General features: G+C 38.7%; 3 protein-coding genes and 1 long non-coding RNA gene across 19 annotated transcripts; 1 reads left to right on the forward strand and 3 right to left on the reverse strand.

Annotated features, from left to right (window-relative positions):
• Nucleotides 1-9,812: 9,812 nt before the first annotated feature.
• Nucleotides 9,813-10,876, reverse strand: LOC118490376 (protein FAR1-RELATED SEQUENCE 5-like). The gene is made up of 3 exons (XM_035987979.1): nucleotides 10,791-10,876; nucleotides 10,679-10,691; nucleotides 9,813-10,559 (listed from the first exon to the last, which is right to left on the reverse strand). Exons 1-3 carry the CDS (start codon nucleotides 10,874-10,876, stop codon nucleotides 9,813-9,815), a joined length of 846 nt encoding a protein of 281 aa, XP_035843872.1.
• Nucleotides 10,877-13,742: 2,866 nt separating this feature from the next.
• Nucleotides 13,743-16,271, reverse strand: LOC110927590. The gene is made up of 3 exons (XR_004888395.1): nucleotides 16,016-16,271; nucleotides 14,164-15,655; nucleotides 13,743-14,085 (listed from the first exon to the last, which is right to left on the reverse strand). It is a non-coding gene; the product is annotated as an uncharacterized LOC110927590 (long non-coding RNA).
• A 631-nt stretch (nucleotides 16,272-16,902) lies between these two features.
• On the reverse strand, nucleotides 16,903-20,451 carry LOC110928759 (sulfhydryl oxidase 1-like). Of its 16 annotated transcripts, none has more exons than XM_035987454.1 (11): nucleotides 20,370-20,451; nucleotides 20,042-20,220; nucleotides 19,645-19,734; nucleotides 19,284-19,540; nucleotides 19,110-19,178; nucleotides 18,948-19,024; nucleotides 18,754-18,856; nucleotides 18,609-18,649; nucleotides 18,292-18,505; nucleotides 18,044-18,196; nucleotides 17,682-17,926 (listed from the first exon to the last, which is right to left on the reverse strand). In XM_035987454.1, the coding sequence occupies exons 4-9, from the start codon at nucleotides 19,437-19,439 to the stop codon at nucleotides 18,415-18,417; spliced, it is 537 nt and encodes a 178-aa protein (XP_035843347.1). In that variant the 5' UTR covers nucleotides 19,440-19,540; nucleotides 19,645-19,734; nucleotides 20,042-20,220; nucleotides 20,370-20,451; the 3' UTR covers nucleotides 17,682-17,926; nucleotides 18,044-18,196; nucleotides 18,292-18,414. The 16 variants fall into 16 exon arrangements, with proteins under 16 accessions (XP_035843351.1, XP_035843355.1, XP_035843350.1 ...); XM_035987455.1 differs by having other exon boundaries at nucleotides 17,683-17,926; nucleotides 18,044-18,170; XM_022171792.2 differs by having other exon boundaries at nucleotides 17,684-17,926; nucleotides 18,044-18,170; nucleotides 18,737-18,856.
• Nucleotides 20,452-23,070: 2,619 nt separating this feature from the next.
• Nucleotides 23,071-25,119, forward strand: LOC110931309. Its single transcript, XM_022174708.1, has 2 exons — nucleotides 23,071-23,318; nucleotides 23,385-25,119. Exons 1-2 carry the CDS (start codon nucleotides 23,071-23,073, stop codon nucleotides 25,117-25,119), a joined length of 1,983 nt encoding a protein of 660 aa, XP_022030400.1.
• Nucleotides 25,120-72,089: the final 46,970 nt, after the last annotated feature.

Genomic DNA, 72,089 nt, shown 5'->3' on the forward strand with positions numbered 1-72,089 from the left:
GCGTCGGTAGATGCCGGTGACGGAACTGCCGCGCGTCGGTAGATGCTATCAAGACCACACCGGGTGACTTGGCAATTAATGTTGGATGATGCATCCCCCACCGCCAAGCACCTCACCCTAGACCGATGTCCCGACGCATGAATCTGAAATATGAACGCAGTGCACTTCTCCATAAAAATTCCGTTTCCACCACCGTCAAAACACCGACTTTCGATATCCTGTTAAAAAACATAGAATTATAGTGTTATACTCGATATTAGAAATTATATTGTAAAATATAATAAACAAACAACACCACCACCACCACCACCACCACAGCCGACCACCCACCCACCACCACCATAGCCGACCACCCACTACCACCATAGCCGACCACCCACCACCACCATAGCCGACCACCCACTACCACCACAACCGACCACCCACCACCATAGCCGACCACCCACAACCTAACCACCACCAAAACCACCATCCCAACTACCACAACACACCACCACCACCACAACCTACCACCCTCAACCACCACAACCTACCACCCACAACACAACACCACCTCACCACTGTCAACCACCACAACCTACCACCCTCAACCACCACAACCCACCACCTCAACCACCACATCCCACCACCTCACCACCGTCAACCTTAACAAACCAACAACAAAGCCCACCACCCACAAACACCACAGCCTACCACCCACAACACCACAACAGCCACCACTGACTACGCAACACCACCACCACCACCACTGTCAACCACCACCTAACCACCCAAAACCACCACAGCCCACCACCCACAAAACCACACAACCGTCAACCACAAAAACCCACCAAAATCAGAGAAAAAATGAAAATTAAACATAAAAATACAGCGAACAAACCTTAAATACTCCGAGCGTATGAAGCGATACGAGAGCGATAACAATACGAGAGACAAAGAATCTGTGCGTGTGTGTGTACTTCCAGATATTCATCGTGTGGTCCAACGTTGGTCTCGTGTGGTCCAAGACCTTTTTGGGGATCTAGTTGGGTGAATATCTGTCAAAGCATGAGTTGGCTCCTCCGTAAATAAGTTAAAGAAAGGGTAACCGGTTACTTTTTCTGAAAAGGTGTCAGTGTATACGACCGTATAGGTCAATGTGAGGCATATACACCACCTAACTTTTTTTATACGGACCTCATAGCACTATGTGAGGCATATGTATTTACTTTTTCTGAAAAAGTGGTTGGATTTTGTACTTTATACGCATCTCATTGTGCTATGAGTGGCGTATTGATTCTTTTTTTTTTCTAATATTACGTACGAGAAAGTGTAATCCATATCCATTTTTACATTCACAATGGTTATGTGTAGATGTGGAAGGCAAGCTGGGATAAAAACATCTTGGACGGATATTAATCCTGGGCGTCAATTTTACACCTGCGTGCAATTGGTATGTACTTTAAAAACATCTTGATGCAATGGTTGTTGTAACTTATGCATTATGGTTTGTATAGTGGTAATGATATATATTAATTCGCCTTTGGTTTCAGCGTTCTCGGTGCAAATTCTTTGCGTGGATCGACCCTCCCATGTGTCCTCGGTCAGTTCAAGTCATCCGAGGTTTGATGGATACGAAAGCATTACTTGAAAACGAAGTCAAGTTTTTGAGAGAGGAGGTTCGAATGTATAAAGAGCAAGTAGCAGAAATGGAAAATAAAAATCCAAGGGTCGTTCTTAATAGGGACACCTGTTTGATAATCTGTTGGATTTTGTTTTTTTTGTCCGTATTTGTATTTGTCGTTAGCCGTATTTAAGTTTATGCAACTTATGTAAACGAATGTAATGACTCTCGTATTTGGGTTATTTAGCGGAATGTTATGTCTTGAGAGTTTATGCAACTTATAATAATAAAACATATGCACATTTAAAAAAAAAACGATGTTATATCTTATGAAATGAATTTTGTGTATTATAAAATGTCAAATTTTTTATTTACCAATTATTATAATGTCTTTAATTATTGGGTACCCTAATTATTTTTCACTTGTCATTTATTAACCATAACGCAATAAATACACGAAACACCGTTTTATATTAATACACAAAACATGTCATTTTAATACAAAATGTAACGACTAAACCCTGAACCCTAAACCCAAAATGGCTAACTGTTACATATTATTAAATTCTTGCAAACTGTATCGGTTATTCAGATCTCTATTCGGTCACCATATTGCTGCTATCAAGTTTAAGGATGCATTCCATGGTAAACCTTCGACCTGATCTGGCACTCCCCCGTTGTTACTGAAGAATTCTCAGTAATCGGTTCCACAACATGAAGAACCAATCCATACAGAAGGAGATCTCCCTCGAGGTTGCTGATGCAGAAGCATTGTCATTGGTAGAGGTGGAAGAACATTCCAGTTCACCCTCACAGTCACCGGTAAATATCTACTTCCACCGTCACAGACTGTGGGTGCAGAAGCATTGTCGTTGGTGGACGTTCCGGTGCATGAATCTGGAATACGAACGCAGTTAAGCGTTTGAATCTGAAATGTGAACGCAGTGTACTTCTTCATAAGAATTACGTTACCACCACCGTCAAAACACCGACTTTCGATATCCCGTTAATAAAACATACAATTATAGCATTAGACCCGACATCCGAAAATATATTGTTAAAAATAATAAATATAATAATAAAAATAACATATGCACATTTAAAGAAAACGATGATATAAGTCTAGACCCGACAAACGTGTCGGGCTGGGAGTCGGGTAGGGTTACGCTACCACCACAACCACCACCACCACCACCATAGCCGTCCATCACCACCACCACCACAACCGTCAATCACCACCACCACCACCACAGCCGTCAATCACCACAACCACCACCACCACAACCACCACCACCACCACAACCACCACCACCACCACAACCACCACCACCATAACCATAACCACTACCACAACCACCACCACCACAACCATAACCACTACCACTACCACCACCACTACTACCACCACCACCACCACAACCATCACCACCACCACAGCCGTCAATCACCACCACCACTACAGCCGTCAATCACCACAACCACCACCAGCACCACCACCACCACAACCATAACCACTACCACTACCACCACCACCACAACCACCACCACCACAACCATAACCACTACCACCACCACAACCATCACCACCACCACAACCGTCAACCACCACCACCACCACCACCACAACCACAACCATTCCCCACCACAGTCAATCCCCCACCTTCGTCAATCCCCACCGCCACCAATCCCCCACCACCGTGAACCCCAACACCAAAACAAACGGCGGAAATAAAACCAAAATATAAAAAAAGTTTGAAGATTAAGCAATAAAATTTGAAATACAAACTAACCTTCATCGTGTGGTCCAGAGTTTGTCTTGTGAAAATCGTGTGGTCCAGAGCGTTTGTGTTCTTGGTGTTTTAGGGTAAGTTTTCAAATTTTAGATCTAGTTTACCCCTTTATTGAAGTTGGGAAAGTGTTTGTGTTCAATAAGAGCCGTATGGTTCAATGAGCACCTTAAAGTGTATGAAGTGTATAAATGAAATACTATAACCAATTTATCAGCTCCTGTACAGGAGGATAAACTGGTTAAGGCTTGTGTGTTCTATGCGAGGTGTACGAGTTCGAATCCCATGGGAGGCCGGTCCGATACATAAGGACCCCTCCCTTTTTTTGTGTAATTATAATTTTTCAAATCCAGTCCCTGAGGTTTGTTTTGCACAAGAACAGTCCCAGCACAGTTATTAAAAACTAACTGTAATTCTAATTTTTCAAATCCAGTCCCTGAAATTCTTATAACCGTTTATACCCCTTCTGCACATGCTTAGCATTTTTAAAAAAAGACCAATATACCCCTTCGTTATAAGAATCCCAATACCTTTAAAAAAGACCAATATACCCCTTCGTTATAAGAATCCCAATACCTATTTGTTCGTACAACCACATTAAACCCAAAATACAACATAGATGCTGATAAAATATTAAACATGTTACCATCCATACATGCGATAAAAGATTAAAGGTTTATACAAAAACAACCGGGCATACAACTAAACATAAATAACAAAAGACCAATAAATATTTGTTCGTACAACCACATTAAACCCAAAATACAACCAAACGAAACAGATAAATACTACTCCTAAGCCATTTCCTCGTCACCGTCATCAGAACCACTATCCTCATAACGTATCAACTGCATCTGCGTGTCAGACGGGCCTGCCTGCGTGCCGGACGGGCTTGCCTGCGTGCCGGAAGGGCCTGCCTGCGTGCGGGACGGGCCGGCTTCCGAGCCGGACCCCGGATACACTCGTGGTTGTGGCGGGTCTCGAACCGGCAACCCCGCCTCGCTACGCTTATCAGCCTCGCTAGCCATCATCCACTCCATCATATCCTCCATCCGGTCCATCCGCCGATCCTGCAGCGCCAACCTCTCCATCACAGCCGTCTGACCCGCCACAAGCCTCTCGAGGAGACGCTGAGTGGACTGAGGAAACCTCACCGCATGATAGACGCGCCGAGGATGCTGTGGCGGCTCCTGCGGATGCCCCTGCTCAACCTCAGGCTCGACGTCACCCTCTCCAACAAGCTCATCAACAACATGAGGCATATCCACCTCCGCAGCGTCCAACAGATGGTGATGTACTAACGGCTGGGCTACGAAAATCTGATCGTTCTCACCGACAAACCGATAACCAATGCCCGGAAAGTTCACCGCCAAGTTCATCCCTCTCATCGTCCTAATACCCAAATACTGAAAGGGGCAGGCGGTGGCAACTCACCGATGAATGGAAAATACCGACCGCAATGTTGGGCAATACGCGTGATGAACGCCCCTCCGTGCAATCCGCCACGCTTCTGACGTCGGGAAAGTGAGGCGAAATACTCCGCCAGGCAGCGATGGAGGGCGCACGGCGTCCCCGTGAATAAACAGTAAAGACAGAACAGGTCGTTTTTCGTAACCCACTCGTTGCTTTTGCCACGCCCAGATATCGACGTGGCAATGCAACGGTGTATGTAGCGAACGAGTGGGTCAGTAATCAACGAGACACGGGCCTTATGACCGAAGGGTACATCACAGAGGGTGGGCCACCAAGCAAGCAACTGATCATCAGGCATAGATGTGATCGCGGTGGTATAAATATCCTGAACCAACTCCTCATCAGTGTAGAATCCGGTGGCCAAAGCAAACTGACGCAGCGACATATTTTGTCGCTCCCCGAATAAACAGAAAGTTACCTCGGCAGGGGGTGGTTCCACCATCGGATCGTCCATATCTGAGTTAGGTTGCTCAGCAGGCCGTGGTCGATAGATAAACGTGGAGAGGAACTCCACCACCATAGGCCTATAAGAAGGCCCAGCCGCATAAAAAACATACGATCCCACGGGTTATTTTCCCCGATTATACCCCGGGCCCTCTGCTCCTCGTCACACTCCCGTAATGCGTCCCAACACAACGCCCTCTGCTGCCTCACTCTTATACCCCGGAACTTGGCAAAACGTCTGTATTCCATACTGCACTGGGGGAAGTCTAAAAAATCGTACTGCTCACAATTACCCCCGGCCATCGGATTGAATACCGGACCACCATTTGGTGCCTGTTGTTCCTCATCTGACGACATATCTGCAACAATTAAAAGTTAATATTTTGTCAGAATATTAATAAAATTACGACAACCCACAAACACCACAGTCAACCCACAACCACCACAGCCCACCCACAACCACCGTCAAACCCTAACCCATAGATACAACCACCACCATCCTAACCTCAACCACTCTAACAACCACCACCGTCCTAACCTAAACCACTCTAACAACCACCACCGTCAAACACCTCTACCGCCAAACACCACAACCAAAATATTTCAGAATAAACAAAAAAAAAAAAAACCGTAAAAAAACAATAACAAAAAGGAAAGATGAAGATGTTACTAACCTCTTGTGGAAATTCTCACCGTATGATTTGATACGGGATAGAAATGGTATACGGGAGAGAGTTGTGTGTGTTTTTGGTGTGTGTGTTTGAATTGATTTTGATCTAGTTTTCCCTCTTTAGTGAGCTGAAATGTTGTTTGTGTTGGTATACACTCCTCATTGGCCAATACGTGGCTTATAGATTGCTTACCAGCAGCCGCTTATTGTGCTATGAGCGGCATATAGAGGCTGGTATACACCTCTCATTGCCCAATATGCTGCATATGATGCCTTTCTTTTAATAAAAATAGTGATGTAAATAAGTGTTTTTACATTATAAAACAATGTAATTAACATTTTTTTATAAAATAAATGTTGCTTACACTATATTCAAAAGATAATAGAATGTAAAATAAAAAAAATGAAACATAATAATACGATTAAACAGTTTTACGTGTTACAACGAGAACCTACAACAAGTTAATAAAGTCTCTTCGTACACTTCTATTACTACGAAGTAACTTCTTACCCTCTGAAAGACGAGACATGTACATTGTCTCCCACTCCATAGCTTCAGTACTTCGATACATATTCCATAGTCCATTCGGTGGAGGCATCGGACCATCATCCGTTAACTTAACCATGATGAAATGGCCATCTTCCACATAGGCAATCAAAAGAACAGAATGGCCCTCCGCTGGACCATCAAACATGGGAAAGTATGTTTGACAAACACCATTGCTTAAATGTTGAACAACCACACCAAATTTTTGAGCCACCAACAATCCGGTGTATGGCAAGAACATCCAGCATGCCATTGGTGCGGGTTCCACGCGCAACCAGTTTATTGATCGATATAATGTAGTGTAAAATCCCGAATCAAAAGAGTCAAGAAGAGGCAACCACCGGGCTTTGTTAATGAACATCTCATCCAGTAGCTCTTGGCGGACCCACATCCAAGCATTCTGGTCCAACCCCAAACCCATAGCCACCGATTGAAACCCACAGTTACCATCAGGCTGGGCATCTTCCATATGTGTTATGTATCTTCGATACATAGATGGAAGCCAGTCCTTAAAACGATCGATCATGTTTTTGTACCTGTAATTGTAAAATATATTGTGGAAAATCTTTATCAGGGAAAATGTATGTATGGAAGTACGTATGATATTATATAGGTCAATGATTGTTGACGTACCTATCCCCCACCAACAGTGGAAAATCTTCATCTATAATTTCAACTGTCTTTTTAGCCTTATTTTTCTTTGAACGACTGCGTTGCACTGCTGGCTTTTGAGCATCCTCGTCCTTCTTTTGGCTTTTGCCTTTTGCTTCGGACCGGGTATCTTTACGTCTCGCAACCTCCTCCTTCTTTTTTTGTTGTGCTTTAGAGGTTGGGCGCCCCCGAGTATCTTGTTGTACCTCAGGCGGTTGATGGTCAGTCATACTTGGATTCACCACCTCCTTTATCTTCGACAACATACTTTTTAACACTATCGGTGGTTGCGCCTTCAGTTGTTGCATGACTCTGTCCATTTCCTCCCGAAGATTATTATCGTCTTCCTTAAGTTCTTCAGCATTGAAATCTAGTTTTGTCCCGAATTTGTCTACGGCGGCAAGAGGAATTTTGCAATCTGTATTTTAAAAACAATAGTTAGAAATGAGGGCGGGGGGTGGGTATTCATATGAAGTAGAATAAGCGGTTGAAGCCTGTTTTTATTACTTGTATTTTCCCACCACTCCATCCGACAAGCACATGGCAACCCACAACTCGTAAAAAGCACATGACCACAAGTCCCCCCTGCTGCGAGCAACGTACCTATCTTTTTCTTCTCCACAAGCAACAAATCTAGTGCTTTCAGGGAAACATTACCACGTAGGTTATCAAAGAATGATATCATGTGGTCCCCCATTTTCAAGGACCGGCTATCCTGAAAAGTGAGGTTTATTTGTATGCGTTGTGACTCTACAACTTTGTCAACAAGCCACACAAGTCTATGGAGCGAGCTGTTTGGCCCCTTAAGGTATCTCTTAAACTTAGCATGTTGGCTTTCAACTCTGTTGGTTGTATGTTGACCAAAGTTAGGGCTTGTGTTAGTCCAGGCTGAAACAAACTTTTCTTTATAGGGTAGTAGCCAGACATTATACAAATAGTCCAAAACTCCTAAAAAAAAAAACAGAATATAACGATTTGTAATGTTTGTATTGTAACACCCCAACCAAAGGCTGAAACAAAATTTTTCTGATAAATTAACTATTTTTAAATAATTAATTAAACAAATACAACTATGTAATTATTGGATTAAATTGGTTAAAAATCGAATTTTGGGAAAAATATCAATTTTATATTTTCGAACATCATTCTGATGTTAAAATAATTATATAAAGATTTTCAGGTTTTATAAAATTAGTTTACTATTTTTATTGAATTTAATAAGATTAAAACTAACTTAATTCATAATAATTAGATAAAACCGGAAATAATTATAGTTTATATTTTTAGTAAAACAGGTTTGATGTATATGAGTTTATAAAAATGTTAGTTTTTATAAAATCAATAAAAAACGTACAAAATAAAATAAAAGGTGTGTGCCCGGTTGGATTTTAAGAAGTGTATAAAATAACTAATGTTAGGGTATATATCAGCTCCTGGACAGGAGGATAAACTGGTAAAGAAGGGGTGCTTTTACACGAGTGGTCCGGGTTCGATCCTTGCTAAGGGGCGGGTTATACAAGAAACCCCCCCTTTTTTGTTATTCTAATTAAAGTAGTTAACTAAGTTAACTTCTTTTTTAAAGTATAGAACAACTATTGTTAGGGTATATATCAGCTCCTGGACAGGAGGATAAACTGGTAAAGCAGGGGTGCTTTTACACGAGTGGTCCGGGTTCGATCCTTGCTAAGGGGCGGGTTATACAAGAAACCCCCCTTTTTTGTTATTCTAACTAACATAGTTAACTAAGTTAATTTTTTTTAAAGGATTTCTTATTCAACATTTAACTTGGTTAATATTTTAGAGTTAAAATAAGTTTCAAACAAGGCAATTTCAACCCTTATACTATAGATTTCAATAATTACATTTTATGCCCAAATACTTTGTAGTTTTAAATAATGTCAAAATAACCCCTAGACTATAACTTTCAATAAATGACAGTTTAGTCCCTGGACTTGGTTTTAACCATTTTTGTTATTCTAATTAACATAGTTAACTAAGTTAATTTTTTTAAGGATTTCTTGTTCAACATTTAACTTGCTTAAGATTTTAGAGTTAAAATAAGTTTCAAACAAGGCTATTTCAACCCTTTTACTTTAGATTTCAATAATTACATTTTATGCCCAATACTTTGTACTTTTAAATAATGTCAAAATAACCCCTAGACTATAACTTTCAATAAATGACAGTTTAGTCCCTGGACTTGGTTTTAACCATTTTTTAAGCAAGTTTCAAACAATGACAAACAAGTCCCTCAACTTATAGTTTCATAAAATGTCAAAATAGGCCCCTATAGTTTGTAATATAATACGTACCTGATCTATGGTCGTCAGTCAGTCGCGTAAATAGCCGCTCAAAGTTATAATTGTATAGCGTCTCAGTGGGAGAATTACACAATCAAGACCAAGAAAGCTTGAATATTTTCCATTCTTCAGCCGTTGCAAATTTTGCCTTGGTGTGTTTTAGAATATTTTGTGAGATGTGCCACCGACATAGCAATTTGGATGCTTTTGGGAATAGTTTATCGCAAGCCTTCATCAAAGCTTTATCGCAATCTGTTACTATCACGCGCGGTTCCATACCCTCTTCCAACAATCCTTTGAGGTTCTGTAGGACCCACAAGAAGTTATCCTGTTTTTCTTAAGAGATAAAAGCATGAGCGACACAAAACGACTTGTGTGTCGATGTCACACCCACAATTTGAACAAATGGAAGTCTATACTCATTAGTTTTGTAAGTGGTATCAATCATCAACACATGTGGGAAAGCACGCCACATATCGTACGAGTACCGATGAACAAAAAAAACCTCCTCGACCGCATTTGTTTCGGGATTCACCCGGGTGTGGTAAACATACCTTCCTTCATGCAACATTTGCTCCAATATCTGAATTGGAGTCCGATCACCGTACATTTTGACTTTAATCTTTTTCATCACGTTTTGTATGTCTCGTAGAATGCACACGCTCTGTGGGTTTTGTTTTCTTATGGTTAAATATATGTTTGTAGGCTCCATGTTTTGAATATAAAGTCTCTCTACCAATAATTCTTCGTCTGGGGTCAACCTTCTTGCAAACGCGTGACCCTCGAGAAATACCGCAGGCTCATGGTTATGATCCTTTTGCTTCACCACTAAGCTCCAATTGCCACTACTTGCGTCTAGTTTCCCTATCATTTTAAAAGGACACCCAATCTTCTTGCTACCAGAACACCGAACTGTTGCTTTACTTTTGCGTGTGCCTCCACGGTCGCATTGCAACCATATCTTCACTGTCCTTGCTGACGAATCTTCACCTTTTGTTACCGTTCGTTGGGTCACAATGACGTAACCTTTCGCAATTTCTGTTTTGTAAGCCCAATTCTTTAACTGGTGAAGTGTCGCAAATACCTGAAACAACGGTAATTTAAAACTATGTTTAAAACTATATTTGTTTAAAATCTAATAAACCTTATACATAACGAATAACACGTAAACAAAATCAACTTTTTCTAAATTCTAATAGGCACCCTTCTAATAAACCTATACATAACGAATAACACGTATACAAAATCAGAATTGTCTAAAATTTAATAAACATTATACATAACGAATAACACGTAAGTGACGGTAATGTTATACCTTTCCTTGTTTTTTCGGGTCATTAGCACCATCGTCCTTTTCACCACCATCGTCCCCGCCACCACCATCGTCCCAGCCACCACCATCTTCCTCGTCTTGGTCACTTTCCTCGAAGTGTGTAACACCTTTCTCGATTTCGTTCTCGTCTTCCTCGATGTCAAAAGCACCTTCCTCGGACTTTTTCTTGCGTTATTTTTCCTGATGGGAATGGTAAGTCCCGTATGCATGTTTTTCCTGTTGCGGATAGCTTTGAGCCACGTAAGATGGTCCCGCCTCCTCTACGACCTGAAACAACTTAATGGTTATACTAAAATAACCAAAACGACAATATGAATTTTTTACCTGGTTCAAATCAGGCACCACGGACCGCACACTCCCTTCCTGATGCGAATGGTAAGTTCCGACGTGTTGCGGACGCACGGAAACCACCTCCTCCTCACCTCGATCAACGCCGGGTAACCAAACGCTTTCGGAGACATATGACTCATTCGAAATTTCACCAAAAAAATATCCAAAGTCCCAATTTGACATTGTGATTCGAATCTAATTTAACCAGACCGTTTATTTGAAAATTTTTATCATTTTCATCACTTTTTTTGGGATTTTTGAACATTTGTATTACATAAATCCCGTAAGCTTGGGGTAAACGGAAAAAATTCGAAACAATACGCAGCGTATAGGGCCATGAGCGCGTATATGCGGATCACCTTTTCAGCCTTTTCAGTCTGAACTCAGCTGTCTTGTCAGCAATATACCTTAAATTCAGAGATTATAGTACTAATGAGCAGTGTATAATGCAATGAGAGGCGTATAGGGTTTAATGCTCCAACTACCACCTTTCTAATACAGCGCTCATAGGGCAATGAGGGTCGTATAACTTTACCTTTTCTGACATAATTAATGCACTCAAACCCAATACAACCCTCATTGCCTTATACGGGGCTGCTGGGGGGGGGGGGGTCATTACTTTTGGGGGATGTACCAATACCCTCACCCTATTATAATAGATTATTAGAACTTTATTAATGTTGTGTCCGTTCTTTATTATAACACTTAACATGTATCAAAAACTAAAAAACTATCATGAATTCTCCAAGGCTTCAATACCACCACCGTCACCAACCTTTGAAACACACAAACACGATATATTTTGATAGGCACAATGACATTGGATTTCAATATTGGCTTACGAATAACATAAAATATCAACTCCTAGTCTGCTATAAAACAACTAACAAACACGATTTCTTAGGAGAGATTGGAAGGAAAAGAATCGGATAACATGCAAATTTTATGTTTGTTGTTGAAAGGGCATGTGGTGGAAGGACGACGTAGAGCCGCATAAGATGGGTGCGACACGGTGATGATAGCAAAGATTGCGGCTGTATTTAAGGGCAATGCAACGGTTTGAAATGAACATATATGCTTTTCAGATTATTCAAATACATGAATAATTAATATATATTTTTACTTCTTAAACTTATTAAAATAATTAAATTATAAAAAAGTTAGAAATATAAAGGTCGAGAGTAGATTGGTTATTTTGTCTCTAAAATGCAGGACAATCTATAGCATACACCAAACCATATAAAGGTCGAGGGTAGTAAACACGAAGCAAAAAAACAATTTGTGCCATAAAAAAGACATAAGATTGGGCTATGTTAACCCGGGTATAGATGTGGTTCCTAAGAAAAGAGGCGAGTCACTAACAACAAATATCAAGAGTCGGGTGGGTCTTGACCATTCACGTATGTTTTAGTCTTTTAAGTGGAGTCGAGCATATAATGACGTGGAAAACAAAGTGATGCAAAAATGGTATTGCCCATGCCCGCATATCCTTTAATTGCTACTATTTTTGTCGATCAACATAACTTTAACAGAACAACTACCAAACATTATACTTGCCTAAAAACTAAATAACATAAATAACTAACTCCTTGCTAAGGGCTTTATGATCTTCAGCTGTAATGAAGCATTTCCATTTTGCTTGCCAAAAAAATATAAATAACTAACTTTATCACCTCTACCAACCTTTGACTACATACCTTTGACTTTTTCACGACATAGACCCGACCCCAACAACCATAGCAACAACACCCTTGTATTTCAATACCTTAAAAAATTTGAAATTAGAAAACATAATCACAAAGACAAACATGACAACAGACATCTATTCATGATATTTGTTTGTGTTAGATTTGTGTGTGACCATTGAATTTAATTTAATGTGTTGATTGTTGGTTATTGTTATTAACATCAACAATGTATTTTGTATCTATAAAGTGATGCAATTATCCTATTATATTAATTTGATCAAACTGACTAAAACAAAATAACTTAAATTATATGAGTTTATTTTTCTTGAATTCAAGAAATTGGGAGGAGAAACTGTTTATAATTTGAAAATTTTAACATAAGAAAAAAATGCAAATAAGTATATGAGAAAGACATAGTTTAGGAACACACCTGAAGGAATCAGGTAATAGAAAGCCAAGTGGAACCTGGAGAATTCTACCGTGATGTGCACTCAAAATAAATATAACTCTACCGTGATGTGCACTCAAAATAAATATGGAAATGACAATGAAAAAAACTTTTACTACGATATACTCAAATAAGATACACATAACTTATGCATTTAGCTAAAACCTTAGACACTATCTTGCTAATAACTCCGATAAGCATTGGCTGCGAAAGATGTTGTTTTTGGGGATGGGTTGTGTCCTCTTAGAGTTAAACTTCAAGAGTGAAAACTGCAGAACCAGTTCATAGGGTTGCTGATGTAACTGGTGGGTTAAAGCCTAGGCTTTAAGGTCTATTGATGTATATATTGTCTAATAAGTCATGCTCAAAATATGCTAATAGTCTAATTGAAACATTGCCTAACAAATCACATAATGGAACTCAACATACCAACACAAATAACATAGTTGAACAGATGTATAACCAACAGAACTGAAAACACAAAAATTAATCTGATACCTTCAACTCGATAACATAGTTTCCTCTTTGTCAACAAAAATAACGAATTGAACCTCTCAACCTACTATTCCAACCACACAAAAGCAACTTCTTCCTTCGACAACTCACTACCAGTAGCTACCGTGCACTATTTGTCGGAGATCCGCAACGTCTTTGCCTGTAGGTTACTCTCATCAGCATGTGGTTTAATGATTTTCAACCGTTTTTTGAGTTCTTTGTAAGATGAAAAGTTTCCCAGTTATTAGAAATATCTCATGTGGTTCTCCAGCTATCGCCAAATTCATTTGCCTAAGTTGCAGGATCATCTCGGCCCCTGCACATAAAATAATACGGGTCATTTTGGGCCAATATTTTTAGCTTTTATATTAACAAAAAAGAGATCAAGACTTACCTCAGTCTTTTGATCTGTATTAAATACTATTTCATATAGCATAGACTCTTGTTTCAAAACTGAAATACCCATGGTATAACAACTGAAAAGAATTAAAAAGGAAACCTTTTGATGAGCAAGTAAACACTAAGCAACATATTTCAGGTGACGAAATCTGGCTGGTATGGTATAAATACGGATTCTCCTAATTCCACACCTCATAACTTAGTTTCTAAACATGAACGGATCGTTGTAATCCCCCATGGTTTCCAAATCGGATCACTTATTCTTCAAATTTCACCGTGAATTCAGTAGGTGGGATCTTTATACTGATGAATCAAAATACTTTGATGGTAAAAAGCCCTAAAACGATAAACATATAAACCAGTAATATAAAGATTTCGAAATAAAAGATTTTGAACTGAGAACTACGATTGTTACATGGAAGCTACAAAGTGGAATTGGAGAAGGAATCGGAGGAAAGAGATCATGCCTTCCTTGAAGAAGGTGGCGCTTATACTTTTAGTTGAGTCGTCGATCTCCGCATTCACGCACTACCTATTAATCAAGTAGCTGGTTAAGCAGGTCTTCAATATTCCCTACATAGGTTGTTTAGGTCTTCCCCTCGGCTGCTCATCTGTCTGTAAAGAAATAGTGTAGAAATAACTTCATATATAAATCAAACACATTGTTAGAACAGCTTGTAACTTACTCTAAAAATATATAAGTAGGAGTCAACTTTGATCTCTAAACCAAGTGCGTCCTCGCACTTTGTTACTCTAAAAATATTGTTAGCACAAATTATATAAGTAGGAGTCAACTTTGATCTCATTATCTGGAGTACTGCTTCTTGTATTTTGGCTAGATAGTAGGTATAGCTAAAACCCTGACTTCTCAATTATAAATCAAACATACAAATATAAATTCATGAATCTCTCTTAAAACAAAACTGAGATGCTACAAAGACATAATTCAAGACCAAGTTGAGATGTCTGATCGCTAACAACAATACAAAGTCCTAAATTAAAACAAAATTACAGAATAAACTAAGTGAGGATGATGAAGCCATTAGGGCATTTGAATCAATCAAACCTGATGATACTTCAAAAAGGAATTTAGATTAGGGAAAATTGTGCAGGTTTATCTAAACCAAGATTAGGGCAAATTGTGCAGGTTTATCTAAACCAATCAAACCTCACCATCCTTTATAGATTAAGTTTAAACAAACAAAAAACCTAAAGTCGATGTTTTCTTGTAACAATTGATAGCACATCCATTAACAAAATTGTGAAAAAATACCAAAATTGAACCATAACCATTAACATAGCGTGAAACATACACAAATCAAAGACTAACATATACAATCAGAGGATAAATGAAGTAAAAAGATGGATTTAAAAAATACCGATGGATGAAGATAAGAAATCAACAGGCTACATACTTCAACATGTCCAACATGAAAAAGATCAAACCCTCCATCCTGCAGTAGGTTCTTGTACACCCTTGTCTCATCCTGACCATAAATTAAAACATCTATTAAATTTACTAAATTAAAAACTATTCTATACATTTCAGTGAACTGTTAACTTCCTGTATATATGTTAAATTAAAATATCGATTAAATTTAGTTCACTTTTTTTCTCACAAGTAAATCCACAAATGAAAAACTATCAACTGTTAACTTCATATACATTTCCTAAACTAAAACATCAACTAAATTTAACTATTTAAAAAATTAGTCACATATTACCTGAATCAAACTATCATATTTTTTAAAAAACCACTAATCAACAAATCAAACATTCAAAACCACAAGTAACTCCACAAATCAAACCATACAATGTTGCAGACCCTAGAAACTACAAAACCTCACCAAAATCCTTGCCGCTAATGAATTCGATGGACCACGGCTCGCGAGTGCATTCAGAGCCACCTCCGCCCGCTGAATGCTCTGCCTGTCTCAACGTCGTGCAGTAGTTAGGGCTCTAAATTCTCATGAAGTCTTTAGCTCTGAGCATATCTTCTATGGTTGTTGAAAAATTATGAGTTTTCATGAAGTCTTTAGCTGAGTTCTCATGAAGTTTTTAGCTCTGAGCATATATTTGAAAGCAGATCATATCCACTCATTATTTCACCAACACAGACCTAAAATTAGAAAAATCAATATTAGCTATATGTCCTTTGGATAACAATATATTACATCACTTTTATGTAGAAAAGAATTTGATCAAAGCTACAATAACAAATAAAGATAAGGATTTCATAGAAAAACATGGCATGTAAATATTATCATTATTCCTAACACACGTTCTAGTTTAACTTTCGCAGGCTATGACCCGATGTGATACAGGGCATGCAACTTTTTTTTAAATATAACCATTTTAAATTGGCCAGTCCTAACCCGAACACATCTTTTTAAACCAACTTCTCATGTCTCAAGCCAAAATAACTACTTTTAAATTGGCCTATTCTGACACGAAACAATTTTTACCCCAACTTGTCCTGATCCGAACCAAAATAACCATTTATAAGTAGGCTCATTCTGACCCAGCAGCCCACCTGACCAGCCCATGAGACGCATTCTTCGACCAAATCGGACCTTTCACAACCTCGCTATTTTCTTCATCATCATTCCAAGCAATCACTTCATCTCTTATCTCTCCTTCCATTTCACCCACATATTTTACCTTCTTCACACCCTCTTCATCACTTACACCATCATCATCATCATCATCATCCTCTTACGGATCATCATCACTACTTGAACCACTACCACTTGGTCTAAGGTGTGCAACATATAAGATTAAGGTCTTGCTTAGAGTTGTCATCTTCAAAGCATTTATAGGAAAATGAAGAGTTAATATGAACTCTCAACTTTGAGGTATCTTAGTATCTATAGACTAATTAATGCCATAGCGGAAAAATGAACATGTGTTGATGGGTGAAGTTGGAACGTATTTGTTTGACTCAGAGAAGTCAAACTAAAGATGGTTCATCTTTTTCTTTGCTTCAATTCACATTCACAATTGAAAGCTATATTGCAGCTTATGCTATGGCGACTAAGTTGATTAAAAACAATATTCTTCAGAATGTCCAATAACATTATCTTATGAGATTTATTACACATTCACAGATAATATAGCACCCATTATTTAGTGTACCCTCGGTGACATTGATGCTTGCCCGGTTTGCATCGCTACCCCCAATGCGGTATGAGCGTCGAGTGAACAAATCCACCTGAGAAGGTTTCCACAGCAGTTCATATTAAGATACCTCAAAGTTCTAAGTCCTGTACAAAAAAATTAGACAAAAAGCATTTCGAGCTAAGTCCTGTATAAAAAAATTACCAGCTTTGACCCATTACCTAACTCGTCCAATCGCGCCATTTTCCACCTCTACTAAAGACCGAAGGTAGAGAGGACCTGGACACAGTCATCTGTTCCTGTAATGTTTACTATTCTTCCTTGAATTCCAAATCTGCAAAAAAAAAAAAATTACTTATGAGAATATAAAAACATTATGTAGTTTTTTTTCCTTCTAAAATGACACTTTTTGACCCGAAACTATTGAACACACTTTTAATCTGGCCCGTTCTGATCTATTAACTAACCATTATCAAATTAAACCTTTGAAACTTGCAAAACACAAACAACTGTAGCAAGTAGGAACTAATTAAGACTTATTACACTATCATTTAACACTAACAATTAACAATTGTACATCATTTTGACATTTTCACTGGCGACCACACTTTCTAGATAGACTCGAAGATCACCATCAGGGCCTACAAGAAAGAAAGCATACAGTTTCACACAGGTAGGGAGTCCAAAATATAAACGTCAGGATCATAATATCTATTTTCACAAAAATACAAAAATAAGTGAATTATAAAACAACTTACCTAAAGAGTTGTCATTTATATCCTTGTGCGTGTAAGACAACGGAAAGATTCCAGTGTGCTTCTACCCAATAATGAACGTAACAGCATTTGAAACATGTTGTGATATCTATGGTTTTGAGAAGAGATTCTGAAGAGCGGGGTAAGAATGAAAATCTTCACTCCAAAAAGAGTCAGCCAAAACAAAAAACAATCTCTCTAATCACATGAAAAAACATACATGGATTAGATTATAAATCAAAAACACTTACCAAAACCACAAACCCTAGCTTCTCAAACCCCAAACCTCCTCAAATCTCCAATGTTTCATGTTGTAAATCCACAAAACAATCAGAATCAAACACTCAATCTCGTAAACATGTTCATCGAACATATTACACGAACATAAATCCACAAAACGCCATTTCACTTTCTCCGTCTTCCACTCTCACTGAGATTGAATGTAACAGAACCCATAAACCACAACTGTGAAAATCACAAATTTTGTTAATATTCTTTTTATCCTGTATAAACGTAATAATTCATATTTGAAGCAAATAAATTGTAAAGTGTACATATATTAACATACCTGAAGCCTCTGGTATCATTCGTGCTACCACGACAAAACGTCTGCATAAAAAACCCCAAAATTAAATCCATGTATTGGAAAAGAAAGCACAATAATTTATTTGATTAGAAATAAAAAGCTGAAACTACCCAATATCCCCGAGGACCTTTTTTTCCACATATGCCAAATTTATCCAAAAGACCATGTTTTTTTTTGAAAGATATAAATCGTCAAAATTGACAAGTATATTAGCAGTTCCCCTCTGACACCTAAAATATACCGAATTTAAATTATGTTAAGCAAATACCAAAATTGATTCTCGTGGAAGATTTTGCGAGAGGGGGTTGGGGGGTATTGAACCTTCTGGAAGGATGATGAGACACCATTAGTTGCATGAACTTGATAAGTGTACCTCTAGTATCTGGTTTAACCATCTGCTAACAAATATGAATATAATTATCAGGCCAATGTAGTCAAATGCAACATGATTATATAAACAGGAAGTACCAAACATGCATTCACCTTGTTTTCTAGAATCATGTCGAACGCAATAAATGTAGCCTCTTCAACATCATATACAGCCTGTGTAATCTATTGCACAAAGGAAGAATAAAAATAAAAAGTTAATAACTTTTACAAAATGTTCCTTACATTGTAAATATGTGTCTTCAAATCATAAATATTTCTTCAACAAACCTGTCCAGGGTATACCTTCTTCTCCAACTCACTCATTAGCCAGTACGTTTTCAAGATGGTCCAACAGTTACTTAGCCTGTTCCGACCCAAAATCTTTGTCAACATCTTCATAGTACCAAACCATTCTAGTTTCTTTCTTTTCAATATAAGAACCATCAATAGTTTTTGTACAAAGATTCATAACCGGCTCAGCCATCTCCATCCACCCAACACTATTTTCATGTGCGCACATTTCCCATTCTTGATCACCCGCCCACCTGACATTATTTCACAAAATAATTACTCAAGATTTGTGTGGTTTTGTAAGATATGCATCAGTACTAAGATATGAGTTTAAAACAACATTAGTTATTAGTTATACCTTATAAAGTATCAGTGATGAGCTGCAATGGGTAGTTTACGGGAAGTTAAGTTAAGACAAAAATCAAGAAGTAGCACTACCGGCGACTAACTGTGATTAAACAACACGATTGAACATTTAGTATAGAATCAACCAAAGATTATTTGTATGTAATGAAGAGTGTGAGAACGTATGAAAGAAGACAATCACGATGCATATATTAATACAAATAAAATATGTAAAGAACTAAAAACAAAATAAAATGAATAAGACCAAAATTGAAGGTTAGGGTTTTAACCATCAAAATATTTTCATTTCTTGAAGGTTAGGGTTTTAACCTTCAAAATTGAATGTTAGGGTTTTAACCATCAAAATATTGCAGAAGTTAACCAAAATTGAAGGTTAGGGTTTTAAGTACCTGTTGTCCACAAATCTCGTGTGACCTTCTTGAAACACGATCTGCAACACCGTCCTCAGCAAAGTTCACAAAGCCGAACCCCATGTGACCAGATCTCTTAATCACATAATTATTGAGCATCAATCAATTTCGAAACTAAAAAACCCTAAACTCAAAAATCACGATACTCACAACAAAACCTGTAGAAATCAAACACCAAAATCCATAAATAGATACAATTGTATGACCCGAAAAAAACAGCGATGAAGTTTTCAGTTAGGGTTTACAGGGAGAAAAGGAGAGAAAGTTAACAAAACACCAAAATCCATAAATAGATACGATTGCTAACCTGATCTTAAATCGGAATTAGGGTTTGAATCGGTGGGAGAAGGACAGAGCGATGAGCAAAATCTGTGGCTATGAAACATTAGGGTTTGTTAAAAATGATATATAGTATCCGAATTAATGTGAGTCGGTGCAATAAAAACCCAAAGTCCGAACCTAAGAAACGGATCCCGCGTCCAATATTTGTCTGTGTATCAGAGATGGATTTCCGTCCTAAACTAAATTGCCACATCAGCCAATACAAATGCCACCTAGCCCAAATCCATCTCATTTATATATATATATATACTATATTAATAAGCATATCCGAAGGGTAGAAATGATCATTTGCCATTTACAACCCCTTAAAGCTTATTGTACAACCATAAAAAGCACACCATGTTGAATCCCTGAATTTTTGGGCGGGCAAACCATTTTTTGGGCGGCCAGATCTATCCATTCAATTTTTGAATTTTGAATTCCTTTACTCCTCCCAACTCCCAAGGCACCCATTACCCTATTCTCTCACTATCAACTTTTATGTCTCTCACTGTTTCTTCTCCCAGATAAACCCTAATATTGCCACCGCCCACCGCCATAACATCGCAGCAACAACAAAAGCCCCAAATACCTTCTCTCTTTAAAGAACTCAATGCCATCAGCCACCATCGCCTCCTACGAATCGGCTCCTCCCACATAACTTTCACAGCTCATAACCCACCACAAGTTCTTGATTTAAGGTCGTATGGCCTGGATCGGCGGTTTACTGGGTCAAATCTGCAAATCTCAAAGCATCAAGTACACATACGGCTCCGACCTGGTAGAATCCGGACACACCCTGAAAGCCACCGTCGTTGCTGTCAAGCCCACCCACGTGTTCAACCCCGCTGGTCGACCGAACTGTCACACAAGGTGGTACATGTTTGATTTTTATGTGGTTTTGAATAAGTGTGTGTGAACTCGTTTGATCGTGATTGGTTTGTGTTTCAGGGTCTGTGTTCAAACATCCAAATTCTCTACAAATTAAAGAAGGTCAGTCAATTCAATTATTTTTTGCTTTTAGTTTTTTTTTCCAGTTTCAGTTAGGGTTTTATATTTTTTGTTCAAATTTACAGCATAATCTGATATAGATCGATGTTTCTATTGTAATCATGAGCTTGTATGTGATTATTTGGTCAATAATCTTGTTTTTGACGAAACTGAGTGGCGGACTAGGAATAATGCCAACAAAACTCGAGATAAGAGCAAAACAGTGAATATGGGAGTGAGGATTGTTACTCAGTCGACTGGTTATACGCAGCCTTGGTGGCATAGAATTAAAGATGGTGTCGTGTTGTCTTTTGGTTAATCTAATGGTGTTGGTGGTGATACGGATTCGTCTACAGCTCCACAGTCTGGTATATGTTAATGGAGTTTATTTAATGAAATGCTTTTAAAGATGATTTTAGTATGATTTGTTGATCAGATGTTTTCATTTTCATGTTTAAGTAGATTTTTGTTCTAGGGGTTTGATGATGTTGGCTGTTCATATTTTGCAGCTAATTAAACACTACAATGTGACGCCACTCCGAACCATAATTTGGCAGAGAAGATACGTTATATAATCCGGCAAAAATGAGAAGAAGCCGTCAAAATCAAGATGAACTCCGTGAGCACAAAGTGACGCCGCTTTGAACCATAATTTGGTAACCATAATTTTTATCAGATTATTTACATTTGTAATCTTGTAGTTATTATTTTGAGTTGCTTGCAGGTGCTATGATGCAAGTGACATTGAAACTCCTAGAAATAGTTTGTACGCGATTGATTTATCATGGCGATTCACCAAGAGAGATCTTGAGAAGCATCTCTCTACAGAAGGAAAGGTATGTCCGAGACGATGTCTGTAAATATCAATCAATAAATTTTATAGAATCATGGTAATCTAAACTTTTGTTGACTTTTGATGAAAGTTGGTGATTAATTTTTGATATGATGATTGGAGAATCCATTCTTAAATTATGCTAGCATATGATCATAATGATGGAATGTATCGTTTCAGGTGGAAGACGTTCCCCTTGTCATAGATCCGTGGACACGGGAATTTTGTTGGTTTGGGTTTGTATACTTGTCGAGTAGCAAGATAGCTAGCTGATAGTTGTATCAAGTACTTAGATGGATCTGTTCTTGATGGCCGTGTTTGAAAAACTCACAGGAGGAAGTCAGGTACCTGCATTACTGTGATATCTTTTGAACACTGGTTAGCGAGTAATTCTTATGTACCTGATCTGATTAATCGATTGTGTCAAGAGGTTGCTTTTAGATTTACAATTAAGGGTTAATTAGTTTTGTAACCACATGTGGATATTGTTTGTAGTGCAAATGTTAAACTACAAGTTGCATATTGATTGTAAAACGGGTCAGATTGCAGCTTATGTAAATCTGAGGTGGCAGATCGTATTTTCTTGGTTGCAGGTTGCTTTTTGTGTTAGAATATTCTAGACCTATAATTGTCTACAATCAAGGGAGGATATCACGTAATAGAGGGACAATATTTTCCATGATTTGTTTTTCCATGTTTAGATTATTTTCCCTCTTATTTAATTCCTTCTCTTGTACGTATTTTGAGATATAGAAAAAATACCAATTTCCTTTCTTTCTTTTTTACCTCTGATCATGGTATCAGAGCACAAACCTGGCAATTCATAAAAATCCTAGCCAACCATAATCGAAACCTGCAATCAAACATGGGAGAAAAAAACACCACCTTGACCAATATACCCGATGAATTAACCATGCAAATCGCTGCGCTACTAAGAAACGGTCTCGGTGGGCAACCAACAACAACCAATTCCGAGAATCTCTCTCTTGGAATCAAACTCGAAGGGGATAACTATGCGTTATGGGCAACCCTAATGAAAAAAGCTATTGGAGGTAGGGGGAGAAGTTCTCACATTACCGGGGAACCGTCACCTCCTTCAAAAAGTGATGCAACGTTTGCATGATGGGAACAAGATGATCAATGTGTTTTTACATGGTTGATCCAAAATATTGATGTAAGTTTGGTGAATAATGTCTCGCAGTATCCAACTACGAAGGCCCTTTGGGATGGTCTTGCAGTTACATATGGTTCGGAAACAGACTCGTTGCAGGTATTTGATCTTCACAAAAGGGCTAATTCATTGAGGCAAGGAGGAGATACCTTAGAAGATTGCTGGAACAAATTACAAAAAATTTGGATGACCATCGACAGAAGAGACCCGAACCCGATGAAACATGCTGAAGATATACAAATCTACAATAACAAAATTCAAGAGCAGAGACTCTATCAGCTGTTAATGGCCATTGATGACAAGTTGGAACCAATTAAGCGGGACATCTTAAAAAAGGATCCTCTCCCTTCGGTTGAAGCCGCATATGCGACGGTACGGCGAGAAGTAGCAAGACTCAATATTCTGAAACCTGGTACCACTGAAATTGACAGGCCATCTGAAATCGGCCTGGGTCTGGTAGGAAGGGAATCAACAGGAAGACCTAAAACCCGTTCAGAGCCACAACGAGATAAAGATAAAGAAGACAAATCGAAGTTATATTGTACCCATTGTAGGATGAAAAGACATACCAAGGAGACATGCTTCAAGATTGTTGGTTATCCTGAATGGTGGGAGAAGCCGGGGCAGAAAGGCAAGGCGGCTGCCGCAATTGGAAGCCAGGACGCCGGCGGCGAATCAGAGAAATTGGCGCCTTCTGAACAGGAGGAAGACCTGATTGGTTTTGGGGGCGTGGCTATGGGAATCGATCAAAAAAATGCAACAGGTAAAGGGTTTTGGAGAAACTATACTCCAGACCCTTCAATTCTTAATCCCAAATATTTTAGTCCAAATTGTTTTGAGTATGACAAGCAGGTCCCTGGCAATGTTAATCTAAAATCTAAAGCATATCAAACTAGTTCCTCATCTAATACTAGTTCAAAAAAAATAGCCAAATGGATTTTTGATTGTGGAGCTACGGATACTATGACATATGATCATAAAGATATCTTAAACATGTCTCCCTCATCCAAAACTTATATTGAAACCGCAAGCGGAGAACGGGTTAAGGTCGAAGGAGGAGGTTCAATTGAATTCTCTAATAAAATGAAGCTAAACAAGTGTCTCTATATACCAACATTATCCTCAAAATTGTTGTCTGTTAGCCATGTGACAAAAGAATTGAACTGTGTGGTACTAATGTATCCAACATTTTGCATTTTGCAGGACATTCGTACGAAGGAGATAATTGGGCGTGGTACTGAGAGAGGAGGCCTCTACTATGTTGATGAGGTGACTCATAAGGGACATGCCATGCTTGCTCACGGAACGGCTGATAGGCAACTTTGGTTATGGCATCGTCGTCTTGGCCATCCGTCATTTGGGTATCTTAAGTCGTTATTTCCGAGTCTTTTTTTGAATAAATCCACTGATATGAAGTGTGAAACTTGTATTCTTGCTAAAAACCATAGAGTGTCCTTTGACCAAAGTAATACTCGAGTTAAGTCTGTGTTCTCTTTGATACATTCTGATGTTTGGGGTCCAGCTCCAAATTCTGATAAAAATCGATTTAAATATTTTGTGTCATTTGTTGATGATTTTTCTCGAATGACTTGGGTATATTTTATGAAACATAAATCGGAGGTTCCTGAAAAATTCTTTATGTTTTATAAAATGACTCAAACGCAGTTCAAAAAGAAAATACAAATTCTTCGCTCTGATAACGGTGGAGAGTTTGTAAATCAGTCGATGAAAAATTTCTTTTAGGAAAATGGTCTCATTCATCAAACCACGTGTCCCAACACACCTCAACAAAATGGTGTTGTTGAACGGAAAAATCGAGTTTTACTTGAAAAGTGTCGTGCTATGATAATTGAATCTCAAACCCCTCAGTATTTCTGGCCTGAAGCAATAGCGACATCCGTATATCTTCTTAATCGTCTTCCGACTCAAATTCTAAAACATAAAACTCCTTTACAAACGCTAGCGAGTCAAGTCCCTATTCCTTCTGTCTTAACCCTATTACCACGTGTCTTTGGGTGTACTGTGTATGTCCATATTCCCAAGTCTGATAGGAATAAACTTGAACCTTGCGCAGAAAAGTGTTTGTTTGTTGGATACGCCACTCATCAAAAGAGATATCGGTGTTATAATCCTGTCACTCGTCGCATCCATGTTACTATGGATTGTGACTTCTTGGAGTCCGAATTTTATTTCTCCGACCAATCTAGCATTCCGGGGGAGAGAGTTAGGGAATCGCTAGATTGGTTAAGTGCCCTAAGTTGTTCCGACCAAAGTGCCGATGTTGTTCTAACAGAGCAGGTAGATGGAGCCACCGAGTCTCTCACGACCAATATAGAAAGGGCTGACAAACCAGTATACACAGCCAATGAATCTACTTCGGATGATGTCCAACAAGAGGTAAATGAATCTTCTGATATCTTCTCCAATGATTCAAATAATATTAATAGTCATGATGACAGCCCAGTTCCAGAAATTGAACCAGAAGAACCCCAGCCTCGTGTTCTTCCTGCAAGGAAAAATAGAGGTGTGCCAGCGGATCGATATTCACCAGAACATGTGTCTCGATCCTCTAGGTACCCGGTGAATGTAGACAGGGGGAGAGTTGCTGATATTGCAAAAGCTTTCTCGGCCACATTACTTTCAGAAAATATTCCAAAAACAGCTCAAGAAGCAAGTAAGAAGATTGAATGGCAAGAGGCCATGAATACAGAAGTGAAAGCCCTTATAAAAAATGGCACATGGGAGAAGTGTGTGTTACCTGCAGGGAAGAAACCAGTTGGTTGCAGGTGGGTGTTTACCATCAAGTATAAAGCTGATGGAACGATTGAACGGTACAAAGCGAGGTTGGTAGCTAAAGGATATACCCAAACATATGGCATCGACTATTCTGAAACTTTTTCTCCGGTTGCCAAAATCAATACCATCAGGGTGTTATTTTCAGTTGCAGCAAACAAAGATTGGCCACTCCACCAGTTTGATGTTAAAAATGCATTCCTACATGGGAATCTAGAAGAGGAGGTATATATGGAAGCACCGCCGGGTTTTTCTGACGGTTTTAGAAAAAATGAGGTGTGCAAGCTCAAAAAGGCTTTATACGGGCTCAAACAATCTCCGCGTGCGTGGTTTGGAAGGTTTACTATGGCTATGAAGCGATATGGGTATAAACAAAGTAATGCCGATCATACCTTATTCTTAAAGAGGAGGGGAGATTTAGTTACCTGCCTAATAATATATGTTGATGACATAATTATAACAGGAAGTGATGAAGAGGAAATCGTTTTACTTCGAAAGAATCTCTTTAAAGAATTTGAAATAAAGGATCTTGGAGGGCTAAAGTATTTCCTAGGGATTGAAGTTCTTCGGTCAAAGGAAGGAATTTTCATTTCTCAACGGAAATATATACTGGACTTGTTGGCAGAAACAGGTATGGTGGATTGCAAACCAAGTGACACTCCAATGATAGTAAATCAAAAACTCAAGATTATTGAAGGGACTGAGCTAGCAGATCGTGAAAGGTACCAAAGACTAGTAGGAAAGCTAATCTACTTGGCGCATACCAGACCAGATATTGCCTATGCTGTTGTGGTCGTAAGTCAATTCATGCACCAACCTCAGTTAGAACATATGGAAGCAGTTATGAGAATTATAAGATATCTTAAAGGTACTCCAGGAAGAGGTATAGTGTTCAAGAACAATGGGCATCTGGATGTTAAAGCTTTTACTGATGCGGATTGGGCTGGAAATCCGAATGATAGAAGATCTACTGCAGGATTTTTTACCCTAGTTGGAGGAAACCTAGTCACTTGGAGAAGCAAGAAACAGAAGGTAGTGTCTCTGTCAAGTGCAGAATCAGAATTCAGGGGTATCGTTAAAGGAATCACAGAAATTCTTTGGCTTAAAAAATTGATGAACGAGATTGGTTTCCCTCTAAAGCTCCCAACTCAGTTAATGTGTGATAACAAAGCTGCAATTAAAATTTCAGAAAATCCTGTCCAGCATGACAGAACGAAACACGTCGAAATAGATAGACACTTTATAAAAGAAAAAATTGAAGATGGCACCGTGGAACTTCCTTTCATAAGGTCTGAAGAGCAGTTGGCAGATATTCTTACGAAAGTGGTTGCAACAAAAACATTTGAAATAATGTTGTGCAAGTTGGGTATTGCTGATCCCACTACACAACTTGAGGGGGAGTGTTAGAATATTCTAGACCTATAATTGTCTACAATCAAGGGAGGAGATCACGTAATAGAGGGACAATATTTTCCATGATTTGTTTTTCCATGTTTAGATTATTTTCCCTCTTATTTAATTCCTTCTCTTGTACGTATTTTGAGATATAGAAAAAAATACCAATTTCCTTTCTTTCTTTTTTACCTCTGATCATTTTGTACATAGCTGGTAACATCTTATAAATATATACCCAATGGTTTATACCCAATCATTTTAAGTTATAGCATTAATATATATATTTTTAAAAGTAAAAAAATAAATAGGTTAGGTGGGCTAACTCGCCAACTCGACCTGAACACAATTCGTTCAGCGTAATATGGTTGTGGAATTGACCCACGAATCTAAGCTGGACATCCCAAATACGTTAATTACATGTCTAAGTTCGTGTCGTTATCATGACTTTTTAACATTTTCCATTCGCTTTGATGTTAAATATTGTATCATTACATTTTATTTGCTTCGATGTTAAACTTTGTATCATTACATTTTACATTATATGCACTATGAAGCATGAACTGGAAGCAAGTACAGCACAACCTATATTTGTTGATTCAAGTATCAGTGGAGTGTGCTCGCATCCTGAAATGTGTCCTAGCTTGGCTATGGTCAGGTTATATAGAGCTGGTATGCAACCTATAGAATGGGATACTGATGTTTTTTTTTACAATGAATGTTCATGCCTTATTATTTCACTTTGGGTCATGTGGGTGTACACATTTTTCGTTCTTTTATCATGGTGTGTGTATATTCTTTTTTTATGGGGCCTGGGTGAGAATCACTTTTGCATACATGCCTACTTGTATAAGGGGTTTGGGTGAGGTTATTGATGTACCCAACTTTTGACATTTTCGGACCGATCCGGGTACTGAATTTACCGAACCGGATACATTTTTGGTACCGATCCGGTACCGACTTTTGACATTCCAAAGTTAAATAAACTCTGGATAACTTTCAGCCAACTTTTAAACAATTTCTTTTTAGCTGAATATTAAGATTTAATAGACTGAATATTATAGGCACAAATTGAAGTATGAAAGTATTGTACTTATGTGTATGTAGGTTAGATTGATAGGTATTGTGCATATGTGTATCTGGTTGAGATTGGGTTTTTTCAGCTAAATAAACTTTGGATTCAAAATAATAAATCGAAAATCTTTATAAGTAGCTCAAAAATCTTAATGAGCCAAAAATCATTATGAGTAGCTCGGTTCGGTACTGGTACCCAGTACCAAATGCTCATCCCTACTCTAGATAGTTGCATTGAAGACCTCTAAAGATTATTGTAATTATCTATTTAGTAGACTATCGGTGTGTAAGGATAGTTCACTGAAATCAAATTATTATTTTTAATAATCTAAATTTAAATGAGCTTGTATGGAAGGGCTTACAGTTGATGTAGCCCTTCCCAAACAAGAATGTACTTCCTCACTAGCTTGTGTTCATTTTAGTTTTAAACCTTAAAGATACAGCTTTTTGTTATTGTTACGGTTATCTAATTTATACCACCTTCATTATTGATCTATGTCATACTGGATTGTCTTTTATACATTTTGGTGTCCTTGCTGCTGAAGTTATTGTTGGATTTTTATCTATAGAAGTTTCAGGGGCATCTGTAGCTGCTTTAGTATTTGCCACAAGACTAATAGATGAACTAAATCCTTAGAGTCTTAGACAGATCATTCTCAAATTGTTAGTAGGTTGAGTGGTAGACAGAAACAGACATATTTTCCCTTAGACTTTGTCACCAAAAATGCCTGGCCTGCATTATATACTGAAAAAAATAAATACAAGCATTTAAAATTAGATGGCTGATGGTTTTTTTTTTTTTTTGTTTACAAGCATTTAAAGTGAGTTTTCGGCAACTTATAACCCGTTTTCGTTTTCGGAAACATCCAATGAGCTGCTTCTCTTCTATAAGATCTGGCAGGAAGTTCTAAAGTACATTATTATTTATCTATTTTTATACCATGTTTGAATAAAATAAATTTATTATTGATGGACTTGTTTTAGGTGGAGTGGGCGCATGAAGAGATCGTACGACGGTGGTATAACTTGGGGCAAGAGAGAACAACTTCTACTCGGCATCATTGGACCGCTAAAGATCAAGATTGAACATTAATTGTGTTCCTTTAAGGATTCTTAGATGATCACAATACGATGATATCATTCATAAGTTTTTTCTCTTCTTTGTTCAACCTGTCTTACTTGAAAATAGAAAATTGTATGTTATAACTGAGTATAGAGAACTGTACTAAGAACACAAGCTGACATGAAATAATGGCTTTGCGTTAATTTGTATCGTCTTTTGGTATCTCTTACATTGGGCGGGTCGGTCTGGGTTGACTTGCTAAACATTTTTCAAACCACTTTCAATTTTTAATAAAGAGTTGATTTGTTAATTGTGATTTAAAAAACGTATATGACTATGATGAAGATCTAGATCCTTAAATTTGTCAATTGAATGCAATTTACCATTAGATGTGTTCTCCCTTTAGCTATATTTAGTGACACGTTCGACATAAGAAAAGAAACAACCCAATAGAGTGTTCCAATCCGGTTATTTTTTTAAACTGGGAATTGGTTCTTGTTTTTCCTATTTACCTTGCTTCTGACTAGCATATAAGCCATAAATGAATGAATTGATTCAAGAATCCATTTGATGGTTTTTTTTTAAATCTTTCGTCTTAATTGGAAATAAGGCCTTCCATATTTTATTTCATTTTATTTACCAAATTGGATAAGAATCATGATCTCACAGAAATTTGTAGATTTTGATTATACAATGGTCAATTTTGGTCTATTGTATACATCACGTTTTGTTTTTCAAAGTTTCATCTAAATCTGAAGATCCGAGTCGGGTTAATGGACATGCAGGTTAGGCTCATGACATTTTGTTTTTCAAAGTTTCATGCAATCTGAAGTCCAAGTCGGGTTGATGGACATACAGGTTAGGCTTATGACATAGATAGGCAACAGTGACGTTAATAATGAGAAAACTAACATACGTAGTATACAATATATCACGACAAGCTTATTAACCTAATAGAAAAGGAGTACCACGTTATATATTGTCGTCGCCGCATCACGCGGGTTTCCTACTAGCCCAAAAAATATATGTTTTTTCCGTTGCATCGCGAATTTGGTTTTGGTTATGACTCAAGACTGAACCGCCCTGTACATAGCCCTAAACTCACCAACCAAAGTGATATGTTTCCCGCCGCATCGCGCGAGTAAACGACTAGTTTATATATGTGTATATATATATATATATATATATATATATATATATATATATATATATATATATATATATATATATATATAATATAGATTTTGTATACTACCAACCAGATAGCTACAACTTTGTTTATTAGTTCACATTTATAGTTATGATTTTACTTATTATTATATTATTTGAGAAAAATTAAAATTAAAACAACCTTTAATACCAAAATAGAAAAATAATGATTTGATCTAAAATCCAACTATGGCGCGGTTTATCCCTAGCATATATTAACGAATACCTTTTCTTATTTGAGTTAATTACACCGTTAGGGAAGTCCCTGTGGTTTATACATCCACTTAACATCAAAAACTAACCCCCATCCACGCTAGCGACTATTCGAGAAACAGGAGAGCAAACGTTGAGGACTATATCTGTAATTTTAGAAAGTTAGGGACTATAGGTGAAAATGAAGCAAACCACAAAGACTCTTGGCATTTATTTTTCTAAATAATAACTGATATTGAGCCAGACATCCCGTTTAACCATAACCTATATGACCCAAACCAAATTTGATCAGACTCCATTTTGACTAATTACCAGATACAACAAACCTATCTTTAGGGTGTAAGGGGTGCTCACCTAATAGGTGAGTCCCCTCTCTTACGCCCGACCAACCAGCTATTGCCACGTCAAGTCCCCTCTAATACTCCCCTAACACCCCATTTTGATGGCGGCACTCCCCTCATAGGGGAGTTGGTTTTTTTTTTTTTTTTTTTTTTTTTTTTGTAAAATTATGCATGTTTACAAATTAAAAAATATTAATAAAAATAAAAATTAAATAAAAGACATTTCATTAAATTAAAAAAAAATACATTCAAACTAGAAAAAAAATACATTCAAACTAGAAAAATATAAAAACAAACTACTCGTCGTCCGAATCAACTTCAAGGTGAGGCAAATCTAAACTTCCGAGATGCTCAACGAGATCGTGTTTTAGCCTCCAATGCGTGTCTTCGTCAATGAGCTCCGTATAGGCTGTATCATCGAAGACGGGTTCGACTGGAGGATCTTGAATATGTACCGGTGCTATCGCCCTTCCGTCGTCTTTTATAATCATGTTGTGTAAAATAAGGCACGTATACACGATGGACCTTATCTTTCTCACCGTTTTCGAACGCATTGGACGATTTAGTATTCCCCACTTCGACTTTAACACACCAAACGCCCGTTCCACATCTTTTCTTGCGGCCTCGTGTTGCCTCTTGAACTTTTTTTCATTCGGGTCGTGTGGATATGGAAAAGACTTCACAAACACGGACCAGGTAGGGTAGATCCCATCAGTAAGATAATACCCGCGTTTGTATAAGTGGTTGTTCACTTGAAATGGACAATTTGGCGCCGTTCTGTTTCGTTGAGCAAGAAATAATGGAGATTGTTGCAGCACGTTGATGTCGTTTTGTGAACCCGCAGGGCCACAAAAAGCATGCCAAATCCACAAATCTTGAGACGCCACCGCTTCTAACATAACCGTCGGGTATTGATGATCGCCTCTCATGTATTGTCCACGCAATTCTGTGGGGCACATTCTCCAGACGAAGTGTGTACAATCCAGACTACCCAACATACCAGGTAGGTGATGCCTCTCCTCATGAGCCTGATACAATAGCGCGACGTCGTGGCTCGTTGGTCTACGTAGGAATTCACCGCCATACCTTTTACAGACCGTCTCGCAGAAATATTCAAGGCACTCACGAGAGGTCCTTTCAGACATATTTAAATACTCGTCCCCCTCGTCTGGTGGGTTACCGGTTGCAAGTTGTTTAATTGCCGAAGTAACCTTTTGCAACGGTGTAAAACTTTTCTTCATTCTCCCGTCTAAGCCTTCTTTAAACCACTCGTTATACGCTTCCACGTCACTAACAATTTTTAGGAACAAAGACTTGGACATACGAAATCTGTGACGAAAAGTATCTTCATTAAATTTTGGATTTTCATCAAAATAATCGGCCATGAGTGTCTCATGGCCCCCCTCACGATCTCGACGGACATAATTTTTTTTTACTAGACGATGCCGTGTCTAGTAGCTCCGCTTGTTGGATGAAATTTTGGAAGAAAATTAAGCTACTATCGCTTGACGATGCATCTCCATCGTCGGGAAAGTCGGGTAGGGTAGAAAGAAACGGAAGCTTGGAATCCATTTTGTATTTGAAAGATTTGAGTTTGAGAGTTTTGGTGTGAGTTTGAGAGTGGTGAGTGTGGTAAAAAAATTGATTTAGGTTGGTTAAATATATATTGTTTAAAAAAGTTGAATTTTTTTTTTTAATAAAAATGACCGTTTGACAACGGTATTATTTCGAAAAATGTGCCAAACCACGCGGTAAGTCCTCGCCGGATGACCCCCCCGATTCGGGTCTCCGCTTTGATGGCGGCGGTGTTCCCGATCGGGGACAAGGGTCACCGCAACCCTTCCCCGAGAACGCCCCGTACACCTTTAGTCTGGATTCTCACAAGTCTCATTCCATTGTGGTTTTTAATACTCACTACGCACAATTAGTTCTTGATTCTCACAAATCTCATTTCATTGTGGTTTTTAATACTCACTGCGCACAAGTGTACAACCGACCATTCGGTCTCCCAAAGCTTAGAAATTCCTATGCTTGGTCTTACATAAAGTATAATGGTTCTCTCATGCAAGTAAAATATAAACACATCATGCAATATTTTAATATATACGTATATTATGTATACTACTATACCATATAGCTACAACTTTCTTTAATAGTTCACATTTATAATTATGATTTTACTTATTTTATTTTATTTGGGGAAATTTGAAATTAAACCAACCTTTAATACCTATGTAGATAAATAATGATTAGATCTAAAATCTAACTATGACGTGGTTTATTCCTAACATATACTAACGAATGGCTGATTCTATACACACACCCTTATAATCTTATTTTCATATCTCTAGTGTATACGAGTCGTATAAGGTTATACGTGATTTTGCACAGAAATAAATGCAGTGGAATATTTTTTTTTTTGTTTTACATCTATACGGGCCGTATAACATTATACGAGCCGTAATACAATTTTATATGAGCAATATAATGTTATACGGCCAAATGTGTTTATTTTTGTGAGGTTTGATCAGATTTTTAGGTTTTTAAGATCTGTACACGGGTCATATAATGCTATACGACCCGTATATAAGTTTTTCTTTTGGTGTAAAACCGAACAACCGTATAATTAATTTTAGTAATTCTTTAGATAGTATTTTCAATATCCGGAGTTTGTTGGGTGGCGACGACGGTGGATGTGTGAGAGTACTGAGGGTACTGATGCTGAATATGGTGATATTAGAACACTGTACACTGCATGTAGAACACATTGGCTTTGTGATGATATCTTACAAATTGGGAACCACATATTCTTGTGTTGCAGTTTGGAAAGATGACCGAATAGAGATCATAACCAGCCTAAATCCATGAATTCCTGTGTCTTGTATTAATCAAGGATGTTCTGATATCGAGTTATACATTCCTTGTAAAAGTTTTCCCAGCTCGTTACCGATGTATGTCGTGTTGGTTGTCGCCAGAACCCTGCCGATGTTAGTCTGTTAACTACCTGTAACGCCTCGTATTTCCGTATTTCTAAAGTTAGAAAATACGTGATTGTTTTTCCATTTTTGGAATCACAGTCGAAATCTGAACTAAAAACGGATGTAAAATGACAACGACAGCACATTATACGCGTTTTAACTAACGACAAACAGACGCGACTAATATCGAGTATCGGTACCATTTTACACGTTTACGGACTAAAACATCATTTTACGACATTAAACGATGTCCGGGTTCGAAAACGGATTTCGTAGATGTGATCGGGCCGCTCAAAGCACTAGTAACGGGCTTGTGGGCCCAGGGCCCAAGCCCAGTTGTTAAACCTAACTACAAAAGGTCTGTCATAATTGAAAACCCTAAAAAAAACTCCTTCAGTTATATCAACCGCACACCAAGATCCTCTGTCTCCTCTCTCGCGAATCCGGTCACCGGCGATACCTCTGGCCGTTGTTTTTCCGGCCAGCTCCGGCTCCTCCTCCGGCCCTACACCACACATGCGACACCTCCCATCTACTCTCCATCTCTCGAATACACACCCCTGCTCCCATGTCCGTTTCGTCACCGGTGAGATCACCGGCGGATCCGGCTGTCGGTGGTTGTTCTTTCCAGCAACGACACCCCTAAACCACCCTCTAATCCCTCTCGAACAAACGCCGGCGACCCCCCTTCCTGATGGTTCTTTTTTTTCCGACAAGGCACCCCCTCCGCCGACTCAGAATTTCAGAGAATGATGGCTGGGTGTGAAGATTTCAAACCAGAAACAACGCAGGAAGCTCCGACCAGGTTTTCGACGACAAATCTGCCGTCGGCGGCAGAGCCTCGACGGCGGTGGTGGTGTTCTGGCCCGACCTTGAGGATGGTGTCGATAGTGATGCCGGTGGTGCCGATGGCTCGTGTTCGGGTCTCAGGTCAACGGCTCAGGTTTAGGCTGAGGTTCGGGTATCGTGGTGCAGTTGGGTTTGGGCTTTGGTTTAGCTTCCGGCCTCGGGTTTGGGTCCCATTCAACTTCAGTCCGCCCTGGTCATCATCTGTTTCGGTTCAGGTACAAGTTTTGGTTATTCGATTCCGTCGCGACTCAAACCTGGTTCGGGTTCATTAATCCTCTTGTTTCTTTTTTGTTGTTTGGGTTTGGCTCAAAGTTGGGCTCAAATTCTCGTGTTCGGTTTGCACAGATTCGGGTTCGGTTCACGAGGCGTGACGGGTCATATTATAGCTTTGGTTACGGCTTGATGCTTGGGCTTTGGTTCGGTCAGACGTGGTCAAAGCCAGTCAAACCCGGTCAACCATCGGGTCATCGGGTTAAACATGAGACACGAATAAAAATGGTGAAAATATAAATTTTATTGCTTTGTATTAATTAATATTTTATCACGGAACCAAACTTTAAATAACATGTATTTGTAAACATACGTAGAATCATATAAATATATTCTTGTGCTTACTGTTGTGTTTTGGAAATATATCGACACGTTAGTTGTCAGGATCGTCCAAAAACAGAGGAAACTCTGCCAGATTTTCGTAAAAAACTATAATTCAAAATGCATTAAAATTATAAAACTAAACAGATTGGATTCAAATAATTTTTCTATAAAAATAAATATAAATGTATAGTAATCTTTGATGTACCCTTGATGGATTTAATTTAGAAGTTTTACTTACACTATGTAAACTATATATATACATATATATCAATAAGTTATACTTTAAAATTCCACTTCAAATCCTTCGTCATCATTTCGTTTACTCATGCACCATCGTTTGCCCATATAGGGTGACCTCGGTGTTCCACCCTCCTAATCTCATTCACTCGTCAACACTTGGATAATCGGGAGACTTAGCAATTTTGTGAGTATACTCGAATTCCCCTCTTTACGTTTACCACTTTTTGGGGTGTAACATGTTTACTTACCAAAACTTACACATGAACATTTTACTTAAATGCACAAACATTCCTATAACATGCTTGTATACGTGATTGCTTGATACTTTAAACTTGGGTTAATTACATCTTGTGTTAGACTTATCATTAACTTCATACGAGCCTATCCGTGACATATATAGCGCTATAGGATTAACGCACCGCCCGTAGACTTGTGATTATGTCATGAGCATATTGTGTTTCGTCATTAGTTTGATATGTTACACACATGCCGAATTTAAGGTTTATCTTGTATCACATGCTTGCTACGAGGAATTGTTTAATCATCTTTTTATGCTATGTATGTATCAAACTTGTATACCCGCCTTTGCTTTTGAATTGATCGTTATTTTAAACATGTTACAGGTTGATGATGACGACGCTTTGAACTTGAAGTAGCGATGATGCTTAGATACACACTTAGACGTCTTAAGTTAATGTACTTGTTTGTTGTATTCTTGTATTGAAGATATTGTATTTCAAGTTGTTGTATTTGATTTTAACCTTTGTAATCAACTTTTAGAAATGAAATGAAATTCATTATTTAATTATTGTCACAAATAGTGTTATGAAGTCTCTTGCAATCTCGTTTTCGTCTCACTCCGATGTTTCCGCCATCAGTTGGGGTGTGACAGATTGGTATCAGAGCCATAACTATAGGGAATTAGGAAAAGTAGGAATGCTTTTGCCTAGTTTATGGTTTTAGAGATTTATTCTTATGATTTGCTTGAAACTATTTGCATGCCACTTTATTTGCTTCTTATTTATTCTCTTTTGAACTTTCAAACATTTATGTCACTTACGTGTTAATACCTGACATGCTATTCTGATGTGTTAATACTTGTTTTATTATATGTTAATAACTCATTTCATTGTTCTATCCTTTATGTGTTATTCTTGACATATTTTCTTATGTAATGATACTTGTTTTATTGTTCATCAACATACGCCTTTTTACTAAGGCATTTTACTCGATTTCACTAAACTCGAAAATTCTCATATTATACAAACGGGACGAATTTACCAAAATAGACGTGAATCCCACAATTTGGTAAACGAATCTCATTCCGCTTGATTCTATTTTTTTTTATTAAATTACACCGTTAAGTTAGGAGTGAAATCCACATCTTAATGGTAATTTCAAATTTCAAATTCTAGTGGACCCTCGTCAACGTGTCGAAATAAAATTTTGACCCGACGAGTACCAACCACACTTAGGGTACAAAGTCGTCAAGTTAGGGGTGAAACCCACACCTCGTCGACTAGTCCCACTCCTTGATTTTATAAATCCCACCAAGTCTCAAATTTTCGATTGAATTGGGGCATGTAGTAACTGGAAGGGTGAATACCGTTAACCGAGATATCGGCGAGAGTATTCCACTTATTAGGCCAAAGCATGTTTCTCAAATTCAAAAGAATTTTCGATCACTTTGGTTTAGTCAAAGTTTCATTTCGGAACAATCCAAGTTTTAATCAAACCTATGCTTTACTATCATCGCTTTTATATGATACAATTATCTCATTTCAAATTCAAATTTATTTTCGAGATCATTTTTATCACACACACATCATACTAAATCTTTTCATACATTATACATATGCATGATTTCAAAACGTCACTCAATTTTGTTTACATTCTTTGTAACACCAAAATGGAGACATGTCATCGAGATAGGAGTGATTTCCTTACCTTGACGAATAACTCCACTCCTTGGATCTCAGAGACGATCTTTGGCACGACTCGAGCAATCTGGTCGGCCATGAAGGACATCATCTTTTTCTGAGACTTCTCCCTGGATTTCTTGAGAGTGTCGGATAGCTTTCGAGAAGACATCCTAAAGATCCAACAAGAGGATCGTATAAGTCTAGATTACGAAGTCTCACAATAATGATTCGCACACGATAGATAAATTAGAGAATCTAGATTTAACACCACAAATTCACGACCTTCACATGGCACGTTATACGAAGTTTGGCAACATGTCAAAAACTCTTATATATAGGAAGTACCAGCGGTGTATCCACCACGCTTCGGGCACATCGCCTTCGCCTCGTACTCGGTGTCATGTTACGTGTCGTAATTACCAACATAACAATTTACCCATCATCATTATCATCACCATCATATGCACATAGATTGTTCAGATAGATTCACATAGATTACTCAAATAGATTTTCATAGATTACTCAATGGATCATTGTCACGGCCCCCAACCCGGTTTTACCCGTTTTAGGAGCCGCGGGACAGGAATCCCGTGGTATTTAATTTAGGCGACAGCGGAAGTCTTTTTAAAACAGGATCTTTCAATAATTTAAACTGCTCGTTTCATAATTTAGGGATAAATTCCCGTACTTTACAATAATGTGATTTCTCAGGGAAATCTTTATTTTCAAAACATGTTTCTTTTATTTATTTACATTGAGCCACTTTTCTAAGCTGAGAGTGCTCCACGGCACTTTTCCTTGCTCACAACAGATCACCTGAAACATGTTTGAAAAAGGTTTTGTCAGGGGGGAAATACTGAGTGAATCATTCATTTTACTGAAAACGACACATTTGTTATAATCTACAGTATTAAGGGGAATTACAATGTTTCTGATATCAAACCAACTACCCACAGTACTTGTCACTCGACTACCCATTGGCTATCTCGTTGTCCAAATGGTGTCTGTGACTGTGGTCAGATCACCCCTTGGCTAACTCGTTGTCCAAGTGTGACGGGAAATAAGTAATGTATACAAAAGCCCACATACCGGCTGTAACTTGGTGATTACATAGACTTAATCACTGTAATTATAACTTTAAAAATAACTTGGAGTTTTGTAAAACAGTTGATAAAAAGAGAATGACTCACATTGCAGATTTACGAGCAGAGTATAAGCTTTACTGTTTAGCCTTCTAACCTAATTTAAATAACAATGCACACACAAACGGGATTAGTAACTAATTCAGCAGTTACGTCAATTCACGAGATTAAACCCTCACAACTATTATCAAGTGCGATACTTAACAATCCAATGGATTCACAACGAATGACAGAGCATAGTCCGAATTCGAACAGCACTCAAACATTCAAGTTGAAATCACAATGAATAACAAAGTACAAGCTCAATTTGAGCATCACTCGGACAATCGTTGGATAGTTATAATTGATCGGACGTTGAGTCGTAATAGCGATCGAGTTATTACCCTGATTGCGGCAGCATCTCGTGATTCGTGTGTGTGTGTTGTGAACTGTAATTGCTCTAACTCGTCGTACAGACAGAATTTGTGCGACGTTTTAACACCAGAAGCTAAGTGCCAATGTCGGCTATTTATAGGAATTTTTGAGGCTCGCTTACGGACCGTATGCCCTGACCCTTACGGTCCGTAAGCTAAGCAGTCTAATTCATAGGCTGCCTAGGCTCGGTTATAGCTTAGGTGACTCAAGAAATTAACCAATCAGAACTGTGCAACGTTTTAATTTAGATAATTATCAACTAGAGTTTGCCCCCTTCGAGTTTTAGGGGTCTTGATCCTAATTCCGATTGTTCTGAAAATTCTAGGGCTAATGCAGAATTACTTGGGTGTCTTAATTAGGGTTTTCTTATTGACTAATTATTGTCCTAATTATTGATTTTAGCGACAGTTGTTACAATCATCATAGATTAACTCAATAGATTACATAGAGTACACATAGTTCATACATAGATTTCTCATAGGATATACGAGTAGTTTTAGAGTTCACATAGATTTCTTAGACTTCCCATATATTACATAGACTAACTCAATAGATTACATAGACTTCACGTAGATTAGGTCTCAACATTCTCCATACCAATCTGCAAACACTAAGTCTTCATGGCACTTGGTACGAAAGTTGGTAATCATGTCGGAAGCACTTATATATAGGAAGTACCAGCGGCGTATCCACCATACTTCAGACATGCCACTGCTGTCTCGTATTTCCATGCCATGTAGTGTTCCACACCCACAACATCACACACATATATCCTTCATATAGATTTCAGATAGTATCTCAGGATTTTTACTTAGATTACACATCGTATAAAGCATCATAAATTTAGTTCGTTCCCGAGATTAGAGTTAACGTTTTAGATTGCCGACCACGTGTGAGTTATGTAAAAGCATTCCAAAATGAAAGAAGAATCAAGCTAAAATCTCATACATAAAATCGAGATATCATAAAAGATAGGCTTTATAAAACATAGGATTGTTCCGGGTAGGGGAATGGTGACTAACCAAAGTGATTCGAACCCCTTTCGAATTAAGGTAGCGTGTCTTGACTTACTTAGACAAATACGTCATCGATGTTAGGCCCACGATATTCGTCCTTTTAGTCATTTCATGTTCCTAATTGATTGGAAGTTGCGAGACTTTGGCAAGACATAAAATTATCACAGAGTGGGACTAGTTATCAAGGTCTGAGTTTCACCTCTATCTTGACAACATCGTACCCTAATAGCGTTGGTACTTATCTGTAGACAAGACCTACTAGAATAATATGGAGAGTTTCCATCAAGGTTCGGATGTCACTCCTGACTTGAGGGTAAATCTCGTGCAAAATACAAACACTGATGAACTGCCTTTTTAAGTATCAAGTGTAGATTATGTTAGCCTTAGGAAAGGCATGTAAGTTTAACAGGAACATGTGCTGCTAGGAAGCAGATACGATAGAATGCATAAGTCTTAAATAAGAAATAAGAGTCAAGGTTCCTAGAACTATAGACTAGGGCAAGTATTCCTACCTATCCTAATTCCCTATAGTTATGGCTCTGATACCAATCTGTCACACCCCAACCGATGGCGGAAACATCGGGGTGCGAGCACTAGGCGTTCAGATTGCTCATGAGATTCCCATAACACTAAATATTTCGATAGACATTAAATAGATTTCACAGTAATTGTCTAAAAACATCCATCAACCACAAATAACAATTATCAAACATAACAAACATTGTTTCAATTGTTCAAATGACTAAATTAACTAGGCGACGTTTCTTGGCATCTCCTAGCTTGATTTCCAAGAGTTCGCTTAGCAACCTATCATCCTGCAACATGTATTAAAATATCAATACAAAAGTATTGGCGAGTATACAAGTTTGATAATAGAATAAAAGATTAAAACGACTCATATCCATAAGGTAAGTAATAAAAATAGTTTTAACCATGCTTGTGTCGCAGTCCACGTAGTGATAGCCCAAGTATCCTAATGCTGATGCTTTAGTGCTTACCCAAGACTCAAGGTAAACTAGAATCCTCCTAACAATACCCCCTGAGAATAGTGGGAGAGGTGCACCCCCTATAGCGCTACTATTGTTAAGGTGGAACTACACACCCTGGATTAAACGTCACATAGCACAAAATGGAATACTAGAATGCACATGTAACACCCCGAAAATAGAAAACTATATATTAAAATTATAAAGCACAAAATAAACAAGAACAAATTAACTAGGACTAAATAACCCAGTTAGTACAATTCTTGTAGTAACTCATAAGTGCGATTGAAACATTCAAAATATAAACTACGGAGAAATTGAGGGGCTAAAGTGTTAAACTTGAAACTTGATTTAATAAAAAAAATTTTAATTAACACACATTTGAGTGTGTTGAAGATCGACCAAACGCAGGGAGGCGACCAGAACTCTCCAAAACCCTAGTTCATGCTTTTGATCAAAATTGAAGACCAATTTCAGTCCCAAATCAAAATCCGAACATAGATTTGTGATCACCTCGGTGAAAGGGGTCATATGGTATGTAAATTTTGTAGAAAATTCTCATCTAAAATTTCTGAATGAACATAGGAATTCGAATTTGATGTTGCATGATAGTTGTTTTGAATGAAATAGTATCTAGGGATTAACCCTAGTCAATTACTTGTTGGAATTTTGCCTAACTCTTGTGAAAGTGGGTTTTGTAGAAACATGTTGAACACTAGGATTATAATGTTATCTTAGTGTAATTTGAGTTCTATGAAACAAGTTTAGATTCGATTAATGTGAAAACTGAAGTGAACTTGCCTAAATTGATGTTTATCTTGACTAACGGACAAATATTGAACTTAATTATAAGTTGTGAGAAATTGTGCCTTCAAGGTGTTTGTGAAAATGCCTAAAAGAAGATTAAAAACTGGAAATTTGAGCTAAAACGTATGTTTGTGGAGTTATGGCAAATTACGCGTTACATGTAAACAAAAGAGTTCTAAAAGGGTTGTGATTGAACTCTATAGGAAAGGAAACCGAAGCGTCAAGTGGACAAGCCGGTGGTGACGCGCGACTGAATGGGGTGCTTTGAAAGGTACATGACTTTGGTCCCATTACATTACATATAAACGTTTGGTTTTAGCTTGTTAATGGTGTCATAATGTAGTATATGCGTTTGACGTGTCATTTAAGTGGCGAAGCCCACTCGACATTCAAACGGGTCAAAATATTGGTTAGAAATAGTTGGCTTGACATTAAAGTGAGGATTTTCACTCGTCAACTAAACGGGTCAAAACTATGTCCTTATATCGATTCTTACGCGTTAAGATTTGAAAGCCTCATATTGCGCTGGTGCTAGATAGCAATTTTAGTAATGAATGGTTATACTAAGTTAAGGTTATGAATCCGTGTTATCGGGTCGAATGGTAGAAACTAGTTGTAGGAATTGCATAAAGTGGCAATGCTTGAATTTATAGAAAAAACATGCATGAAATTCGAATACGAGCGTTAAGCCATGTAATGGTACGGATACGCCAAGAATTTCAAGCCCGGGGAATGGGTAAATAAGATTAGAATGCCAAAGAATAAATTCGCGAACAATTTGCACACATAGTTAACGGGTCGAATAATCGAAACAAGGATTTTGTGGGCCATTTTTTCACAATCCTGGTTTCGTTAAGTGAAATTTATGTGGCTAGATCCGTAATCTTAATACGGACATATAGGAAAAAAAATCGGCTAAAACGGATATGTAAATAAAAAGTTATGAGAAATTAAGCAAAAAATAAATAAATAAAGAAGGCTGAGCTGGGCGAACCGTGGGTCACGGTTCTGAACCGTGGGTCACGGTTCTGAACCGTGGCTCACAGTCTAGCAGTTCTGCTTTAAGCTGGGTGAACCGTAGGCCACGGTTCTGAACCGTGGCTCACAGTCTGGCAGTCCTGTTTTGAGCTTGGCAAACCGTAACCTACGGTCGGTTTGAAATAAAATTATGATTTTGTTTGTTTTTCGTTGTTTAGCAATAGAACTTGAATTTATTTGATATTATGATGTCAAAACTAATAATTGATGTGGTTTTGACCCTAGGTAATGCTCGTTTCGTTATGGGTGTTGATCAAGCAAGGAAATCAAGAACCGAACACAAGTTTTGAATTCTTCTGCGATAATCTAATCTAGTTCAAACCATGTTGTTTTGTAAACACTTCTAAACGTTGAATATTTTAATCTAGTTAGTTGACTATGTTTAAATGCTATAATGAAGTACATCTTACTTTATTAACTAAGTTTTTGTTAGCTATGTATTTCGTTTTAAAAAGCCCGTTATTTTTTGATTAAACAATAGTATTATAAGATGAGTGTTACAAGTTGGTAATCAGAGCTCAAGGTTATTAACAAGGTGTGTTCGGTTCAAGCTTGATCAAACATCCGGTAAGAGTTAATTGTTTTAGTAGATTTATAATATATAGAAGAGAAGTATGTATTGATGTGCACGGGAAGGGTGTGTTAACACACTCAAACCCGGAAGGTGCATTAAATTAGAACGGTTAAAGCAAGTTATGAACTTGGCTAAATCGAAGAAAATAAAACATTTATTATAGAGGAAATGTTTAACGGTTGGTATATATATTTCAGCTTTTAAAGATGACGGACGAAGGTAATGTTAATGCGGTGCCGATAGTCACCGAGCAAATGAAGGAAGTGATTGCCAAGGAAGTTGGAAAGGCAATTGAAACAGCTTATCCGGCTTTATTGATAAAATCCAGAACACGGTACTATCGGTAGTTGATGAGAGAATCAAGAAGTTGGTGGATAATACCAACATAGCTAAAGAAAAGTCGGGAGAACGCAAGGGCTGCTCGTACAAGTAATTCATGGCATGTAAACCACCACTTTATAATGGAGAGGTGGATCTGTTAATATGCCAACGTTGGTTAAGTGATATTGAGGGGGGTATTTGAGAGAACCCACTGCGATACAAATGACTTCGTAGCTTATGGCACGGGTCAGCTGAGGGGTCAAGCAAAAGACTGGTGGGATAATAAGAAAAAGGAAATTGGAAGCGAAGCGGCAAGAGCGATGACATGGGATGAGTTTAAGGTGCCATTCCTTAAACACCACAGCCCCAAAGCAGTTATTAACCGAATCAAGGAAGAATTCATTCAGCTTAGGTAGAAAGGCGAATCTATCGATAAGATCATGGGGATCTTTCTCGATAAACTGAGGTTTTGCGAGGAGTTAGTGACATCTGAAGAACAGAAAGTGTATTATTACTATAATATGCTAAGTGCGGAATATCGGGAGTTTATTGTCACACCCCGATTTCCACGTGTCTCACCGGTGGGCCCGGTGGGGGATTACCATGACGATGTTGGCAACAATATAGTCAAACCACACAATTATATAATGCACAGCGGAAGCTTAAAGATAAATATATATAAACTTCAACCTCAGGTTGTAATATCAAATGTATTACAGAAGTTGAATATATCCACAGCGGATCGTAAATAAACATAAAGTGTTGTTCCATCAGATACTGCAATCAAGCTTGCGAGACTTATCACGACGCTAGGGAGCTAATACCAGCCAATTTACGTTTAGGTACCTGCACTTAATCTTTTTGGGGAAAATACGTCAGTTTACACTGGTAAATACATTCAACTGACACATTTGAAAATGTTTATTAAAATTGATTTGAATGCACAAGGCACAAACTCTTTTATAACTTTGGAAAATTATAATAAAATCTTGTGAACGTTTTACATGTTCTTTTATGCGTTCAGTAGCCCGGGTCGTGCCGGGTTAAAGATTTATAGACACACCACATTGCGTAAAACCGTAGTATAAAAACCAACGGCTACGTCTTTTAATTTAATGTCGACACTTTATACCGGGTGTACGCCTACACCGGGATGTCGATGGTCGTGGCCATTTCGTAAAATGATGCCAAGGATATCCGGGACAACGGTCATTAAACCCCCCAAAGGCTTTTAAGAAACAAAACTGTTTAAATGAGCCGATCATATTATTTAATTAACCACCTAAGCGATGGAAGAATATAATGCTCAATCAAGCGGTATTAATATACCGTAACCCAAGCCCATATCGGGGAAATAAGTTAAAGTATTTACCTTTGCAAGTATATTTCCTTAATTTGGATTAAATCACTGATAGCTTTTACTGGGGCTCCTAATCTGGAACGAAGGTTTTAATTAACCTCTTAGAATCCTAACGGGTCGTTATAATGGCCGTAGCCTAGACCGGTTGGTTCCGATATATATATAGATATGGTTTAATCGCGCGAAAAGGCGAAAACCGAGAATGGAGTGTGATTCTGACCCAACAAGTTCAGAGACTTGTTTTATATGGGTTAATGGTTCACACTCTGGATTTTGGGGTTCAAATAATATAGTTTGACCCGTATCGGCTAATTTATGAAAACTAGTTTCATAAGCCGGACCGTGCGCGCAATAGGCGAAACGGTTAACTATGAGAGCCGTACGCTTATTTCCTAAGTCAATATGCCTTAATTGGGTTGTGGTATCAGTAGGATACCTTCCGTGACGCCCGTAACGAGTTTAAGTTAATATTATGCCCCGTAGGGGCTTTTCGGTCATTTTAAAGACTTAAAAGGGCTTTTCGAGTTCTACAGGAAATCTGAGTTCCCCGAACAGCTTATAAAGCTTAAAACACTTTATTTATTATTTAAAACCAGTAGCAACTGGAATCGGGTCAAAAGACCTTGTAGAACTCATGTTTTGGCTGAAAAGGGCATATTCGGTATTTACCGAACCGTAGCCATAACCGCAGGTTATGAGCAAGGTAAAAATTATTAAAAATCTTTAAAATTCCCAAAATATTAATTTATAACAGTGGGTAAAAGATTTGGTGACGAAATCTTGGTTTAGATAGGCGTTATGCTATTTGCGCCGTTAATTACTAAAGTTTATTTAAATTGCGCTAATTAGCATAACTCTCATTCTAGACCTCGGATTGACGTGAAACTTTAAGGACATGCTTATAATTTAATAAGCAAGGTTTTGGTCCGTTCACGTGTCCGAAATACTCGTTTTAATTTTAAAAATGCCGTTACGGTCAATTTTTAGGCGAATGACGGAATTGCGCAAAAGACTCGGATAACTCATGAACCGACCACAGAGGTTTATACCAACATGTGACCTGGTCCTAAGAGAGTCCTAAGGTATATCTATACCTCACTAAAACGGGTCAGAACTGAAGTCAAAGCAAAAGTCAAACTTTTGCGACATTCGGCTCCGAACCGGTTCAATATAGCAAATGGTCGATTCAAACGAGCGCAAACAAGTTTATATACTTAATATCATGTTTTATAAGTGTCAAAACAGGTTTCATAACATATACATTACAGATTATGCGTAAATCGCTAAAATAGCTTTCTGTTGACTTTTTAACCGCACGTTTGACTCGATTTTTGACATAGTTAGAGTGGTGATCAGGGGGAACCTTTTTAGAGGTTTATTACCCACATAATTACCTACTCAAAACTACTTTTGATCCGTCATAAGACTGAACCATTTGCAAGTTATTGTAATGACAACCGTTAGTTACGACGGTTGCGTTTTTGAGCTATAACTATGGAAATGCAGGACCAAAATGAGTATGAACGACTTACAGAAGTGTGTTCTTGCTTATAGAGCAGAGAAAGATGCTTGGAGCTTCTTTAGAATGACCAGAGAAGTTGATTTGTGTTGTGTGAATTGTTATGAGCCAATGTGGCTATTTATAGTGAAACTTAGGCTCCAAGATCATTACAACTCATGCTACACTGAGTGTGGATGATGGGCAGCTGTCCCCTAAGTGTTATGGGTCGAGCATAGAGTGCCCATGCCCCATTAATTGGTTGTTGGTCGTTCAAAGGGTCCAAAGGTCAAGTAGTTACAATGTTTCTGCATCTGGGCGTCCCACGCGGCCTGCATGGGAGTTCCATGCCATTTTAATGCAGGTCGCCTAGGATTTGAATATCAGACGCGTAATATAGGAGGCTCGCGGCCCGCCTCAACTTAACCATAACCTTCACGCGGGTCGCGAGAGGTTAAGATTTCAGAAATTTTAAATCTTTTGTCATGATTGCGAAATCCTGGTAATTAATAACAAAATCTTTCGTAATGATTTACCTGACCTTTCGGGTTTGAAAGGGTAACTTTGCGGTTTGGCCCTCGGTTATTTACCGATAGGGGCCTCGTGTTATTTACCCGTGTGGTTAAGTCCCCGGTTTATTTATTAATTATACAGAAAGCCTTAACTTTCATTATTGACGCTTTTAACCCTTCTCATACGAATTCGAGTATAACTCTTTCGTTTTAAAACGGAACTTCGCGGAATTTATACAGTATATTCTAGTGAGCGTATAATACTGTTACGAAGTCTTGGGAACGTTAAAGGGTCACTCAGAGGTATAATTAAACATGTTGACACAGTTAACCCCTGTAGCTCGTAATCTCTCACTTTCTTCCGCGTTTCGCTTCCGTATGATTTATGATTTATTCGTTTGAAGGTACACGCATTTATTTAGGGTTACTATACAGTATATTTACCCTTGTTGATATTTATAACCCTCGAATTTATATACTTTCAAGGTTTGTCAAATTAGTCCTTTATTTATTATAGATGCCACGTGTAATCAAATGACACGTGTTAACACATCATTGGACGCAAAAATTCGAGGTGTTACATTTATGACTCCCTCGAAGTACGAGACTCTCACCGAGATCATTAATAGTGCTCGTGAAAGGGAGATAGAACAGAAGAAGCAGATAGAGAGAGGGGAAAGAAGGGCACAAGTTGTAAATCCAAGCCCTACGAAAAAGGCGCGTACGACTGAGTTGTCCAAGAGACAGGGGGGAAAAAGCGGGTCGCCAAGTTGCATGGTATGCGGGAAAGGGCACAAGGGTGAGTGCCGGTTTAAAGATAAGCCATGTCCCATATGTGGGAAGACAGGGCACACGGCTGCATTATGCCCCGGGAAGGTATCGGTGTGTTATAAATGCTACCAACCGGGTCACAAGAATTCGGAATGCCCGGAGCTAGTCGGGAAAAAAGATGGCAAGGATTCACATATGGAGACTCCAAAAGCAAAAGCCAGATCCTTCTAGTTAACTGCAGCCAAGGCGAAGGTGGAACCCGATGTGGTCTCAGGTATATTTGCCATAAATTCAATTCCTGCATATGTGTTATTTGACACGGGTGCGAATAAATCCTTTATTTCACATAGATTTATTCAACATCCTTCATTCGAACTGACAAAATTACCTATGCCTTTAGAAGTAGAAATAGGTGACAACAAAAGTTTTATCGTGTGTGACGTGTGTCAAAACTGTAAAATGAGTATCAACGGTGAAGAATATTCAATAGATTTGATTCCAATGTCGATGGGAGAATTCCAAGTAGTGGTCGGGATGGATTGGCTATCCCGACATCACGCGAAGGTCGTGTGTTTCCGCAAGGAGATTAAGTTAACATCTCCAAGTGGAAAACATGTTACCATCTATGGCGAAAAAGGGGGTAATCCCGTTATGTGCTCGATGTTAAAAACTCACAAACTTATGAGGTGTGGATGTAGAGCGTTCATGATATACGCAAACGAACCAGATAAAGAATCGCCAAAGATTGAAGACGTACGGGTGGTACGTGAATATGTCGTTGTATTTCTGGAAGATTTACCAGGAACACCGCCAGAACGAGAGGTAGAGTTCGGAATCGAATTGATTCGGGTGCAAAACCTGTGGCCAAGGCGCCGTATCGGCTCGCGCCATCAGAGCTACAAGAATTGATGTCTCAAATCCAAGACCTGCTCGACAAGGGGTTTATTCGGCCAAGTGTGTCTCCGTTGGGCGCACCGGTGCTATTTGTGAAGAAGAAGGATAGGAGCATGCGTATGTGTATCGATTACCGGGAGTTAAACAAATTCACGGTGAAAAATCGATATCCGCTCCCAAGAATTGACGACCTATTTGACCAATTGCAAGGTGCAAGTTGGTTCTCCAAGATCGACCTTAGATCGGGGTATCATCAGTTGAAAGTCAAGGAAGAGGATGTACCAAATACGGCCTTCCGTACATGGTACGAACATTACGAGTTCTGTTGGACCGTTCTATGACCCTAAAAGTTAGTCGAAGTAGTTCATCTTCATGTATGAAGGCGGAATCAACATATATGAAGTTACAACAGCTTATCCTTTCAATTCCTTATCTTTCTATTGCTTTCTGATGAAATTTTGTCAGAGTTTCAGCACCGTAGCACACACATACACTGTTACATCAAATGAACCGCTCCTGCCTATTTATAGATATCCAGGGCCGCTTATGTGACATGCCATATAAGCGATCCAGTACCTTTGTCACATAAGCGATCCAAACTAATGTCCTAAAAGCGGTCCACATCAATACACTGACATATAAGCGATCCTAACCATGTCTAATCTAATATTTACACTTTGACCCCTATAGACCTATATAGACTTCAGACTTTATGTAGACGCAGTCAACAGACATTCCATGCATCAACAGACTCCCCCTTGGATGTTGACGTAGTCTTTTAGCATTTTCAGTTCCATAGTCTTCAGTCTTTGTCTTTTCACCAACTCTGTCTATCATCTCAAGCATTCTTCATAGGTTTTAGCATCACCTTGCTCTAACTTCAACTTCCCAATAGTAGATGATCCAGACTCCCCCTCTCACAGACTCCCCCTCTCATTATGCTGGAATCTTGAGACATCTGGTTCAAACTTTTACAATTTGCCTCCGTTGGGAAAAATCGTCCAAACCTGTTGCTCAACCAATAACATTACAATCTATCTTTTTAATCAATAAACACTAATTCAATCAGCTTTTAGAAATCCACTCAAGTTTTCAAGTTCAAGTTAATGACCCTGAATACTTGATTAATCGACCAAGTTCAACTTAATGACCCTGGTTGATCTTTGACGAATCAAACTGATTTAGTAAAACAATTTTCCAATTTTCTTTCTGAAAATACCAAGTATCAACTTAATGAACTTATTTGTGACTTTGAAAACAAACATATTTCCAACAATGTAAGCTCTCCTCATTCTTCAGCTCAGAATCTCCTGCATCTGCTTCATCTTTCTAGAATCCGACAATCAACTTTCTACTCTGGTTTGTCTAAAATAAAGCAGAAATAAAATCTTTTTGGATTTTTTAAGATGATCTAAACTAAGAAATGAAATAACAGAAAACTTAAATTGCAGAAAATAAACAATATACAGATTTGTTTTTGGCGAGCGTGTCAGGGAATCATATCAGCTTTTCAGACAGATTACAAGTACCGTTAAGCTACATTACATACTCAGATTTAAACAATTCACCTCGATTGTCGATATACTGATCCATCTTAAATTCTCATACAAACTTCAATCTATTCAGGATACTGTTTAAGTGTTTTAAGAACATAGCTCAATTCATGTGTCCCACCTCTTGAATATACTCCCGTATCCAGAATCCCAATATTCAGTCTTACAGGAAAGATACTACAATGATGTCTGTACATAAATTAGGGTATGCGAGAACTGAGAGATCTCAGGTCAGAACTTCCGTTCAGCAGAGAGATATCAGTTTCGACTTAGCAGTGTGTTCCCTTTAGAGAATCTTTTAGCTACAACAACTGATTATCAATTTTATTGTCTAATCAGCTGAGGGCTTTATGCTATATTTCAAGCATTTTGGATAAAGTATTAGCCAAGGACTAGGTCAGAACTACCGTTCAGCAGAAGTCCCGGAATAATACCCCAGACATCATAGAGTATAACCACCTAGTATATCAGAATACGAGACCTTTCAAACGAGATTTCAGGGGTTACCTATATATCCAAGTAGTGTTCCCCACCAATTTCACCAGTTTGAAATTTTAAGTTTATATCCCGAATAAATCTACTAAATGTACGAAAACCTATCAACACATCGTTAGTGAGACTGTTTAACTCATTTTGTCTTTCCAAATCTTTAGCATACTGTAATTGTCTAGCTGATGTACTATCATTTTCCCTATATACACAAACTCTTTTTCAATTTATCATGTTTTTGGATTTTAGCATTTTTTACTGTTTTTGTATTTTTCTCAAAATAAACTATGTACAACTAACTATCTCCCCCTAAATACCAAAACACGTAAAAAAACGACAAACCATTGCAGATTGTTTCTCATCTTCATCCGCAACAGTACTCTCATCAACGCTCACAACCCCATCCGACACCGAAAGCAATTTCATACCATTAAGTTTTAACAAATATTGAAACCGATTGTTATCAAAAGCTTTGGTATGCAAATCAGCTTTTTGTTCGTCAGTGTGGATTTTCTCAATTCGTATCAACTTTTTCTCGAAGCAATCGCGAATAAAGTGATGACGAATCTCAATATGTTTAGTTTTAGCGTGATGTACTGGATTTTTAGTTATATTAACTGCGGCCTCATTATCAACAAACAGAGGTGTGTTAAGAAACTGCAAACCGTAGTCGCGCATCTGTTGCTGTATCCACAGGATCTGAGAGCAGCAACTGCTAGCAGAAACATACTCCGCTTCACATGTAGATAGCGCCACAGATGTTTGTTTCTTACACTGCCAAGTAACCAATCTCGGACCAAAGAACTGGCATCCTGCAGTTGTTGATTTCGCGTTAATTTTGCAGCATCCGAAATCCGAATCGGAAAACCCTTCGAGTGTAAAATCGCCTTTGCGAGGATACCACAACCCCAATGTGGGTGTGCCTTTTAAGTAACGTAAAATCCTCTTCACAATAACCATGTGCGATTCTCTCGGGTTAGACTGAAATCTTGCTGCGAGGCACGTTGGGTACATGATGTCAGGACGTGAAGCAGTTAGGTACATCAAAGAACCTATCATGGATCGATAAAGTGTCTCATCAACCCTGTCTCCGGTGAGATCTGGGTGAATCCCATGATTAGTCGCAAGTGGGGTAGCAGCTGGAGTAGAACTTGACATTCCAAATTTCTCTAGAATATCATGCACGTACTTCGTTTGATGAATGAAAATCCCTTCAGGAATTGTAATCCCAGAAAGAATTTCATCTCCCCCATTGAAGACATTTCAAATTTCTGCTTCATCACCTGTTCGAAATCTTTGCATAATTTCTCATTTGTTGACCCAAAAATAATATCGTCTACATAAATTTGTACTATCAGAAGATGACCATCAACGACTTTAGTGAAGAGAGTGGCATCCACTTTTCCACCTATGAACTGGTTAGCGAGTAGGTGTTGAGACAAAGTCTCGTACCAGGCTCTCGGCACCTGATGTAGACCACACAACGCTTTGTCTAGCAGATAAACTTTGTTTTTGTGGATTGGGTCAGTAAAGCCCGGCGGCTGACCAACATAAACCTCCTCTTTGACCTTCCCATAAAGAAACGCTGATTTAACATCTAACTGAAATACTTTGAAATTCTTCCAAGACGCAAATGCTAGGAAAATTCTGATAGCCTCTAGTCGTGCGACAGGAGCATAGACTTCGGTAAAATCAATCCCCTCCTGTTGACTAAAGCCCTGAACAACGAGTCGAGCTTTGTTCCTTACAACCACTCCTCTGTCGTCCCTCTTACATTTGAAAACCCATTTTGTATTGATTTTCCTTTGACCCTCCGGTAAATCAACTAACTTCCACACACCTAACTTCTCAAACTGTCCTAACTCTTCTTGCATCGCGATGACCCAAGAGTCTTCAGTAAGCGCCTCTTTGTAAGTTCTCGGTTCGACCTGCGAGATAAAACAACTTAATGAAAATTCAGTTTGTAAAGGTGCTACTGTAGAATAAAAACATGTTAAGCCCTGGTCAATTTGACGTCTCGTGCGAACGCCCGATTGCAATTCTCCTATTATCAACTCCTCTGGATGATAAGAAAGAGTTCGCGGCATCACTTCGCTTGGAACTTCTACATTTCCCTCCAGATTAGTAACATTCTGTTCTGCATCTTGTTCACCAACTTGGTTTGTTTGACTTGACAACTGGATCTGCTCCCCCTCAAGATCTGAATCACCATGGTAAAAAACTGGCATGTTTTCAGCTTCTTGATCATCATTCACCTCCGACTGATTACCAGGAGCAACTTCATCATCATGTTCACCAGAGTTACTAGGACCTGCTTCATCATCATTTGAAGTTTCCCGAGGTCTTCTAGAATACTCTGCTGGAAACCTGAGCGACGATTCATACTCTCGTAAAATATCCAGCTCATCAAAGAAATCTTCCTCTTCCTCTGATTCTTCTCTCATGTCAAACGATTCCCAAAGTTTGTCATAATGATAACGCCATGAATCACCAGGATTCTGTGGCGGCATAGTATAACCCTGACATTCAACATTCGCTGCTTCAATAATACGCTTTTCACTTGGAACAAAGACACGCCGTGTAGGACCTGAATATCCAACAAATATTCCTTCAAAGTTCTTTGAACCAAACTTGCCTTTAGGTTCTATCACCGTACAGGGTGACCCAAACGGTTCTAGATACTTCAAATTCGGCTTGCGTTTATTGATTAGCTCAAAACACGCCTTGTTGAACTTTTTCACAGTAAGAACTCTGTTGAGAGTATAGCATGCAGCAGAAACAGCTTCAGCCCAGAAATTAATTGGTAACTTGGAATCTCCAAGCATCGTTCTGGCTGTCTCGATTAGCGTCCGGTTCTTGCGTTCTGCAACTCCATTTTGCTGAGGAGTGTACGGAGCACTAAACTCATGCAGTATACCTCTTTCATCACAGTATTCCTCCATCTTACTGTTTTTGAACTCAGTACCATTGTCACTTCGAATTCTACAAATCGATCTCTGGTACAGATTCTCAATTTTCTTAAACAATACTATCAAACTATCAAAGGTTTCGTCTTTTGTTTTCAAAAACATGACCCACGAAAATCTGGAGTAGTCATCAGTCACAACCAAACAGTAGGAATCTCCTGTTATACTCTTGACATTCACTGGACCAAATAAATCCATATGAAGTCTTTCCAATGGTCTCGAAACTGAATTGACTTGTTTTATAGGGTGTGACTTTTTCTTCTGTTTGCCTTTGACACAACTTATGCACTCCCCTTCCAGATGAAAACCTTTAATATTCACTCCAGTGACCAAGTCGTTATGCACTAAGTGATTCATTTTCCTTAGGTGAATATGCCCCATCTTTCGGTGCCATAACCTTGACTCTTTCTCCGTTGCTCTGGACACAAAACAATGAGCCTGACCCGTGGTTGTAGTAGCAAAGCTCATGTCCAACACGTACAGATCATTGACTCTTGGTGCCCGCATGATGATCCACTCTTCAGGTATCACAAATCCCGGTTTCAAGATCAAACATTCTTTGTCGGTGAAATGAGTAGTATACATCCTGTCACAGATCTAGGAGATACTCAGCAGGTTGTTCTCCAGCTCAGCGATGTAGTTAACTCTCTCAAATGTGATAATGCCATTTGATAATGTTCCTTCACCTATGATCCTGCCTCCTTGATTACCCGCAAAACCCACATAACCACCATTAATGTTGTTCACATCATACAGCAATGCGGTCTTCCCTGTCATATGCCTTGACGCTCCACTATCCATTATCCACCTGGATACAAGTTTTGGAAGATCCTGCACATAACAAAACATCATTTAAACAACTTCAAGAAAGATGCTGATTCATGCTTCGCAATCCAGGAAGCTCCGGCAATTCAAACTGTTCAGTCAAACATTGAGTCCACCCAGGCCTCATCAGCCTTAGGTGTGACCTTGACTCTCGCAATTTGAATTTTGAAATTTTCAGCCTTAAGTGGTGGAAAATTTCCATCATATTCAACTATAATTGGCTCTTCAGCATTTTTCACCTCAGAAGTTGAAACTTTCTTCTCAACTTTAGGTTCAATTTTAGGTTTCCACACCTGTTGAGCTACTGCAACCCTCTTATAAAATTTATCATTTTGATTTACCAACTTCTTTACGGGTTCAGTTTTTACTTTCAAGTTGTCAATTTGAACATTTTTCTTCCCAACAACTTTCTTCTCAACATACATCGGTGTTTTACCCTTCACATCAACTTTCTTTTGTTGAACCTTCACAGCTTCAGTCTTAGGCTTCACATATGTACACTTTCGTGCAATATGACCAACCTGTTCACATCTAAAACAAGTACGAGTATCATTTACCCGACTCGTGCCTTCAGACTGAGCCTGTGAAGCTCTCTTCTCAAAAAATTCTTTGTTTGATTTTGTAAAAATTTCTTTTTCTTCATCAACAAGTGAACTCGAACTGTTCACAAACTTTTTCTTTTCAACAAACCTCATGTTTGAGACATTTCTTTTCTGAAATGGTTTACCCCCCTGATAACCACCCGACCAATTGTTTCTGTTGTTATTGTAAAAACGTGGTGGATAAACAGTTTTCTTGTTGTAAACCCTCTCTTTCTTTCGACTCAGATTGTTCACTGCTGACAACTCAACTTCGACCAGTTTGAAAACATTTGTCAATTTGTTCAAATTAACATTCTCTAATGGAAACTCAGAATCCGAAAACAACTTATCCGATCCCGACATCTTGTACATGACAAGATCAGATTCGTCATGTAAGTTGTTTTTGGACTTTTGCTTCGGAATGTATTTATCTAGAAAACACCCATCCTCCTCAGAAGTGTCACAATCCGGTTTAAGCACTTTGTCTACCACACTTTTCACCACATCATTTTGGACACCCTCTTCATTGGAAGACGTGAACGTGACATCAATGTTCTCAGGAAGTGTAACATCACTTTCTTCTTCAATTTCCACCAAACTAGACTGCTTTTTCGTGTAGTTGTCTAAAATTGGCGGTGGAACTTTGTGAAACCCTACACCCGTTCCATCAGAAAATACATCCTCACCAGCTTTGTTTTTCCCTATAGGTTTGGGAACAATATGCTGCAAAACAAAGCTAGCTGAGCTATAGCTGTTTAATTTCAACTGAATTCTTTCATTTTCAATTTCAATTTCTTGAACTTTAAGTTTTAGTTTAGCAATTTCATCCAGTTGTTTCTTAATTGATTCTTCTTTTAATCTCAAAACAGCTCTTAGATGTTCATTTTCTTTAGATGTTTTTCCATTTCGATCATCACTATCTTTGACAACGCTTTTCAATTTTTCAAATTTTTCAGAAATTTGTCGGTGCTCAAGAAATACTTTGTCATTTTCAGCTTTAATTTTCTTACATTCAGTCGTTAATTCATTTACTTGTTCAGTTGAAGCTTTTAATTTTGTGTCACGTTCAAGAATCTGATCCTCAAGCTTTCCAACTTTAGTTGTTAGATTCTTGATTTTCTCACCGTTTAGGTACGTGACAGTACCACAAAAATTGCATTGTTTGGTGCAACTTTTGCAATCAGCATTACCCTCAACTTTTTTACCTGACACATTCGTTAACTTGTTTTGACTGACCTGATCCTTTGACTCAGTAACAGAAACAGGATCTACCTCAAGTGCTTTTGCAGCTAGCACTTTGTCAGCCATATTTCCCAGGTTCTCAGTTGTCAACTCCTGTGTAGTATCGATCAACCCGGTATCAACTTGCTTTACTTTCTCAAGTTCTTCTTTCTCTTTCATCTCTTTTTCTTTTCTCTCTTTCTCTTCTTTCTCCTTTCTCTCTTTCTCTTCTTCAATCATCTTTGATGTTGGTGTTCCCCACCACTTGTGCTGCCAATATTCATCATCTTCTTTGTACTCCTGAATGATGGCTTCGATATCTATCTTTCTGTCATCAACCGCGATGTTGCCATATCTATCAAGATAACATTCTCTGTCTGGATCCCATCTGTTTGCTCTTTTAGCTTCCAGATAAACACTAGACAGTCTGATGATTTTGGCTTCAGCAACCATCTTCCGATATTTATACTTCTGTTCTTCCGTACGATCATCCTTCCACAGAATGGGTTCATCATGACTTGCCATAAATGCGTAACCCACCGCATCATCTTCTGGTAGAACTTCTTTACTCCAATCGTACCCCTCATCGTCATAAATCACAGCTAATGCCCTCGATTTGTCTCTATTCTCTTCCTGCTGCTTCAATCTGGGCGGCTCGGATTTATTTTGATGGTAAATTGCCTTTTTGTAATAGTCGTCACGAAACGGATTCTCTGACTCATCAATGTACGCGTTTCTACATCCACGTTTGAAGTGACCCTTCTGCTTACATTTGAAACACGTCACTTTAGATTTATCGAACCCTAACTTTGTAGATGGACCACCGATCATTTTTCTCCCGGTAATCTCCATAAAACGTTGTGCACGTCGAACTGCCCTTGCCATTGCCCAACGGATGTCGATCAGTTCCATTTCTTCAGGGTCTATCTGATCGTAATCTTCTTTTGTCAGATTTGTGTTCCCTATCTTTCCGGCTACCAAACCTTCATAGGACTCCAACACAGATGCCAGAAAAACCATTTGTTGCTTGGCCGACTCTTCATCAAAATTCTGTGCATTTTTCAGATCTATCGCGATATTGCAGGAAAACTTCGCATCGGAATGATTTGCAGAAGATGTAGATCCACTGTGATAACCACTGTGGCTTCCGCTGCTTGAACTGCTTTGTCCTTCTTTGCTTGCTGGAGAGACATTCTCAGCAGAAAATGCAGTTTTCGGAGAAGTAGCTTTCGGCATCAAGCTTTTCGGATAATAAAGATCCAAGTTTTGCTGATAGGATGAGTGATTGACTTTGTAAGTTTTCTTCAATTCAAGTTCATGACTTTCAAGTTTCTCAATCACCAAATCTAGAGTCAGATTTTCCGGAGAAATAGTGTTCTTCAACATCAAGGCGTAATATCTCCAATCCACTTCATCTGGTAAGGAATCGAACAATTTGTCAATAAGTTCTTCCGGAGAATACGAGATCTTGTGTCGTGCAAGCTCCAATTTCAGATGACCAAATCGTTCAATCATTTTACAAACCGATTCATTTTTTAGACAACCAAACATGTCAAATTCTTTCTTAAGCAACTTTGTTTTGTTCTTTATAATCTCTGTGCTTCCAATACACTTCTTTTAGAGTTTTTCCCACAAAGCTTTAGCATTTGTGTAATCTATCAGTGAAATGATATCCTCCCGAACTGATTGAAACAACAGAGCTACACACTTTTGTTCAGCTACAAGAAGATCAATTTCTTCAGAATTTCTTAAAGCTGCACCATTTTCTTTCCCTCAGCATAACCATTTTTCATACTCTTCCAACTGGGGAAAGCGAATGCCATTAGCCAATCTTCGAACTTTGTTGCCCACCTGCTGTAGTCTTCTATAGCCATCAACTTAGGAGGTTTGTTAAACGTTCCAAATGCACTTTCGGACTCCCAAGCTTCCTTCTTTTTCTCTTTTGGTTGATTCTCGTTTGTATTGTTCGATGTCGAATCGTTGTTTCCTGAACTTCCCGTGAATGCGTACATATCACTAAATGGATTCAAGAACATATCATCCATCGTGAACGTACCTGCAAAATCAGACAACACTTAGAAAAGTTTTGGCTTTGAAAAACAGAACCACAAAAGCGATCCTGATAATATTGAAGACAGATAAGCGAATCAAGAAATGTCCAAATACGCGGACCAGACAATAATGTCCTTTTGAGCGAACCACAGATTGTCAGAAAAGCGAGTCACAAATATGTTTGAATGAACGATCTGAGTATGATCGTTCGAGCGATCCAAGAATGATCGTTCGAGCGGTTCAGCAAATTTCGTATGAGCGGTCCAGATGTGATCGTTCGAGCGATCCAAGAAAGTCCGTTCGAGCGATCCTGAGAGCAAAATTGTCCAAAAGAGCGATCCTAAAGGTGAATTTTGAGCGATCCAAACAGTTTAAGTCCAAATAAGCGATCGACTGTTTTTAGCTGATTTTAACCATTTTTAGTCCAAATTTTCACCTAATTCTTTCTAGGGTTTGTTAATAGTGAGTTTTACACGTTATACTCGAATTTCAGACAATTTTGACCGTTGGAACCACTAGACTCTGAAAAAGTATGAGAGAAAGTGAGTAGAAAAGAGAGATTTCTGCAGATCTATGCTGTCGTAGTATGAACTCCTCGTCCTGAGCTCTGATACCACTTGTTGGACCGTTCTTTGACCCTAAAAGTCAGTCGAAGTAGTTCATCTTCATGTATGAAGGCGGAATCAACATATATGAAGTTACAACAGCTTATCCTTTCAATTCCTTATCTTTCTATTGCTTTCTGATGAAATTTTGTCAGAGTTTCAGCACCGTAGCACACACATACACTGTTACATCAAATGAACCGCTCCTGCCTATTTATAGATATCCAGGGCCGCTTATGTGACATGCCATATAAGCGATCCAGTACCTTTGTCACATAAGCGATCCAAACTAATGTCCTAAAAGCGATCAACATCAATACACTGACATATAAGCGATCCTAACCATGTCTAATCTAATATTTACACTTTGACCCCTATAGACCTATATAGACTTCAGACTTTATGTAGACGCAGTCAACAGACATTCCGTGCATCAACAAGTTCCTTGTGATGTCCTTTGGGTTAACCAATGCACCCGCGGGTTTCATGGATCTCATGAACCGGGTTTGCAAACCAATGTTGGATAAGTCAGTGATAGTGTTCATTGACGACATCTTAGTGTATTCGAAGAATGAAGCAGAACACGTAAGTCATTTACGTGAAGTGTTGGAGACGCTCAGAAGAGAAAGTTGTATGCAAAGTTCTCAAAATGTGCCTTCTGGTTACGAGAGGTGTAGTTTCTCGGACACATCATTAGTGCAAACGGGGTGTTAGTAGACCCGTCAAAAAATAGAAGAAGTGGCAAGATGGAACTCTCCGAAGAATCCTTCGGAAATCCGAAGCTTTTTGGGACTTGCGGGATATTATAGGAGATTCATACAGGATTTCTCCAAGATTGCCATGCCATTGACCAAGCTCACCCGTAAAGATGAAAATTTTATTTGGGGCGAAGATCAAGAAAAAGCATTCCAAACGCTTAAAGAAAGGTTGACCCACGCTCCGGTATTAACATTGCCGGATGGGGTTGAAGACATGGTAGTTTATTCGGATGCGTCACATTCGGGTCTTGGGTGCATTTTGATGCAACGGGGCAAGGTTATAGCCTATGCCTCGAGACAACTAAAGACGCATGAAAAGAACTATCTTGAATTGGCGGCGGTGGTATTTGCTTTAAAGATATGGAGGCATTATTTGTATGGGGTAAAATGCACGATCTTTACCGACCATAAAAGTGTGAAATATTTATTCGATCAGAAGGAATTAAACATGAGGCAGAGGCGGTGGTTAGAAACTGTCAAAATTTCGATTGTGATATACATTACCACCCGGGAAAAGCTAATGTGGTGGCGGATGCGTTGAGCCGAAAGGTAGATTATACGCCCATTCGAGTGCGATCAATGCAACTAATTGTAACATCGGGTTTCCTTGCACAAATCCGGCGATCTCAAATCGAAGCATTGAAGGAGGAAAACGTGAAGAAGGAAAGAATAATTGGCCAATTGAAAGAACTGGCAGATGGTAACCAAGGGTTAAAGACGCGTTTTGGGAGGATATGGGTTCCAAATTCGTGTGGAGTCAAGGCACTCCTACTTGACGAAGCCCATAAATCCCGTTATTCAATTCATCCGGGGGCAACCAAGATGTATAACGATTTAAAGCAAAACTATTGGTGGCCCGGGATGAAAAGAGACGTTGTAAAATATATGGAGAAATGCATGACATGTTTGCAAGTCAAAGCAGAACACCAAAAGCCGTATGGTAAACTGCAACCATTGGATATCCCAGTCTGGAAATGGGAGCAAATCACAATGGACTTGTTGATCAAACTGCCCAAAACCAACCTCGGTTTTGATGCTATATGGGTAGTTGTGGATAGATTGACGAAAAGTGCTCACTTCATTCCGATTCGTGAGACTTATACATCCGAAAAGATGTCAAAGGTCTGTACCAATGAAAAAGTGGCACGCCACGGGGTACCGATATCTATTGTGTCCGACAGAGATACCCGGTTTACTTCAAACTTTTGGCGCGAATTCCAAGAACAAATGGGAACTAAATTGTTCATTAGCACCGCGTACCATCCACAAACGGATGGACAAAGTGAAAGAACAATACAGACGCTGGAGGATATGTTACGGGCATGCATTATCGACTTCGGGGGTAGTTGGGATGTCCATCTACCATTGGTCAAATTTTCATATAATAACAGTTACCACGCAAGCATCGGTATGGCTCCGTACGAGATGCTTTACGGTAGAAAATTCCGAAACCCGGTGTGTTAGGGCGAGGTTGGTCCACGCAAGCTTGCACATAAGGATATAGTCCATATCACCAATGAGAAGATTGATTTGGTCCGAGCCCATTTGAAAGCGGCTCAGGATTGAGAAAAATCATATGCAGACAAAAGAAAGAGACCAATTGAATTTCAAGCCGGTGACAAAGTTATATTAAAGGTATCCCCGTGGAAGGGAATTATTCGGTTCAGAAAAAGGGGGAAATTTAGCCCGAGATTATTGGGCCATTCAGGATTATCGAATGGGTTGGTAAGGTAGCGTACCGTCTCGAACTGCCTGAGGAATTGAGTGGGATACATTGCACGTTTCATGTATCACATCTCCGGAAATGTTTAGCCGATTAAACAACTTACATTCACTACGATGACATTGAAGTGGATAACAGTCTTAACTATGTGGTGAAGCCAATCGCGATCCTGGATCGTAAAGTGAAAATCTTAAGGAACAAAGTGATTAATCAAGTAAAGATTAAATGGGGACATAGAAAGGGTTCGGATACCACATGGGAGTCCGAAGAAGAGACGCAACAGCTCTACCCTACATTATTTGGTACGTACTATGGTTTCGGGGACGAAACCCTTTTTAAGGGGGGTGGACTTGTAACACCCCGAAAATAGAAAACTATATATTAAAATTATAAAGCACAAAATAAACAAGAACAAACTAACTAGGACTAAACAACCCAGTTAGTACAATTCTTGTAGTAACTCATAAGTGGGATTGAAACATTCAAAATATAAACTAAGGAGAAATTGAGGGGCTAAAGTGTTAAACTTGAAACTTGATTTAATAAAAACAATTTTAATTAACACAAAAACACACATTTGAGTGTGTTGAAGATCGACCAAACGCAGGGAGGCGACCAGAACTCTCCAAAACCCTAGTTCATGCTTTTGATCAAAATTGAAGACCAATTTCAGTCCCAAATCAAAATCCGAACATAGATTTGTGATCACCTCGGTGAAAGGGATCATAAGGTATGTAAATTTTGTAGAAAATTCTCATCTAAAATTTCTGAATGAACATAGAAATTCGAATTTGATGTTGCATGATAGTTGTTTTGAATGAAATAGTATCTAGGGATAAACCCTAGTCAATTACTTGTTGGAATTTTGCCTAACTCTTGTGAAATTCATAATCACCATTGAAGGTGATAAGTGGGTTTTGTAGAAACATGTTGACCACTAGGATTATAATGTTATCTTAGTGTAATTTGAGTTCTATGAAACAAGTTCAGATTCGATTAATGTGAAAACTTATGTGAACTTGCCTAAATTGATGTTTATCTTGGCTAAAGGACAAATATTGAACTTAATTATAAGTTGTGAGAAATTGTGCCTTCAAGATGTTTGTGAAAATGCCTAAAAGAAGATTAAAAACTGGAAATTTAAGCTAAAACGCGTGTTTGTAGAGTTATGGCAAATTATGCGTTACATGTAAACAAAAGAGTTCTAAAAGGGCTGTGATTGAACTCTATAGGAAAGGAAACCGGAGCGTCAAGTGGACAAGCCGGTGGTGACGCGCGACTGAAAGGGGTGCTTTGAAAGGTACGTGACTTTGGTCCCGTTACATTACATATAAACGTTTGGTTTTAGCTTGTTAATGGTGTCATAATGTAGTATATGCGTTTGACGTGTCATTTAAGTGGCGAAGCCCACTCGACATTCAAACGGGTCAAAATATTGGTTAGAAATAGTTGGCTTGACATTAAAGTGAGGATTTTCACTCGTCAACTAAATGGGTAAAAACTATGTCCTTATATCGATTCTTACGCGTAAAGATTTGAAAGCCTCATATTGCGCTGGTGCTAGATAGCAATTTTAGTAATGAATGGTTATACTAAGTTAAGGTTATGAATCCGTGTTATCGGGTCAAATGGTAGAAACTAGTTGCAAGAATTGCATAAAGTGGCAATGCTTGAATTTATAAAAAAATAACAAGCATGAAATTCAAATACGAGCGTTAAGCCATGTAATGGTACGGATACGCCAAGAATTTCAAGCACGGGGAATGGGTAAATAAGATTAGAATGCCAAAGAATAAATTGGCGAACAATTTGCACACATAGTTAACGGGTCGAATAATCGAAACAAGGACTTTGTGGGCCATTCGTTCACAATCCGGGTTTCATTAAGTGAAATTTATATGGCTAGATCCGTAATCTTAATACGGACATATAGGAAAAAGAGCCGGATAAAACGGATATGTAAATAAAAAGCTATGAGGAATTAGGCAAAAAAAATAAAATAAAGAAGGCTGAGCTGGGCGAACCGTGGGTCACGGTTCTGAACTGTGGCTCACAGTCTGGCAGTTCTGCTTTAAGCTGGGCGAACCGTAGGCCACGGTTCTGAACCGTGGCTCACAGTCTGGCAGTCCTGTTTTGAGCTTGGCAAACCGTAACCTACGGTCGGTTTGAAATAAAATTTTGATTTTGTTTGTTTTTCGTTGTTTAGCAATAGAACTTGAATTTATTTGATATTATGATGTCAAAACTAATTATTGATGTGGTTTTTGTGACATCTGTGCCTCCACGGCCATCAAACAAATACCAAATCAATGAAATATTGTATTTCATAGTTGGGATTTGTATAAATATGTGTATCATTGGCACATATCAATTCTCGCTCGATTTCGAGCTCAAAATCGCTTTCTAGAAAGTTATACGCGAACTGATGCGTAAACGTAATCAGTTTAACGCGACAAACACTCCGGAATAGTGACATAGACTTAACACACCTTAAATAACCTTTACATAACTTAGAAATAAGTTTTGGAAGGTTTGGTGTGTCGAAATCAAGTTTATTCGCTTACAGGGACTAATTTCGACAAACTGCGAAAGTATGCCGATTCGTACTGTAACGAACATTCCGGAACTTGATCATAAGTTAAACAGGCCCTAAATATCCTTTACATAGCTGCGAAATAAGCTTTGAGGTGTTTGGTGCGCAAAAATAAACTTATTTGATCAACAGGGATTAAAAGCGTCAAAAAGTGCATTTTCGCGCATATCTTACATTCCGAATATATTCGGACATCCAAAAATTTATGTAATCATTAAAATGTTATATTTTAGTGATTGGCATGATAAAATTCCATTCGTCGCTCAATTTGAATCGTTTTTGCGTTCGTTACGACTTCCGTCGTAATTAACCGAACAACGCAATCGTACGACCAAACGAACAGACATCCGAGATACTTTTGAGCATATTTTAAATTCCCTATACTATAACTTCATTTTAGAGCCTTTAAATGAGGTTAACGGGGCTTAAACGTGTCAAAAATGCATCGAAAACCAAGTTTTGGGCTGCATGGACTAACACTGTCATTCTGCCAAAGTGGCCCAGGCGGCCCGCGTAAGCCTGGCCTTATCTTTACGCGGCCCGCGTCAGTGTTATAGCTCAGAAACATTGAATCTGTTCATTTAGCTTTTGATGGTTTTGATCTCTAGTTTTTCATGCTATGGGCTGGTTTGTGTGGAGAACAAGTCCCCCAATCATTCTTTGACATTTGTATGGCCAAGATCATTCCCTCCTTGCCAAGAAATGATCCTAACGGTTTGCGGAAAAATATATAAGGCATGCTCTCATTCCATTTTCCTCACATTTGATCTGAGATTTCTCTAAGTGGTTGTGATTATTCACTACCTACCTGAGAATACTTAGAATCAAATCTATTTGGACCCTTTGTAAGTCCTCTTTCGTTCTTTTATGTGTTTTTAACATGAAAGTCAAACTTCGTTTGACTTTCTGCATTGACCAGTTTATGGTGAACACGAAGTTCGTTTGAACTTCACAACGTGAGCGTAATCACGATGGTTATAGTCCTTAGTGACTATACCTACTGATTACCACGTTGACTAGGCATAGTGACGAGTTGTAGTTTCGGTCAAAATGCGCATTTAAGCGTATTTTGCAACCAAACTACCCTAAGGTATCAAAACACTTTGTTTTGATATCAAAACCTGTTTTCAAACTTAGTTAAGCATGTTTTAACATGTTTAGTGCTTGTTTAGAGTCGTAAGTCAAGCGGTCTAAACCAGCGCTTAGACTTACGAACACGACCCGTTTGGTCGATCACTAGGATCCGACCAAGCATGTTTAGTGACCATAGTTGTATAGGGAATAACCTTTCGAGGTTATACCTTATGGTCACATAGTTTAAGTAGTTGTATGATAGGTAGTTTATATGCCTTAGGAAAAATGACCAAAATGCCCTTTTCATGCATAATTGGATTTTAAGCATATGTAACCTAAACATTTGTCACCTAACTGATTATGCAACATATTTAAACATGTTTAGGCATATAATACTTGTCATAGGACAAGTTAGACGTCTCGAACGCGCGTTTGCGTGAACGACGCGTTAAAGTAGCGTAAGCTACCTTAATGGGTCGTAACGGGTCGAAAGCACTTAGGTTAGGTTTCAATTTAGTATGGTGGCTTTGTTAAACCATGTCATATGAGTTCCAATAACTCATTTGGTTTACAAGACGTCATCCTATCCAATCTTCCGACTTAGGTCCAGTTTATTTATATAGTTATTAGGCTGCCGATTGATTCCGTGCTCTCACTAGCTTTGCTTGGTTGTTGTTCAAGACTTCTAAGCATTCTCAAGTGAGTACATAGTTCCCCTATTTTACTGTTTTCAATTTTTTTGGGGTGATTCATATGTACAAAATGATATCAAGGTTTAAACGATGATTTCAAAAACGATTGAGATAGTTTATACAAAACTAATAACAATTTCAATAATGTGAACGAACTTGTTGGTTGTAGTTACATAATGAATGACATTCATTAATTTTGGCCGAACCGACCAGTATTAGGTTATGGTACCATAGGATCTGACAAATCCCGTTATCAGACTGCACCCATGGTTATGTGTGGGTTAGGTGGGTAGCGACCGAATCTGTGATTGTTAATTTACCCTTTGGTGGTTTATTAATGTGAGAAGCGAGATAGTCGAGTCACGAAGGTTTGGATATTATTAGCGAGACGACCAAAAGTAGTTTTCACAATTAAAATGAGAATGATTTAAACGACTGAAACGATTTTGACGAGTTAAACGAATTGGATAAACGATTGGTTTTTGGGTGGTGATTTGATAATGGGACGGTTGTGATGTGATAAAAGCATGGTAGATACGCCGCTGGTACATCTTATATATAAGTGTTTTTATCATATTACATTTCGTGGCATTATTTAGTTCACTTGGTTAAACGATTTTAAAACGATGTCACATAATGATATTTTCGAAATGATATAAACCATACGAATTTTATTAACGAGTTTTTACGAGATGTTTTACAATTTGATTTAATTAAATAAATGTTTTGGGTTAAGAATCATGGCTACGCGATTTTATAAATTATAACCAACTTGATTTGAGTTGGTTAATTATGTCGGAATACAATATTTTTCAAAACAAGGTTTTTAATTGAGTATTGCAACATGTAAACTAGCCATGAATTCGACACTCTCATAAAACCTATGTACTCGCCAGCATTTCTTTGCTGACTTTGTTTTTACATATGTTTCAGGTGTTGTTAAAAGATGTTGATTGCTAGGATGCATGCGCATATAGGACTGGACGAGGCCTTAGTGACTTAATAACAATAATAGACTATGTTTAACTTGTTTGTTTAGATTTCTAGACGATGTAAATGTTTAATGTTTAATAAAACGAAACTTCAAATTTCCGTGTGTTTTGAAACAATGATTCTGTTACAACACTCCCCGATGTTTCCGCCACGATTTGTTGTTTTATCGTGGTCGGGGTGTGACAGTTTTGACCCTAGGTAATGCTCGTTTCGTTATGGATGTTGATCAAGCAAGGAAATCAAGAACCGAACACAAGTTTTGAGTGCTTCCGCGATAATCTAATCTAGTTCAAACCATGTTGTTTTGTAAACACTTCTAAACGTTGAATATTTTAATCTAGTTAGTTAACTATGTTCAAATGCTATAATGAAGTACATCTTAGTTTATTAACTAAGTTTTTGTTAGCTACGTATTTCGTTTTAAAAAGCCCGTTATTTTATGATTAAACAATAGTATTATAAGATGAGTATTACAGCACAAGTTGTTACATACACATAGGATAGAGTTTAGACTTCAAAAGATTCAAGTTTATATAGAATACATGTTGCACCCCAAAGTTTAAAGGTAAAAAGGGGATCGAGTATATTCACGGTGAAAAGGGTGATTTCAAAGGTGAATCACGTAGAGAATGAAGTGTAGATCAAGAAAGTACAAGGATCTAGCTTAAAACGTATCGAAATTGACGAGAAAATGAAGAAATGAGGTGTGCGTGCGTCTGGTCGAGCAGGGCTATCACATCAGGGAATAAAGTGATGTGACAGGCCTATTTATAGTGCCAAAGTGTGAAGAGGGGCGGTGTGCACGGATCGGGTGGTGGTCCGATCGAGTGACCATCCGATCGGGTGGTCATCCAATCGGGTGGCTGTCCGATCGGATGGTCATCCGATCGGATTGCCGCTCGGTCAATCCATCCTTTCCGCATTTCCGTCCTTGATTCATTTTGAGAATTAGCTTAAGCGTTGCGTATTATTGAGTAAATAGAATAACTAGATTACATCATAAACACCAAAAGTCCCAAAAATTAATAGATTCCGCCAGTGACAAAACTCTAGTCTCTCATTCTACCGAGAATCAAGTTTCACGAGTCTAAAGAGTCAAGAACCAAATAGATTTAGACATTCCAAGCACGTAGAATTAGGCATTCCAAGCATAGATTTAGACATTCCAACTATAAATTTAGGCATTTCACATCGTAGATTTAGACGTTTCAACACATAGTCTTAGACATTCCAAGCATAGATCTAGGCATTCCAAATACATATAATTTAGCATATCAACATATATCATAGTTTAAGGACCCAAAATAACCATAGTTTAGACTTAAGGGACTATTCTTGACAAAAGTCTAAAGTTTAGGGACGCTGGGCGTTACACTACACCACACCTGCGACACCTCCCATCTACTCTCCATCTCTCGAATACACACCCTTGCCCACATGTCCATTTCGTCACCGGTGAGATCACCGGGGGATCCGGCTGTCGGTGGTTGTTGTTTCCAGCAACGACACCCCTAAACCACCCTCTAATCCCTCTCGAACAAACGCCGGCGACCCCCCTTCCCGGTGGTTCTTTTTTTTTCCGACAAGGCACCCCCTCCGCCGACTAAGAATTTCAGAGAATGATGGCTGGGTGTGAAGATTTCACACCAGAAACAACGCAGGAAGCTCCGAACAGGTTTTCGGCGGCAAATCTGCCGTCAGCGGCGGAGCCGCGGCGATGGCGGTGGTGTTTTGGCCCGACCGTGAGGATGGTGTCGATAGTGATGCCGGTGGTGCCGATGGCCCGGGTTCGGGTCTCAGGTCAACGGCTTAAGTTTGGGCTCAGGTTCGGGTATCGTGGTGCAGTTTTGGTGCAGTTGGGTTGGGGCTTTTGTTCAACTTTCGGCCTCGGGTTTGGGTCCCGTTTGTGACACCCCGTTGAAACGCTTTCACTTACGCTAGCTTGTCAGTGACTGCCTTAACTTTCGGGACGAAAGTTCCTAAAACTTGGGGATAATGTGACATTTCGGGTTTTCCCGAGCAACCATCTCTGTATTTAATCAACGTGTTTATATATTATATTGAATGAAAGTTTGTGATTCTAGTTGTGACTCTCCGTGACGTGCTAATTATCGATAACATGTATGTATTATATATATTTTATAGATAAAGTGTGTGAGTGTGTGCATGTGTGTGAGGTGAGCCGAAACCATGACCCAACTCGAGACCCCTTGGTCTCGAGTGAACAGTAAGACATACTAGGGGCCGGTTTGGTTTGGGCCATGTGAAAGCCCAAGTCGCAACACCCTAAGCCCACTCGAAATCTTATATAAACCAACCCTCCCCTCCCTTAATCATTTTTTGCAACACACCTCCCACACTCACCCTCCTACTCTCCTCTCATTTCTCCTTCACTAAAACCCTAGCACAACACCCTCCTTTCCTTCTTCCTCGGATCAACCGGTAACAAGATCACTCTCGGATTCTAGCTCGAGATCATCATTTGGAGCTTGGTTCATTGATTCCTTGTACCCCTACTTCCAACCGGTTAGCATGAATATCCTTATAGTTGTTTTGCTTGTTTGTCTTGTTACTAAAATGCTTGATAGTGCTTGATTGTTGATGTTTGTTGCTATAAAATGCTTGTTTGATGATAAAAGTGGTTGCTTGAAATGATTTTGAGTCTTATTGAAAATGATCCGGTTTTGTGTTTAAAGGTTTGCTATTCGGTTGTAGTAAGGATTGGTTAGGAGGTTTTAGGCATAAATGTTTGTTTGTGTGCCTTGATATTGTCCGAGAAGTATATAGAAATTTTGGGTCGGATTGTTGATAAATGGGGTTTGATTGCTCATAAGAAATTTCTTGAATGTTATTTGAATATGATGAACAGCATGAATGTCACTTAAATATTTTGAATATGCCTTGTTTGATCCGATTTAGACTCAAATAGACAAACCGACATGTTTAGTGTGGATAGTACGATGTTTCATGAAAATGCAATATCATTGGATAGTACATGTCAGGTTCTAGAAGATCTTCAGTGCACGTAATCACGGTTGCGAGTCGCAACCTTTGGTTGCTACTCGAGACCACATCAAGTCTTGTCGAGATCTCCCGGTTGCGAGTCGCAATCAACGCGTATCGAATCCGGTTGCGAGTCGTAACCACTGCTGCTAAGTCGGAACCGCTAGTTGCGAGTCGTAACCTCTGGTTGCGACTCGTAACCAAAACGTGATGAACCGAGACCTCGGTTGCGAGTCGTAACCTCGGTTGCGAGTCGCAACCACCCTGTCTCGACTGGACTATTTTGGTGTTATTGGGCTTTAACTGTTGGGCTTTCTGTTGACTGGACTACGTGTTGTTGCTGCTGATTGTATGTTTAGGGCTGACCCAATAACCCAACTGTTTGTTGTTACGCATGTTATACGTGTTTGCTATATGTGTTTGCCGTACGTGTTCGCTATGTGTTTACTTGTACCCGACTTGACCCATATTTGGTAACCATATTAGGACGTGGTGACCAACATACTTGACCGGGTAAAATATCTACCGAGCAACCCAAGGTGAGTTCACAACTTAAAAGCATGTGTCCCGGTGGTTTAGGACACGAGACTAAAACAACCCTGTCCCCTTGTAAAGGGGATACCATTCACTTTCCTTCCCTAGTTGCTGGGAACAAACTTACTTTCTCTTCCCTTGTATTGGGAAACCTTTTAGTTAATTACTGTTTATACGGAATGCAACCAAACGGCACTAAACGCAACTCTATCACTCAAGTCCCTACTACATAATACCGATTAGTCGCCGGGGCCAGGCGAACGGGTTATTAGTTGATAGCGCTATTTAGGTTTTACCAACCTCACACCGTGCCATGGTATGGGATCGGTCGTGAACTAATGTACTCAGGCATCCGTCAATGATGATAGAACATTGACATCGGGGCATCCTGCGGAAACGCAAACGGTTACCTAGTGTTCGGTATTGGAAAAACAGTTTAGTCGCTAACTTTTGGGGTAGCTCCCCATGGCATGTATAAACGGATAAATTAACTGGTGAAACAAGTTTTTGGTAGTTAAAACTGGACAACTAGTGAACTCACTCAGCATTATTGTTGACCCCTTACTGCATGCTTTGCAGGTGGCCAGTGACTGGAGCAGCTGCTTGGGATGTGTAGTGGTCGTCTGCCCGTGTGTTGGGCATTTATCATGCTTACCTTATGAACATTGTTTAAAACTGTTTAATTATGCTTCCGCTACTTTTTACTCTGAACTTAAGACATTGAACTCTAAACTTAACACTTGCTAATCGTATGGTTAGTAAGCACTATTTGGATATTAAATTTAATCATTCAGTATGATTGGTGGCTGGATCCTGGTCAGTCACGCCCTCGAAGCGGGTGTTACCCGCAGGTGGAATTTGGGGGTGTGACACCGTTCAACTTCAGTCCGCCCCGGTCATCAACTGTTTCGGTTCAGGTATAAGTTTTGGTTATTCGATTCCGTCGCGACTCAAACCTGGTTCGGGTTCATTAATCCTCTTGTTTCTTTTTTGTTGTTTGGGTTCGGCTCAAAGTTGATCCCGGCTCAGATTCTTGTGTTTAGTTTGCGC

Source organism: Helianthus annuus, chromosome 3 (genome assembly GCF_002127325.2).
Source record: "Helianthus annuus cultivar XRQ/B chromosome 3, HanXRQr2.0-SUNRISE, whole genome shotgun sequence".
Lineage (NCBI taxonomy): Eukaryota > Viridiplantae > Streptophyta > Magnoliopsida > Asterales > Asteraceae > Helianthus > Helianthus annuus.

What these genes read in the sequence shown, in the direction of transcription:
- LOC118490376 (XM_035987979.1), bottom strand. Translation starts at nt 10,876, where the DNA reads ATGGTGGTGGCTGGGACGATGGTGGTGGCGGGGACGATGGTGGTGAAA.
- LOC110928759 (XM_035987454.1), bottom strand. Translation starts at nt 19,439, where the DNA reads ATGGTTCTTATATTGAAAAGAAAGAAACTAGAATGGTTTGGTACTATG. An exon ending in ACATGATTCTAGAAAACAAG is followed by an intron (nt 19,025 to 19,109) that starts GTGAATGCATGT and finishes CATATTTGTTAG; the next exon opens with CAGATGGTTAAACCAGATAC. An exon ending in AATGATACCAGAGGCTTCAG is followed by an intron (nt 18,506 to 18,608) that starts GTATGTTAATAT and finishes TGATTTTCACAG; the next exon opens with TTGTGGTTTATGGGTTCTGT.
- LOC110931309 (XM_022174708.1), top strand. Translation starts at nt 23,071, where the DNA reads ATGGGAGAAAAAAACACCACCTTGACCAATATACCCGATGAATTAACC. An exon ending in CCTTCAAAAAGTGATGCAAC is followed by an intron (nt 23,319 to 23,384) that starts GTTTGCATGATG and finishes TATTGATGTAAG; the next exon opens with TTTGGTGAATAATGTCTCGC.